The 72,089-nt window shown below is 45.6% G+C and overlaps 1 protein-coding gene across 1 annotated transcript; it reads left to right on the top strand.

The window, feature by feature from the left end:
- The first annotated feature begins 19,586 nt into the window (after positions 1–19,586).
- Positions 19,587–59,176, top strand: EXOC3L4 (exocyst complex component 3 like 4). Its single transcript, XM_074998706.1, has 12 exons — positions 19,587–19,663; positions 26,357–26,963; positions 28,391–29,042; positions 31,150–31,267; positions 34,395–34,520; positions 35,680–35,780; positions 38,097–38,192; positions 48,080–48,194; positions 50,612–50,734; positions 52,346–52,498; positions 56,012–56,133; positions 58,721–59,176. Exons 2-12 carry the CDS (start codon positions 26,396–26,398, stop codon positions 58,881–58,883), a joined length of 2,337 nt encoding a protein of 778 aa, XP_074854807.1. The 5' UTR covers positions 19,587–19,663; positions 26,357–26,395; the 3' UTR covers positions 58,884–59,176.
- Positions 59,177–72,089: the final 12,913 nt, after the last annotated feature.

The raw sequence follows: 72,089 nt of genomic DNA, 5'->3' as shown, positions 1-72,089 counted from the left end.
AACCACTGCCATGTGTTTCTCCCACCAAGCGCTGGGGTGTGTGCACAGAGTGGCCCATGGCACTCCTGGTGTGCGGCTTTGAGCAGGAGCCATATTTCATTGCTCAAAGAACTGCATGCAGCTCGAGAGTCACGGGTTGGACACCTCTGCTTTATATACCAACAGGACAAGTCTCCCTGGGATAGACGTCTTGGCTCCAGGTCCTACCATGCTCAAATCCAGTATAAATATCTTCACTGGAACACCAAAGAGCTTTTTAATACAAAGGTTGACGTATATGTACTATCTATAATCTACACTTTTACTTTCAGTAACTCAGGGAGATTCCAGAGGAGAATAAGGACAGAGAGTGACAGAGATAAATAGGAACTAGACAAACCCTACAGGTTTTGAATTTTCAAGGTGGAGAAGGGAAGGTATAGACTCGCTATCACACCCTCCAGTTGGAACCTGGCCTCTCTCCCACAGCTTTGCTTCAGGTCAGATAAGAGAGAGCTCTTTGCTTCATTTGGCCACATTTTTGAAAGAACAACTTGCGGCATTTTGCACTATCAGCTCCAAACCCAAATTTAAACCCTACCCCTGTTCAAACCTGGAACACAAATTCCATGGCTGAAGCTAAAGAAAATCTAAACATCTCCTCCTTGGCTCATCACTAATAAAAACAAACCCATTCTAAGAAATGTAACTATTCATTTCAAGCACTGCCGAGTTACTTTTGCTAAACAACTTCTTTGCCTTTTTCTCCTGGGAAATGTGATACACACTCTTTCTGAAATGGCCAGATTGAGTGTACAAACACCATCTTTAACAATAAGCCCTTTACTCTGGTCTTGTACTGTATATTATGAATTCCTGCAGTATGCATGGACTGAGGAAATAATTGCTGTGTGTGATGTTGAACTATGGATTACAGTAGAGAAAGGAGGACGGGCCCTTGAATCTGCACCAGTTTTTATTGTGCTTATAAGGCAAACTGCATTTATAACGCTAAGGTTCTTCAGTCTTTACTTTACGCTGTGAGTGCATGGTAGGCCATTGAAAGTGCTCAATGTAATTGTTAGCTGAATATTTTAGTACAAAGTGCAGTATGCTACCACCTGGTGGAAGACAAACCTATGGGAACTAGAGAAGACCATAAAAAGTGCCAGAGGATCCAGATTTTATCATTTAAATAAAGATAGAGCTGGGTGCTCTGCCCCCACATAGCCTCAGGCCAGCTGTTTAGCTGCCTGTCTATAATCCCCCTTCTTTGAAAATTCTGGCTTATGTGATTGAGTTCTGAGTGAGACCTCAAGAGTCTGAAGTCTCCAGTCTGGTGTTTGTCTTAAACCAGTGATCAGCATCCTTTATCACCTCATGGGATACTTCAGCACTCCTTAAAATTTCATGGCACGCTCAATATATAGAACCCAATCCGCCACCCCTCCTGCAGAGCCAGCACCCCCAGTTCCCCACTATAACCCAATCTGCCACCCCTCCTCCAGAGCCTGCACCCCCAGCCCTTCCCCCCAACTCTAAGTTGATGCCGGCAACTCACCAGAGCCACTGCCACCCCAGAGCTGCCACCGCCACACCACATGCTTCTCCCACCAAGTGGTGGGGTGCATGCACGGAGCGGTAGACGGCACACCCAGCACATGGCCCTGAGGGACACTAAGCACCCCTTCGCTGCACACCAGTGCACATGGCACACTGGTTGCCAAGCTCTGCTTTAGATCACACCTCCATCTCCCTAATAGGATTGTTAAGAACCGCTCCCTAGAACCTTTCATTTGTACATTCATTAAATGCTAATAGAGGTAGTTGGATAGGAAAGAAAAATACAATTACCGCCTAGGGTCTTGGAGAGAAATTTAAAAACATTTTCAGCTTTCCCAGTTTTTCAAGAGACAGTGTGGGGAGGGGCAGACTGCACCAGCGTGTGAGTGATTCATTGAGTCCCTGTCACTTCTTTAAATCAAATTAAAGGCTCTGAAAAGGGAAATTGCCTGTTAATGCTCCTGTAATTAGGGCTCCGTTATAGCCCCACACATTTAGAGGTTTTAAACGCAACTGTATAAATTCTCTCTAAGAATTTGGCAGACCGACAATGTGTCCATTTTGCAATGGCTGGAAGCAAAGAGCAAATGTCAGTGGCCACTCCAGTTGGAGCACTTTGGGGCATTAGAAATGACATGCCTGAGCCATTCAAACAGAAAAGTCCAATTTAGCCTTGATGCAAACATGAGCAATTCCCACTGACTTCTCCACAAAAGCGTATGCTCCAAAATAGCTGTTAGTCTCTAAGGTGCCACAGGACTTCTTGTTCTCTGAGAATAGTGTCCTGAAGAAGTGGGTGTTACCCAGAAAAGCTCATTACCTAATACATAAATATGTTAGTCTTACAGGTGCTACAGGACTGCTTGTTTTTTGTCCATGTATGTTACTCTGAAGCTGGACTGTGGCAGCATTTAACACCAGTTCCCAATGTGCTGTAGGGGGCATGCCAAACCTTTGAAAGAATTAGAGTGCAAACTCCCAGTAGAGGTATTAAATCAGCGACAGCCCCTAAAACATTTGCAGAACATTTTGCATCCAAGCACAAAATGTTTTACAAGTGATCTAATACCCACTCAGAACAGGCTGCCTTTCATCAGTTTTAATAACCACTTCAAATATAACAAATTCAGTCTAACAAATTTAATGGAATTATGCACCCAGATAAGCTGAAAAGGTTCATTTAATCTTCCCATTGGTACCTGACAATACATGGGTGGCCTGGGCTGCTGAAAGAAAGCGAGAGTGCATTGTTCCTGGCAGTCAGGCAGAGAACTGTATGGTAAATACCCAGAAGTCATTGCAACTGTGGGCACAGAACAATTCATCCTGGCAAGAGTGCAGGAGCAAAGCCACTTGTGTTTACAATGGTTCTTTTACAGACCCTTCCATTCTTGAGTATAGACAAGGCACCACTGACATGCTAGGCTGTTTGCTCCTTCTAGTCTGAGGCTGCTCATCAGGTGAGTCCTCTGTGTGCTGACAATCCTTACAGACGTTCATTGGCATAATAGATTGTGACAGCTTCAAAAGAGCCATTTTGGTTTATGGAGTCATTGATATATGAATTAAGCACTGACAGAGACTAACTCTTCAAAAGGCGTCTTTATTATCTCTGTAGAAATCTGTTGATTTCAATGGCAATTATCTTCCATGAAACTCCAAAAATACTTATTTAACAAACTTAATACAAAATATATATTTAAATAATGCAAGCGAGCCGCTTTGCAACCACAACAGATAAGGAATTCACAAGAGTGGATTCTCATCCTCATAAGCTGTGCAGCCCTACAAATGGATAAACTCTCCAGGATGCACAGATGTTAAAGTCAGAAGGACAAGTATCAGAGAGGTAGCCATGTTAGTCTGTAGCTTTGAGAACACCAAGAAGTCTTGTGGCACCTTATAGACTAACAGACATTTTGGAGCATAAGCTTTCGTGGGCAAAGACCCGCTTCATCAGATGCATCAGGTCATGTATCCTGATGCATCTGATGAAGCGGGTCTTTGCCCACGAAAGCTTATGCTCCAAAATGTCTGTTAGTCTATAAGGTGCCATAAGACTTCTTGGTGTTCTCAAAGTCAGAAGGGACCATCATGATTATAGTCTAACCTCAAATGTAGTGCAAGCCACAGACCCTCATCCACAAGCTCCTACAATAGACTCCCTACCTCCAGCTGGGTTACTGAAGTCCTCCAATCATGGTTTAAAGACTTATGGTCACAGAGAATCCACCATTTACACTAGTTTAAACCTGTAAGTGCCTATGCCTCGTGCCGCAAAGGAAAGTGACATTGCCCTAGGGTGTCTGCCAATCAAACCAGAAGGAAAATTCCTTCCCAGCCCCAAATATAATGGTAAGTTAGAAGAAAAGTGCCAGCAGCTCCCTAGAAGTGGGGGACACCTGTACCTGCACCACATCCTTATCCACCCAAACTGCCCCTTCTACAGAGCCTCTGCCCTGGCACCACCCATTCCCCTGAGGCCCTGCCTCACAGCACCCATTCCCCAAGCCCACACAATGCCTATTCCCCTGAGGCCCTGTCTCACACCCCTCATCCCCCAAACCCCTGCAATACCCATTGCCCTGAGGCCCTGCCCTCACACCCCCCATCCCCCAAGCACACACAATGCCCATGAATGCATTTGACCCTGGCTGAGCTTGCTGTATGCACTACTGTGTTGCAAACCTCTCTAGCAAAACTGTAACCATGTAAATGTAAGTAAATGTGACATTTATGCACAATCAATTTAGCTAAGAAAAGTGGGTGTGCCATGGAATTGCTTGTCTCTTTGAAGTGTGCCGTGTTACTGGAAAGGTTGGGAACCACTGCAAGTCTAATGGACAGACACTGCAATTACATGCATGCATCACTTCACTCTGACCAGCAGCCCCCAGTGATTTCACTGGCACTGTCCTATTTGCATGAGTAAAGTTACACACATCCATAAGTGTTTGCAGGACTCCCCTGATGTTGTGAAAAGCACCATGAAGACCTGTGATGTTAGGTGAATAGTTAATTAATAGTAGAAGAGACAAGTCTACGCCAGGGTCCATCTCCCAGCATTGTATGAAGCTGGAAAAACTCAGAGGAGGAGACTGGGCAGTCCCCAAAAGGCAAGTTCCTGTACATGAGATGCTAAAGAGCAGTTCAGAGCGGTGCTGTGGGCATTGTTGGCACATGATGGCACATACGATGTTAGCTGAGGAACATGAGAATTATGGGCACAGTTACAAAATCAATACTTCAAGAGCCGCAACGCATGTCAATATGAGACACTCCTGAATAAAAGAAGGCCAAACTGTACTTTTTATCACCCCTATTTTAAGAACATTGCAAACACAATGATTTGTACCAGTACGAAAGTTAAGATACCCCCATCTCCAAGCTTTACCCCCCCTCGTGCAAACCTGCCCTGCTTCCCCAGACTTAATCCCCCCAACCCCAAACCCCCCCTCCATCTCTAGGCTTTACCTGCCTCAGTCTTCAGCCCCCAAATCCATCCCCCATCCCCAGGATTAACCTGCATCAGCTCCATGTGCGGCTGCTGTTCCTCTGGGGCTGAGGCCTCCCCCCAGCTGCTCCCCACCACCTTCTCAGCAGGGCTGTGGAGGGCCAGCAGGGGTAGACTCAGCTCTGCCGCCTCCCCCCTCACTTCTCCTCTTCCCCCACCTTCTTAATAGGGCTGCATGGCTCCAGCAGGGGCAGACTTGGCCGCTGTTCCCCACCTGCAGTGCAGGGCAGCTCCCTGCCCTGCCACACCAAAATAATGGAACTAAATTGAATTGGCTTAATGGCCAGATCCCTCCCACCACCCTGCCAGCCATTAAACCAATTCAATTTAGTTCCATTATTTCAGCGGCTGCAGGGCAGGGAGCTGCCAGAGGAGTCGGTGGCAGCTCCCAGAGCTGCAACCAACTTCTTAAAGAGCTGCATGTGGCTCTGGAGCTGCAGTTGCCCAGCCTGTCCTCGGGCCTCTACTTCTGCCTCTATGAAACAGAAAGAATGCCCTGTTTTTAAAAGCCCATTGAGATCATCCAGGGGTCCATGCACAGATCATCATAGGAGGATTGCTCTAACTACTAAAACCTTCCCCTCCTTCCCCTGCAGGCAGGTGCATAGATTTGTCTACTAAGCTGTCTGGCTTAAATATTAATAAAGAAACAGAAGCCCTGATAAAAATTTTAAATAATAGAGCCAGTCTAAAGAAAACACAATACAGCGACAGTGTAGTGACACAACTCACCCCTCAGTAGATACCAATAATATATTTTTAGACACACTAGACCTGAAATGTTTGCTGTTATAAACCAAGCACTTTAAGGTACAAAAGACAAACGATACTGCATATATGTAGACAACCACCTATTTTGGCTCTGCACTGTTTGCATCACGTTGCACTTACAGCTCTTAATTTTCATCGTCAAAGTGACACGTTCGCAACAGTTGACATCTAGATACCGTGAAGTCTGCAAGCAGGTGGGATGACTTTGCTGCAGAAATTATTGTTCTTAGCAGCTTAATTGAAATAACAGAGTGGAAGAGATTTGCCTGTCTTGCTAAACTCAAACTTTACTCCTGCCCCACATTGCTGGCTCTAGCTGAGTAATGATCAGGCTGCGCTTACCTTTGGGAAATAGCCTTTCAGTGTCAACTGAAGCACACAGTGTCTATCAATATGACTGATTCTCCTCCTCGTAGCACTGGTGTAAATCAGGAATACGCTGTTGGAAGTCAATGAAAGCACACCAATAAAAAAAAAACCCAACAATGAAAACAGTGCAAATGAGATGAGAATTGGACCTAACATTTTTACAAAGCACATCACGTCACGAAGGGAAGTGCACCAAATTTAGAAAATCTGCAAGTTCCGTGATGTGCAAAATGCATACGCTTTTAGATTTGTTGCAGCAATTAGTCACATGGATGTAATGAAGGCCCTTTACACAGCAATATGGGAGCATTCCTCTGAAATGCACAAAACAATCACATTTAAATCTGCAGAATGGCAGAGGGGAAACAGGGGGTCATGCACTGCATCACTGGACTTGCTGGCACTTTAGCTACAAGTGAGTGGCCTAGCAAGAGCGAAATGTGAAGAGCTAATCTTGGCACTAGCATATGTAAAGCAATTATAGTCCATTTACTTATCAACTGACTGCCACTGAAAAACAAACATTATATGAAAGTGCTTGGTGCACAGCCTCAGAACGCCACAAATGATGAGCCAGATGAATATTTCCGTCAGCGGAGGTGACTCAGCCCCAGGGTGAGTACACATATTTTACAAAAGATTGAGGCCCAGGCTCTTGAAGATATTTAGGTACCTCACTCCCAGTGTTCCCTCTATTTTTCTCCTTCAATGTGTGGAATAAATTTTATTATATGCACTGAGGCATGTGTGGATGTCCACCACCAACAGAAACACATGCTGCCAGCCATGGGCAGGTGCAGATGCTCTGCCAATCAGCTGGATGGCATTTAAATTTCTCCTGGGTGGCCGCCCAAGTGCGCAGCTTCCAGGGAACACTGCTAACTCCCATTAATGGGTATGTAGGTATCTAACCCCTTTTATGGTTAATAGTCACAGAGATTCAACACCAGATTGCAAAGGGAGACATCTGAACTGGAATTTATTCTCAAATTAGATACTTTGCGACTTGGTCTTAACAGAGATAGCAATTACCTTACACATTGCAAAGACAGAGTTCCCCATCTTTGGTATTCATAGTGATCTCAGGCAAGTCACTTCACTTAACAGACACTTCCAGTAAGTAATTTTCTTCCCCCTCCTCCCCACCCTTTGCCTCCCCTGCAGCTGATTTGTCAGTTTTCATTTCATTTTTTTGTTTGTTTTCTATCTCTCTGTTATATATTCGTCGTGCCAGTTCACTTTCAGCACTTTTTCCAGACCTGAAGAAGTGGGTCTGCCCCACGAAAGCTCATCACCTAATACATTATTTTGTCAGTCTTTAAAGTGCTACAGGACTGCTTCTTTTGTTCTGTAAACATCTTTTGTGGCTCTGGCCATCAGTAACATTTACATAGTAGCTGCAAGGGAGTGTTTTTCTCCATTTAATTTTAGGAGGACTGAAAAAGGCTTCACAGTAACTGAACTAACCCACTTTAATAAAAACAGGTTTGGCAAAGCAAGTGATCTGACTGGCTTGCACTTGCTATGCTTTAAAAGTTCTTTGTGATAAATCCACTATAAAAAGCTTGTGAGCCTAAATTCTTTGTAATAAACCCTTCATTAAGGCTGCAATGGAATGCCTTCTGCAGCCACTCCATGCTCAGCCTCCGCTCTCAGCAGAAGTTTGCCCTACTTTGATTCAGGCCACATGGGAAAATGCATCATTTCTTCATATATTTGGAAAGTCTGAAAACATTCCCTTTGACCACTGTACAGTTACTATATCCTAGCGATGCCAGATGGGGGCGGGAGGGTGGGCGGAAAAGGAGCTATTTTTACTTTGCTTATGAAGTTTAAGGCTTTTGTGCATGGACAACTAACCCTCCCTTCCTGACCAAACTGAACCAAAAAAAACCACTGGCTACATTTTAAAACTCCTCCTGGGAGTGATGTGGCCAGGAGCATGGAAGGATTAGAAAGCAGGAATGTCTTATTTTGAGATCTGTGCTTGACCCATTGGACCAGGCTTCCTCATGCTACAGGTTGAACCTCTCTTGTCCTTCACCCTTGGGACTGGACCAGTGACAAATGAGAGCATTTGCCAGTTGTCTAGCAGCGTTGCCAATACTTCCACTTCTCACTGGGCTCTTACTGGAAATCTGGGGTAAATTACAGCTAAATAACAGAACACTGAGAACCAGCACTAGTGGCTGAAAGCAAACTTTATGGGACCCCAAGAAACTTGGCCACACCCATTAAAAGTGGTCATCCAGCTATCTAAAATCATGACAGATTATGGAGGTTGTTCCAGATTAGAGAGGTTCAACCTGCATTAAAATTGCTCTCTCTTGATGTGGAAACACCTGTGCAAGAGGCTGAAGGCCACGTCTCTCTCTCCTGCTTTTGCTATCCTGCACGCCAATGTGAATTGTCTGAATTTAATATAGTAAATAGAGACACAGTAAATGGATAAAGGCCTGAACTGAAGCCGGCTGATGCTGCCTTGCAATACACTGGCACTCGCTCTACTCTGCATATTCATTTGCTCCTTATCTTGTAAACACTTCTGAAGTGCTTAACTTATGTATCCAACTTTATTTATTGGAAGAATAATGGTTTTGGGATTAACAGGCAGAACTAGGAATTGCAAAATCTAGATTTGTCACAGATTTCCTGTCAGTATTGTTCAAAATAAATGGCTAAAAAAAAGGGACAGCAACATTCTTCTTCTGCCTAAAGTTGCAAATCTGTATTAAGGCCATGTTCAGTTGTAAACTTGTGAAAGAACAACAAAGACATTTTGTTCAGAGCAATGAAATCTGCATCCCTGAGTTTCGAGAATAACAAGAAGTCCTGTGGCACCTTACAGACTAACGGATATTTTGGAGCATAAGCTTTTGTGAGCAAAGACACACTTCATCAGATGCATGAATCAGGGGAAGGGGGCAGTTCCAGAGGGGTATTTAAAGAGTGGGGTCCCAGTAAAAGGGAGGGCCAGCTATGTTGTGCAGCAGCATTACCAACTCTTCCGCTCTGGCCCTTCCTTTTACGGGGACCCCACTCTTTAAATACCCCTCTGGAAGCCCCCTTCCCCTGACTCGTGCATCTGATGAAGTGGGTCTTTGCCCACAAAAGCTTATGCTCCAAAATATCTGTTAGTCTATAAGGTGCCGCAGAACTTCTTGTTCTCACAGATACAGACGAACATGGCTACCTCTCTGATCCCTGAGTTTGTAACTCTGAGGTTCCATTGTATTTCCCTATCTCATCAGGGTATTATCAGCATAAATTCATTAAGAGTTGTGTGATGCTGTGACACTTCAGTGACGAGCAATAACAAAATAAGCTTCTTGATAAATCACCCTATAAGCATTGCAATTAAGACATGAATAAAGAGCATGAATAGGTGCTACAGGAGGGCACCTTGCCAGGGGTGAATATTGTCTGTCCCTCTCTGATAACTAAGGAAAGGAGGCTCAAGCCAATAAGCAACAGAACCTGACTGCAGATTACCAACTTGCCGTGTATCATCCATCTGTTTTGTCCACCACACTGGTACATGAAAAAAAACCTAAGTAACACAAAACATGAATGTTGTGTAGCAAGTCAATGGGAAACACATACATGTCCCTAAGTAGAGAAAATTCTCAAAAAGAGCTATTGCCATTGTGTTTACACAGAGCTTTTCTGAAGAACTTCTCACCACTGCACCACTGGCACAGAACACTGGGTTTTAACAAGTTAGTGGGTTGAATTAAAGCCTAATTTCCCCCTCCCCCATCATAACCTGTGTTGAAGTCTATGCAGGGGTTTTAGAATGTGTTTGCTGGCATGTATCAGCTGCTACAGCCTGTGATCCCAGGCACACTTAAATCCTGATTTAGCCAGAGCCATGCTCTGGGAAATGTATGAGATTAAAACCTCCTGCAGTTCTCAGTTCAGTGGAGTCAGGTGGGAAGCCAGTGTTCTCTCCTGACACTGGTGGGTTGTCTGGCTTTCTAGTTCCATAGTCTCCCATACCATCTGAACTTCAGCTGTGGTCAGAATTGCTTAAACTGTCCCAGGTCTGAGTAAATGTTCAGCTCAGTCCCTATTTCTGGGGGTTAACTTGTAACGTTTCAAGCATCTTTTCAAGAACACAGCTGTTTTCTCTTACAACTGGGAGTGAGGGATTGTGTGTGTCCTGACAAAGGACAGAATAATAAATGGCGGTTCTAATTTTGCCTGCTGGTGTAACACCCCAGCCAGTCACACAGGTATCAGGCAGTACAGTATTCAGTTCTGGTGGACTTCAAAACAGCCAGGAGCCATGTGCACCAGCTTTATACAAGCAGCCTCTTTACTCTAGGGCAGCGCTTCCTAATTTTATTTGGCCACAGAACCCTTTTAAACTCAAAATAATTTTGCAGAACCCCCCAATAACAGTCTTGTATGGTTCACATCAACCCTCCATACCCTGCATCTCCAGGCTCTACTTGCCTCAGCCCCAAACCCACCCCCCACCAACTCCAGGATTAACCTGCCTCAGACCCAAACTAGTCCCTGGGCCTCTTCCATCCACCCATAGAGGCCCCCAGCCTAACCCCACCTGAACAAACTCTGACTAAGTTGGCTCCTCCAGTTACCTCACCCAACATGGTGGACGGACCTACCTTAGCCATCTCTGCTCCTCCAACTCTAGTCCTGAGGGCCCAATTTCATTGGCTACCCTATGGCAATGTGAGAGGCCAGTCTCAGCCAATAAAAGGTGAGGACAATGCAGTAACTGCTGGACCTGTCTGGCTCCCCTTCCAGATAGCCATTGTCTCCCCTTGCTCTACCCCCAGTTCGTGTGCGCTGGCTACTTTGCGAGTGAGGGGCTCTCTGTAGCTCGGAGTCCTGCCACCGCTGAAATTCATAAATGCTTAAATATTATTTTTCAAAATCATAAAATGTTATTGTAACAGAATTTTCTCACGGAACCTTATTTTCACTTCACGGAACACCAGGGTTCCACGGAACTACAGTAATCTAGGAAGTAGTCAGGTCTTTCATTCCCCCAGATAGCACAATGGGTATTTATGGGATTCTTTGGAGATTGGCTTTATGCAAAGCAGTGCACTACTGATGGCTTGTAGGAATTACAATGAGTGCTGGTGGGAAAAAAATCAATCATCAAACCTGGTTTTTCCAATGGAAAATTAGGCTTTTGACAAAAACAAGCTTTTTCACAGAAAATTAATTTATCATAAAAGCAACTCTTAAGCCCTCACATATTTTGATTCAGAAATATTGCCACGGTGTCTCATGGAAGTTGTAGTATGTTCTCCTCATATCCCCATTCTTTATGGGCAGGGCTCCACAATTAAACTATATCATGTACCATGACTTCAGGGATGCACTGACCAAGAAGAGACAGACATCCTGTTGCATTATTGGAGATGTAGTCTGAATTCTCATAAAGCACTAGGGCAAGATTTCTGAACCTAAGTATTTCAGCTTTTGGATGAAATATTTTGGGTTTTCTTGTAATTTTTTTAAAAGTTGCTGAAAATGTAAAATTTTCTGATGGGGAAAAAAAAATCCTGGCCAGCTCTAGTTAATTTTTTTCTAAAGGGATGACATTCAGATTTGCAAAGAACTTTGCAAGAGACATTTTCAGAAAGATATTTCTGATATAAACTTATTTGGGCCTGGGTGTGGGAGACCATTAGAGTGAAAAACAGGAAGTGTTACAATTGTTTTTTTGGTCTTGCATGTTCAGGGCACTGAAAAAGTCAAACAAATTACAGATCACAACAGCTGCAAGGAGACCTGCCTCTTAACAGGCTAAGTTTTGTGGACATGTCCACACCTTGTCATCCATTGAAACTAATGTTATAGATTGAGATGGAGCCATGTGTTTATATTTTGTCAACAGTGATGGACAAAGTAACAGATCATAATGAAATGACGATGTGCTGTGTACTGCTCTCTGACAAGGTTCCTGAGAGTCCTGTATAGCAAGCCTGCTGTAGGTGATAATTAGAGTGTAACAGCCACTGTTCGGTAGATGACCAACTTTCTTACATTGCCTGCATCCTTCTCCTGTCCAGAAAAGTTTGTTCCATTGGGAGTTAAAGCTGCAAATGTCTTTAAGTTATTTCAAGTGCAGTTTTACTGACCCTCAAAACCAAGTGAGCATCCTTCCATTGCCTTCAGCCACCCTTGAATCAGACTTCTGTGGCACACCTGGCAAATAAAGTGCTACTTTTATGGAGCTACACTAGTGACAGAAAGGTTGTATGGTGCTTTGATTCCTGACAACCTTAGTAGCTGTCCTGGCTCAGCCAGACTATTTCTATTTGACAGTCTCAGAGTTTAACTGCTGTTCACGTACACCTACCTAATTTAGCTAGCTTGATACTGGAGTATTGAAACCCCAGCAGCAGGGTAGCTAGCCCACGGTTCAGGCAGGCTTGTACAGCCCATGCTGAAACCTGTGCTGCCGTACAGCTTCACTCCCAGGCACCTGAACTAGCTAGATCAGGGGTCTGCAACCCGCAGCTCTGGATCCACATAGAGCTCTGTAAGGACTTCCTTGTGGCTCACAACCGTATAATTGCAAAGTAGAAATAAAACAGCGACTATCTAAAAGCCCAACAATGAACAACTCATATCTAAATAGCAAACTATAGGCGATCTTGAAACCTTGGATAACTCCCCCTTTTATATGTGCAGTGCATCTGATACTGTATCTGTGTTTTGATCACGTTGCTAGTAAAGCCTTGACTTTGAAAAGGAAAAGGAAGCATGTGGCATTCCTGCTGTGAAGGGCAACACGCCTTTTAAGAAAGAAAACTGAAATTAAACCTGAAGTAAAACGGGCGCAATTGAAGTCGGTAGGCATGAAAGTCAGGAAGACAGTGGTACAAACACACACACGTAAAATGTGAGGAAATAGAAGACAGTACACCCCTGAGTTAAACAATTTTGACTTGCACATTCCTTGGAATAAAGCGAGTCGAGATCTACAATTGTTGTCTGGTTGCAGGCCCTACCGCTGGGCCCTGCTGCACCCCCGCTGCCCGCAGCGCACCCTGGCCGCCCCTCCCAGTGGGGCCTGTTGCACCTGCCCCCCCCAGGGGCTCTCCTCCGTTCACTGCTGCCCATTTGAAAACTTCAGGGGCTCGGCAGCCATGGCGAAGAAGGCGGCGGCTCCCTGCGCCCCCCCACCTGGTGTGGCAATGCTGTCATAGCTCTCATCCTGCTGCTCTTGCCACCTCTGTCCTGCTTTGCAGCTCCATGTGCCCACCGGCTGGTGCAGTGGCGCTACTCACAGCGCTCACCCTGATGCTTTCGTAACCGGTGGACGCACGGAGCTGCCACCATCTTTGCCACGGCTGCCGAGCCCCTCCAACACTCACATCCCCAGCCAGGGGGACCTGAAGTCAGCAAAGCACTGTGCTCTTTGCCCTTCCCCCATCCCCATCCCAACTTATTTGGCTTGCGCATGATTGCCCAGGAATGCAACCTGCGCATAAGTCAGTGTTTTACTGTATGTAAAAATTTGTGAGCATCCTGCGGTAAACGTGTCACATTACAAACCAGCGTGTGCACGCTGTTCTTAAAACAGGGGTTATAAAAAGTAAGGCTGGATGTTATTTTATTAAGGACCATTTCTATTCACATGCGTTGTGGCTCTTGAATTATTGTTTTTTACTGAATTCGGAAAAAAAAGTGGCTGTTCTTGCTATTTTGGTTGCCAGCCTCTGAGCCAGGTTAGCACTAACTCAGGTACGTCAACATAAGCTGCAGTCACACTCTGGGACTACAGTGACCTAACCTCAGAAAAAACGTGTTGGGAGTGAGCCAATTTGTCAGTCTTCAGTGGAACCATTCCCCAGTTTTCAATAACTGGACTGTAGCCATTGCCATCCACACTGAAGATACAGGCAAAGGCATCGGGTGAAGGAGAAGGGGCTGCTCAGGTGGAAGCCAAAACAGGATCTGGCTTGCAGAACACTTCTTGGAAATGAAGAGGCAGGAGCCAGGAAGAACACAGTTGCGCTTTCAGATTCAAGGGTAAACTTGCAATTAAAACAAAACAAAACAAAAAACCACAAAGCACAAACACATGCACACACTTCTTTATTAGTACTCCTGAACAATCTGATCTGGAGACACAGTCGCCATGGAAACCCACAAGGCCATTTCAACAACAGAGTACAGGTTTGATTCTTACGGGTGGAAACCCACCGGAAAGAAAGATACGAGAGAGCCTAGAAACTGGGGGTTAAGATTACACTTGGAAAATACAGCTCATATATAAGAAAGAGTTATGTCTGCTCAGCTACATCTCTCTAGAGGGTGACAAATCCGCATATCTGAGAGAGGTGGCTAAGCTGAGCGAACCCTGGCATAGACAGTACTAAGCTGACGGAGGAAGATTTTGTTGGCCTAACTTCTAGTTCTTGGAGAAACAGAATACCTACAGTGTCAGAAGCACCGTCTCCCTCTTCTCAGTGGAGTGAATGTCTACACCAGGGGTCAGCAACCTTTCTGAGATGGAGTTCTGAAATTTGACCTTTTGACCTCTATGCACAGTCCAAGTGCCCGTGATACTTTTTAAAGTCACTAAGGCTGTGTCAAGTATCAGAGAGGGAGCTGTGCTAGTCTGCATCTTCGAGAACAACAAGAAGTCCTGTGGCACCTTATAGACTAACAGATATTTTGGAGCATAGGCTTTCACGGGCAAAGACCAGCTTTGTCAGATGCATAGGGGTGGGGTGGGGTTCAGAGGAGTATTTAAAGAGGGGGTTCCCAGTAAAAGGGAGGGCCAGAGGTGGCAAGGTCTATTCAGTCAGGGTGGAAATGGTCCATTATCAGTAGTATACATCAAGGCCGGGTCTACACTCAGAGAAGACTTTGAAATGGACATGCTAATGGCCAAATTGAAGAATACTAATAAGGTGTTGAACTGAATATTCAGCACCCTCATTAGCATTCAGACGCTTCTGGACACGGTGCTTCGAAAGCACCGCTTTTGAATGTGCATGGCTCAACGCGGCTACACGGGGGTCCTTTTTGAAAGGAACCCAAACATTTTGAAATCTCTTTATTCCCCTCAGCTGAAACAAGAGAATAAGGGAACAAGGGAATAAGGAGAGGAATAACGGGGATAAGAGGATTTCAAAATGTTTGGGTTGTAGCCACACCGAGCCACGCACATTTGAAGGTGGCACTTTCAAAGCACCGCAGCCGGATGCATGCGAATGCTAATGAGGCACTGAATATTCAGTTCAGTGCCTCATTCGTATTCTTCGATTTGGCCATTAGCATGGCCATTTTGAAATTTTGACCAAATGTGGCCACAGCGCCTGTCTCTGATTAATCCTTGGTTGACAAGGTTGTGTCTACCCTTGCATTCCTCTTTCTAAAGAGGCATGCAAACGAGGGAAATTGAAAATGCAAATAAGGTGCAGATTTACGTATCTAGTGCCTTATTTGCATATTCTTTCAAAAGAAGAAAAGCAGTGTAGACGTGGCTCTTTTGAAAGTAAAACCCTTCTTCGAAAGAATCCTTATTCCCTCGTTTTATGAGAAGAAGCTTTCTTTCAAAGATGGGGTTTACTTTCGAAAGAGCTGTGTCTACACTGCTTTTCGAAAGAAGCTCTTTCAAAAGAAGACTATGCAAATGAGGTGCCAGATATGTTAATATGCACCTCATTTGCATTTTCAATTTCCCTCATTTGCATGCCTCTTTTGAAAGAGGAATGCAAGTGTAGACACAGCCTAAGAGTGGGAAAACAGCCTATGGAAGAGGCCTGACTTTCTGCACCCAGTCCAGCTAGGAAAGAGGTCGGGATAAGCACTCTGAACATGCCTGGTGTGCCATTCAAGGAGAGGGACAAAGCAAACTTCCAGCGGGATTTCTGAAGGATGATGAATTAGGAAGTTAGAAGCCATTAGTGAATAATAAATAAAACTTGTGTTAGGAAAGCTGAACAACGAGGTCCTTGTGGTATCAGAACCCTTTCCCCCACCACCTATGCTGAAGTGCCTGACTACCATTTTCCCACAGTGTTCTGCGCCTCCTCAGAAAAACACATTCTGTAGCAGTGCAAAAAAGGGCTGCTTTTAAAATTCTGTTCCCCAGCCTCCTTCTGGGAAAAGCCCAGGAGAGCTGAGGCATACAAAGCCACTTTTCACAGCTCCCAGAGCACAAGAGACCCAACAGCTAGCACAGTAATGGTATGCCGCTTCCCCAAGCAGCCCTGCATACCCCAGAGCGCTGCAGTTACGATGCATCTGTCCTAAAGGTGGTGGTGGTGAGGAGGGTGTTGCATAATGGAAGCAAATCGGGGTCCGAGCTCTCCTCTCCTCATGTGCATGGTGCTGCAGAGGTTTGGGATGGGGGAAGCAGCACTGGCCTGGTTTGTCCCTCCCAGTGGGACTGAACGGGGCAGGCTCGGTGCCCCTTGCCCGGTGGGTTCTCCCTTGCTGGTTCCACTCTAGGCAGGACTTGGTGGCCGTCTTCACTTTCTTGGCCCTGCTCAAGGACATGCTGTTGGCTGCTGCTGCTCGGTGAGGGGAGGGGATGGCGGACTGCCAGCAGCCCTGCCCCTCAGCGACACGATGGAATATGGAACTGGCTGGCAGGTCAGCACAGCACATGCCACACCCTTCATGTTGTCACCTGGAGCAGCCCCGCTCACAAGGGTAACGAAGGCTCAAAGTACACAGCTGCTACCGGTATGTCAAAGGTGCCATGGCCCATTGCCACAAGGTTGGCCCTAAAACACAGCTGCATCACTCTCCCTGCCATTAGCAAGCCCCCTGCCACATGTGGGGCAGGAGGGTGGGGCTCAGCTCCTGCCAATAGCCATTGAAAATATGTCCACATGCCACTCTTGGCATGTGGGCCTGGGATTGCTGGGCCCTGATCTACACTGAAGTGGTGCAGCTGTGTTACTCCAGCATTTCAAGCCTAGACATAGCCTTACTCTGCAGAAACACATGGTAGCTGTACCTGTCTTGCCATCCTCCACAACAACTGATGCACCCACCCCTAGGCTACATGAATACCAGCAGCCAGTGTTCCCTCTGTAAGCTGAGTGCTTGGGAGAGATGCAGGTGCTGCCCAGATGCTTAGCAGAGCACCCACAGTCAGCAGCTGGTGTTTCTATGGGTGGTGCACCTCTGCACAGGCCTTAGTGCACCTAACAAAATTTATTCTGCACATAAAATGGGGAAAAAATGGAGAGAACACTGCCAGCGGCACCTTACCATTAGCACCCTGCACTTATCACACCTTATGGATGTGATGGAGGCATTTTGATGAGGGAGAATTAGAAAGTCTTGGTAGTTTTGCACAATATGATCAGGCAGACGCTGAACAAAATACTCAAGCACATGCTCCTGGATGGCAGCCAAAAGGCTGTTCTTCATGTTGCAGCTTTTCATTCAGTCAAAGCTGCACTGCAAAATGCTCACATAGTATTAAAAACTGCTCCCCCAGCTGTGGGGTTGTACTGGCACAAAGTCCCTGTCCCTGAGTACCCCGCTGTGCAGAAGCAGGTTTACATGGATTTTCTTTCAGTCCTCAATTCCCAAATCACTTTTACTTTTCTTCTCTTTCCTCCCTACTTAATTGGCGTGTTTGGAAGAAAGCCCCAGCTTAAATCATTTGAATCATTTAAATCATTACATGCCTTTCACTGTAAGAGGTAATTTGATAAGGTATTAACCTTTGCTTGGGAAGATCAGAAGTCACATTTAATGAGAGACAAATAATATTGATGATAAATCTCCTGCACTATTTCCACCCCAAAGCAGACAAGGAATTATGTCCTGGTCAGTGTGTAGAACATAAATGGTGATGCATCCTCAAGATGGTAAACTTTTTTCAGGAATATGTGTTTTCAAAATGCAAAACTGAAGGGCTGAACCAATTTATGGAGTGCACCAACATGCGCTTGAGAGGGTATTAGAGGAGCACTGAAGCCTTGCCTGTAGCTAGAGTTCACACTGCTGCAGCTGCGAGGGCTGCTGGACACCAAAGGCTGATGAGGAATATTTTGTGTTTCTACCTGTAGAGCTTTCCCAGTAGGCATAGTCTGGATCTTTCCAACACATCACTGGCTTATCACCAGTGTTTGCTTTTCCTCTGAAATCTACTCACTGTCCTTCAAATTAACATCCAAATCTACCTTGCAAATGGAGGAGGAAAGCACTTCTCAGCTTCTGTGCGAGAACTGCTGCAGAACATGGCTGATGGGTTGGATTTTGCCCACCTAATTTAACTGCTCCATATCTTACTGTAAAATAAGCAAATAGATTATTTAGATTTGGTATCCCAGGCATCATGTGAAGGAAAAGAGGTTGCCTCAAAACCCAGAGGTTACAGACTGTGACTTCCTCAGGGTAGAGACTTTATCTTCTATGTGAATACTCAACATAAACACCCCCGGCACTGGAGAAATAACCATAACTTTGTTGATTGCAACCACAGCATCATTACAAAGATGGGATTGCAGTGGTCAGCCCATTCTGGGCTTGCAAGGGTTAAAGCACTTTAAAATCACTAACTTGCCGAGCAACGCCATTGATCTCTAAGTCTTCTAAATGTCCCTATAAGCAAGCCAGTACATTTTTGCAGCTCTTCTCTGGACTCCTTCCCGTTTGTCAATATAGTCCTGGGATGGCAGCACCCAGAACCGAATTCTTTACTGCATGCAGAGGCAGACACTCTTCACTGGTGCACAGAAAGGAAAGGTGATTAGTGTATTACCACCACCACCACCACAATACCCGCACACAGCTCCCCTGGTTTATCCCCTCACTGCACAGAACAAGCCAGTGAGTCATTCGAGGGAGTGCAGGACAGTGGGAGAATACAACAGTTTCAACTGAGATTTGGTTGGAGATACATTTGGATCCCAAAGCTTAAACTAGTGTTGCGGTGGTTGAATGCACAAAGGTTAAAACCACAAAAAAGTGGGTCAGATTTTTTTCTCCTCTTGTGGACTTGGCTGGTAGTGCATGGCCACAGTGGGACTAGGTCAGAGTGTCACCCAGTGCCCACCCAAACATCAGGCACCCATCATTTTAGGGCTAAGGGAAGAGTCCTTTTTCCCTACTCACAAACTGTCCTTAAAAATAAAATAAAATAAAATAAAATAAAGATTTTAAAAAATTATGCTGTTAGCCGACCTAGCGTCCGTGGACTCCAGTGCTCTACAAATCATTGAATTCCTGGTAGCTTGAATTTGTCCATGGCCTACACCCCTTTACTTTGTTATCAGTCTGAGAGTGAAAGTGAAAACACCTCTCTACGCCCAGACCTGCACAGCAAAGTGCTGCAGGGGACTTTTGTCTGGGCGGGCCACCTTTCTTCCTCATACAGATCGTTTCAATTCAGTACTGTGGAAATCCAGAGATGAGAAAGAGGAGACCCTTGCTGTCGGGAGAAGGCCCAACTGCCAGGTCCTGAGGAGAGCAAGGAACCACTGCTGCCAGCTAAACCAGGTAAGTGTCTCTGGGAGCCATTGCCAAACTCCCTAGGCCTGCAGGGATCTTGACAGCAGTGGGAGGCTGCCATGTTTAAAGTGCTAAGTTTCTGCTGTTCTGTTTTGTTGGAGTAGAGGCTAACATGGCTACCTCTCTGTTACTAATGAACCTAAATAGCAAATCACCCCCTCACTTCACATTACATCTGAGAAAGCAGGTCTTTGACCATGAAAGCTTATGCTCCAAAATACCTATTAGCCTATAAGGTGCCACAGGATTTCTCTTTGTTTTTCACATACAGAGTACTCTCTCTCTCTCTCTCTCTCTCTCTCTCTCTCACACACACACACACACACACACACACACACACTACCCTGTGACTCAGGGCTTCTTCACATACAGAGTACTCTCTCTCTCTCTCTCTCTCTCTCTCACACACACACACACACACACACACGCTACCCTGTGACTCAGGGCTCCTTCATCAACATGAGGTATCAGGTGGCTTTGAAAACATTTGAATTCTAAGCAAAACCTGGGGACTGTTAGTATTATGGAATGTTTATGCTGCAGCAGCTGTCAGCAACCCCGATAAGGATCCAGTCCCCACTGTGCTCGAGGCGCTACAAACGTATCAGAAGGCACAAAAGGATCAGTAGTCCAAAGGGCACAGTAGTTACAATCAATCCAATAATATTGCTCAAGAGGGTGAAAGTGCAGCTAAACTCTGCAATGAGGTGTCTGAATAAAATAGTGTTTTGCTCGGATGGGAAGAAGGAGTTTGCAGGTAAGTGCTAATCACAGCATTAAAGTTACAGTTAAAAATAAAAAGATGATTGTTTTTAAAAGGAGTGCTAAAGAAAATCAAAGCTTTCAGATGATACGGGACCACCAAGTCGAGCAGCAACTTAGCTGAATAACCATTACATGTTATTATTGATTCTAGCAGACGTATCTAGTTGCTCAGGCCTTTACCTGAAGGAGTATTTTGAAATTAAATGGGAAATGGCCATGCTTTGTTCCGATGATTGTGTTTTTCAAAAACAAAGAAAAACAAAGGTTGGAGTGAGGCGTGAGGAGGGCAGGGGGGCATGTGAGGGCTCAAGGCAGTGGGAGGTAGGTGCAGGAGTCATGGCAGGTGGGAGGGGCAGAAGTTAGGGCAGGGGTCCTCAGGATGGGGGACTGGGTTGTGGGGGGCGGGTTACCAGGGCCTCCCGTGGTGGTGAGGGTGGTGCTGTCCCTGCTAGCAGCTCGTGCCAGGGGTCCCAGGCAGTGCCCACTGGCCAGAGGCTCCTGCTGGGAGGGAGGGATCTGGGGCTGTGTGCTTGCTGGGTGGGGCCTGATGCTCTGCAGGGTAGTCCCAGCCTCCTGCTGCCCCACACCTCAGCCTACAGCCTGTCCGGGGCAGGGGCAGGGGCAGGGGAGCCCCTGCTCTGGGGTGGTCTTGTTTGGGATAGTGGACCCCCACCTCCAGTGCCCCCCACAGCCTACAGGCTGTCTGTGGGGGCAGGGCTCTGGGGGCAGTCCCCAGCCTCTGGTGGCCCCCTTTAGCCTGCAGACTCTGGGGGGCTCCCCAGCCTCCAATGGCCCTTCTTGCAGGCTGTCTGGGGAGAGGCCAGGCTCTGGGAGCCTTCCCCCATGTACATGCCCCCCACAGTCTGTAGCCTGTCTGGGAGGGGGAGACAGGCTCCAGGGGGCTGCCCTCCTCCAGCTGCCCCCCCACCCCCAAGTCTGCAGGATCTTTCCAGGGGAGCCAGGCTCTGGGGGGGTGGCTGTCTCCCCCTCCAGCAGCACTCCTGTGGCCTGCAGGCTGTTTGGGTAGGGCCAGGTTCCAGCAGGCTGAGTCCCCTCCAGCTACCTCCCTGCAGGTTCTGCTACACAGTGCCTGGGGAAAGGACAGAATCATGGCTCTGCCGACTTGCCATGGCAGGGAGCAGTCACTCTGCACAGCCCGCTTCCCCGCCCAATGCCTGCCCCATAGCCATGCAGCCACAAGGATTGGGGTTTTCAACTGGAAGTTGTGCAGCTGGTGAACATGATGCCTCCCAGGAAAGTGCCAGGTCCCTGAGACGGTGCAAGCCAGGCCAGTTCAAGCCCCCAGTGGCAGCAGCAGCAAGAGTTCACATACCCTTGGCTAGGGCCTTCCTTCCTTTGTGTTTATGCAACAGTGGGGGCCCTGTCTGTGATGTGGCCTCTTGAGACTATTGCAAGAGAAATTAATCAGCTAAGAAATAATAGCAAAGATAAGCCATTGACGATCATGAACAACCAGACAGTTCAGTAGGACTATCTCCCTAGTAAATGATGAATTTATTTCTCTTACAGTCAAGTGGACTGATCACCATCTGAAGCGCATCTCCATTACAGTGGCCAAGCTACAGTAAAGCTGCTGCAGCTCCACAGTGTAGTGCTTCCTGTAATGATAGGTTTTCCCACTGCTGCAGTTAATCCATCTCAGACAGGCAGTAGTTAGGGGCCAGGCAGGCAGTAGTTAGAGGGATTCAGTTAGAACAGCTGAATTCTTCTGTTGACCTAGCTGCCTCTCCAAGTGTGGTCACCCTAAGCACTGTACATGGGATGACATTGACCCTGCTCAATCCCATTGGCTGGTTTCTAACCAACAATCAGCCAATGGGAGCTTCCTGTCTCAAAAACAGGCAGTGCGCAAAGAAGCTTTCCCCCCTCCCTTCAGGCTGGCAGCTATTCAGCAAGCACATGGCCCCAGGCATTAATATCCATCATATTAACATAATGGAAGAGTGCGGCCCTCAATCACTTTCCACATTCTTGGAGTGGTCTCCCATCAAAAATTATCATCCACCCCAAAGAAGAGGAATGAGATGAAATGACACTGGAAAAGATGGCAGCAGCTGTCTCATTGTCTATAGTTGGGCTACTAATGTTTTAGCAATGGTGGGCCATAGTTTTTAAATTCTCACACCCTACACTTCAACAAAATCAATATGCAAGCTGGTCCCAAGCTGGCCTTGATTTGTTTGACTTCGAAGTGCTTTCAAACAGCGTGTGCTCTATAAAACTTCACTGCACGCTGTAGCTACTGTAGCACTGTAACCATGACAATTCAGAGCACAGAAAACACGATGCTTTGATTTCTTATTTAAGGAACTAAAGAACACTGAGGCTTTTCGGTGTGCTTTAGTCACTGCTATGTGATGTGTGTAACTGACTGACTGCATCATGAGCCAGAATTCCATGCTGAATGGCTGCACATCGCAGAGCAGAAACAAGACAGTGGCAACCAAGCCCAAAGCTCGCACAGGCTGTATGTCCACTACCAAGTTTTGTTGACAAAACAAAAATGGCCAGTGGGTCTTTGCACTTGCTCCCTCTATCACCAGATCATGTCCACCCTGGGGGAACCTGTCATCAACAGTGTGAGCAATGCACTAATGTACATGTCCCACTTACAGGCTACGTCTACAAGGGCAGCCTCTGTCAACAAAACTCTCTGAGCGTCTACACAGTTAAAACGCTCTGTCGAGAGTTTGCTGACAAAACTCAGCTGTTCAGCCAGCAGTGCTATACCTCTCCTTGATCAGCTGTAAGGCCTCTGTCGACAGCGTTTTGTTGACAGAGTGCCTATGTAGACACTTCTGTCAACAGAGGGCTTCTGGTTCCCCTGGCAGCCCTGTTTGCAGAGCTGCTGGTCAGCTGTTCTACTGACAGAGGGAAGGGCAGTCTGGCTGCTCTCTGTGGACAGAGTGGCTTGCTCTTTCAAGCAGCTTTTATGTGTAGATGCAATCTGTTGACAGAGGTATTGTTGAGGTTTCTCTGTCGACAGTGACAAATACCCAGAAACCAACTACTCCAAGATAGGCCCAAACAAGCCAATAACAGAACACCACTTGTTATTACCTATGGCCCCTAACTCAAACCACTGCAACACATCATTAAAGACCTACAACCTATCCTAAATCATGATGCCACACTCCAGAAGGCCCTAGGTGACAGGTCTGTTCTCTCTTATAGACACCATCCTAACCTTATGAGGAGTCTCAGTAGCAACCACAATAATACTAATCCTGGAACTTGTCCTAGCAACAAGCTTCATTGTCAACTTTGTCCACATACCTATTCTGGAGATAACAGCACTGGACCTAAACATGTTAATTACAGAATCAGGGGCACATTCTTCTGTTCCTCAACTAACATATAGATGCCGTCATGTGTCAGCAATGCCCACACACTATGTATATTGGGCAAACTGCAAACACTCTTACACAAAGAATGAATGGACATAGATCAGACGTCAAAAATGTCCAAATACACAAACCTGTCAGCCAGCACTTTAATGGAGTGGGCCATTCTGTTAAAGACTTAAGAGTCTTTCTCCCTGTTCTGGAGAAAAGAGCTTTTTACAACTGTCTACAGAGAGAATGTTTGGCAATAACACATTAACATGTAGAATAGTAACAGAGAGATAGCTGTGCTAGTCTATATACTGTCAAAACAAAAAAGCAGTCCAGTAACACTTTGAAGACTAATAAAATAATTTATCAGGTGATGAGCTTTTTGTGCGACAGACCCACTTCTTCAGATCTACAGCTTGTCAATGTGTAGAATTTGAATATAAAAGAGAGTTCAGCAGCTTCTCTTTCCAAACAGTTGTGAAAATTCCTCTTCAGTCAAACACAAACTTTCAGGTCCCATGTGGTTTGAACAGGGACAGCAATTACCTGACCCATTATAAGGACTCTTTCACATAGTTTGGTGTTTCCTGACACTTAACTTCCCCACCCCCACCCCCTCTTTTTGCTCTTCTTTCTGATTTGCCAAATTTGATAACAGTTTTTCTGATTTGTCAACCTTGATAATTTTTGGGCCTCTGTGCTTTACATATTGAGTCTGTTCTGGTAAGGCTGTGATCTGAGGAAGTGGGTCTGTCCCACAAAAGCTCATCACCTAATAACGTTATTTTGTTAAAGTGCTACGTGGCAGCTTTTTTGTTTTGAGAGGCTGCCTGTGTAGATGTAGCCTACAATGTTGTGGGATGGCGGAGCTGATCCCTGTCCATCTCGGGCATTTCTTCTGAGCGCTCCCACAGCCGCCTCAGCCGCTGGGAACCGCCTGGGGAGGAGCTCTGTGTGCTGAGGAATGTCACAGCAGCCCTGCCTCCCCTGCCCTGCAGCAGCAGTCTCCCTGTGTTGTGTTCCTAGTGCAGGGGAGAACAGGAGCAGTCCAACGATTTGCTCTTTGTCTCCCAAAGAGAGCGGCTCACTCAACTGTCAGATACTTCCAGGAGCTTTGAAAGGGGAGAGGTGCATACCTGCAGGGCAGGAGAGATCAAAACACTGAGCAGAGCCATCAGAGCAGGCCTTGTGGGATACTGGCAGAAGCCAGTTCTGTCAACAAAGCAGACAGCAGTCTCTACAGTAGCTCTTTGTTGGCAATACAGGGCAGGGAAAGCAAAAAAAAGTCTCTTGCAGGGGTGGAAGCTTTTTTTTTTTTTTTTTTTTTTTGGCTGAAACTGAGCACTTTTCCTGACAAAACGTCCATTGCAGCTCACTGGGGTTTTTTGCCAACAAGGCAGTTTTTGGTAGTAAAACTTAGTAGTGTAAACATAGCCATAGAACTGGAAGGGACCTGTAAGAGTCAGCAAGCCCAGTCCCCTGTACCCATAGCAGAACCAACCACCATCTAGACCAGGGGCAGGCGAGATATGGCTGGCAGGCTGGATCCAGCCCACCTAACACTTGGATCTGGCCTGTGGTCTGCCTTGGGCCTGCATGTTATTTGTGTCCTGCTGCTGGGGTAACAGGAGCTGTGTGGTAAACAGCCAGCTGACTCTTCCAAGCTGGTGCATTCTCTTCCTTTGGGAGCAGCAGGCCTGGCAATTGGCAAGAGTTCAATGGACAAGGGGGCTAGTCATACAGGGAACACTTAGAGTATGTGGAGGTTGGTGAATGCCTATTGCTACTTGTACAGAGGGGATGAGATTTGTGTGTAACACCTACAGACCTAGGTTGCCAGCCCCAGAGACAGAACCTGCAAGTATAGGGTCTAAAGCCCTGCACTCTACCACATGAGCTAAAGGCCAGCTGGCTTTTAACTATGTGGTAGAGCGCAGAACTTTAGACCCTGTGCTCACAGGTTCTCTCTCTGGGGCTGGAAGCCCGGCTCTGTCAGCGTTACAACTGGTGCATTGGCTGGAAAGAACTGCTGGAAGGTCTCAGAAGCTCGGGATGCACTTCCTCAGCCCAGGGAAGCATGTAGTACCCAGAGACACTGAGACCTTGTCTGGTGTGAGTGGAGTCTCTGCTCTACAGCCTTAGCTAAGAGCCAGCTGGCCTTTAGCTCATGTGGTAGAGTGCAGGGCTTTAGACCCTCTGCTCACAGGTTCTATCCTGGGGCTAGCAACCCAGGTCTAGCAGCCTTACATGTAGAAGCCTCCAGGCCCTGCTCATGTTGCCAGTTGCTGTTATTTTCAGTGACCTCATCCACAACAGGCACAGACAAGACTGCTTCACGCTTAGATCAGGTGGTGATGAAGTGTCTCACAACCCTGGTCATCCTGAGGCCCATCATAGGTTATGACAGGCTTGCCTCCTCTGTCAGTTTGACACAAAGCGGGATACAAAAAGTTGCTGTCTAAGGGTGATTTATGAGACACAACAATATCCCAGCCTTACATGAATCCCATGGTGAGTCCTAGTACTGAATCCTGCTCATCTGCTTCTTTTGTTTGACTAGTTACGCCTCCTTCTGAAAACCAGTTATTGTAATGGTGAGATGGATGAAAATAAGGAGATACCCAAACCCCATGAAAAAGTGGAGTCTCCATCGGAACAGGCATCCCCAGTAAATAGCATGGAGGATGAAGAAACTGATTCCTTTTTTGAGCTGAGTAGCTCACCCTTAAATAATCAGGAAGCAAAGAGCCGGGAAAGTGTTCTCAAAAGAATGTTAAGTACCAAGAGAAGTAAACAAAGTTTAACCAAAGACAAAGAAGAAAATAAGGGGAGACTTGAACCCCAAGAAAAAGTGGCATCTCCATCTCCAGCATCCCCTGTGAAAAGCATGGAACATGAAGAAACTAATTCTCTATTGGAATTGAATCATTCACCCTTGAGCAAGCAGGAGGCAAAGAGCCAGGAAAGTGCTTTTCAAAGAATGTTCAGCTTCAGAAAAAGTAAAGAGAAAGCAATTGAGGATTCCAATACCCTGAGACGAAGGAAACATTTTGCACTGAATACCCTCAGGAAAAACGGAGAGGGCGGCAGCGCTAAGAACGTGACTGATGCCAGCATGGAAAAGAGTGGGGAGAATACAGAGCTCATTAAACGAGAACCTCTCTCGGGTAAGTGAAAATAAAATCCACTGTAAAAACGCTTGCTAGGAGTCTAATACCATTCAAAGTAGACACTGCAAGGCCCCTTGCACAGTACAGCAGTGAATGAAATGGATTTGCTTGGGTAGTGAATAACCTGGTCCCTTGCAGGTTTCTTGGCATCTTTAAAGGCTGAGCATGGAACACATCAGACGCCTATGATCAACTCACATTCCTAATCTATGCAAGACCCAGAGGCCATTGTTGCTGTCACTGGCTGGACGGGTTAGAAGGGTTATTTTGCAAATGGAAGATCTATATCAGTGAAGTTGCTTAAACTGCTTCACCTTGTTACAGTTTGAGCTTTGTAAAACGGATCTGAGTCCATCTTGTCAGCATTGCATACCTCGTGGCCTAAATTCAGAGATCCTGGCCAGAACCCGCAGACAACATTATGATAATCTATGCTCACCTCCCACAGACGTTTTGTCATTGTATTTCACTAGTAATCCTTCGCCGAGTCCAATTTCTTGTGTCTGAACAAACGTATCTCTTTTAGAAAGGCATTCCATTGTGATTTAAAGATTGCAAGTGCTGGAGAATTCCCCACAGTCAGTGGTAAACAGGACCAGTAGCTAATGCCCTCATTGTTTTTTTTTTAAATATGTTTTATTTCCAGTTTGAATTTGTTTACCTTCTGTTTTTCCGGCCATTCAATTGCATTGGGACTTGAGCCGCTAAATTAACAAGTCAATTAGTATCAAACCTCTTTCTTGTGTAGGTACTTACAATGATCGTATTACCTCAGACTTCCTCTATGATTAAACTCACTAGACGGTACTCCGTTAGTCTCTCATTATAAAGCAGGAGTATGGAATCGTTTCTGAGTCAGGCACCACTGACCCAAAAAAAAAAAAATCAGTTGGGGACCACTCAAGTGAGAAGCAAAAAAAACCCACCAACCCCAACCAAAACAAAAAGAACCCCCACCGCTAGTGTGGTCCCCAACTAAAAAACAAAACAAAAACAACAAAAACCTGTTCTGTTCACTCCCTCTGGGGCATTTGGCATTGGCCACTGCTGGCAGACAGGATACTGGGCTGGATGGACCTTTGGTCTGACCCAGTATGGCCATTCTTATGTACTCCGACACTGCTTTCTCCTGTGGCCTTTACTAGGGTTGTCAACTTTCTGACTACACAAAACCATTACACCTTGCCCCACTGCTTTTCCAGAGCCCTGTCCCCACTCACTGTACACCCCCTTGCTCAGTCACTCTCCCCCACCCTCACTCACTTGCTCATTTTCACCAAGCTGAAGAGGGTCCCTTTTTGACTGGTTGTTCCATCAAAAGCTGGACACTGGTTTACCTTATCCCTACTGTTATAAAGGATGCATTAAATAACAAAGTTAATGCCTAATCCGCTCTCTCTCTCCTGCCCATATTCTCTCTGCAGTACTGGAAATAAGTGAACTTATACAGAACAAGCAAATATTGGAGGCCTTTGAATGCATCAGGTATTTGGAGGATGAAGTTATAACTGAAAAAGAGGCCAAGAAATATGAAGCCAGTCCTACAGAATATGCCCGGAAGGTCAAAGATGTGGATTTGCTTTATATCTCTGTCACTAACTCAATCAAATCCATCGTGGAGGAAACACTTAATAAGCCCAGGGTAAATGAAAGTTTGTTGAAGTCTATGGTGACCTTAATCTCTCAGGAAGAAGCAGTTCATGCTGATGTACATGGTCTTGACTCTGCCATATCAGACTGCATCAGCAGACCCAGAATGTGGCGAGATGAGTGGAAGGAAGCTGTCAGAGAGAGTGCCAAACAGAGAGTCCACCAACTACCTATTTCTTTGAAGGAGGACAATGAGTCTTGGCTCGCTATCCATTTAGGCTTCCTGAGAAAATATGTTAGTGAAGATTTACTGAAAATTAAGCACTCAGTACAAAAATGTTACCCAGAGGACTATAAAGTATGTGAAACATACATAGAATCCTTTCACAGTGCCATTTCTTCACACCTGCATGCTCTCTTGCAGAGACCCTTGGAATTCAATGAATTGTACACTTTACTTGATTGGATTGTTAACACATACTCTGGGTAAGCTACTATTCCCCATGCTAACTCTCTCTCTTCCTGTTAGTCTATAAGGTGCCACAGGACTTCTTGTTGTTTTTAATGCACTTAGTCATTATTTAATTCCTATGTGAATAAGAAAGATGAACCCACTTGAAGTATAATGGAACATGCCAATTTGATAAAAGAGGTAAGCAAAGCTTGTGGGTAAAATGCCTACCACATGCATCCACTGAATATTTGAATTGCCTCATTTCTCTTAGGTCTTCTCTACACTAAACACCCCGTTGAGCTACTCTATGCAACTTCAGCTATGCACATAGCAAAGCTGAAATCAACATACCATTACAGAAATACACGAAGGGTGGGCTTGTTTATGGTATGCTTGTTTATATTGATTACCTACCTACACATTAGTGGCTGGCTAATTTCACAGAGCCATCACTGAAGATGCAGGTGGGTGGATCTAAGGGGGAACCTGAATGAGGAATGGCACTCCAAGTAAACATAGAAGTAAAACACATAGGCAGTTGCAAAATAAAAATGGGTAGCTAGAGCCCCTACCGATTGAGATGCTTAGCTTTATGTATCCACCTTTGAAAATATTGATTTAAATTTTGTTTTCAGTTAAGTGGTTTACTTAAACAGATGTCATCCATTTGAAATCTAGCCATATGTTTAGAGCAATTTCCGATACTACATCTGCCCTTGGCTCCCCTTGCCAGTTTTTGTGATTTTACAATGACATTTCCTTTTTTTAAGAAATATTTTCTCTCTCATTACTGTGTGTAAAACCCACGTAAACACAGGAAACTGATTATACAGAAGTGTGATTGAAGCTGGTCATTCCAGACATCCTGTTAAAATAAACTAAAACAAACAAACAGTACAATTATTCTCTTTCATGTACAGTCATCTGAGTCTTTACTAGCAACAGCAATGGGTGAAAAAAAATCAGAAAGGCACTAACTTGGGTGTACTTTTAAATGAATGACTCATTCATGCAGCTTGCTGCAGTACACAGTATTTGTATAGCTAATGGCATCTTCTACATTTCCATCTAACAAATTTGGCCAGCTGACAGAGTAACACCAGCCCTTTCAGAATAAGCTCTTCTGCATTAGCCTGCCAGAATCCACACTTGATACTGTGCAGTCTTCACTCACCTTCTATCAATTCTTGCCCTCTCTACTCAGACCTAGCTGGAATCTGTGGAATTTTCAAATCAAGGCTCCTTATGAGATGTGACCTTCCCGATACACCTTTAGTGAACAATTAGAAAGTCATATTCCACATTCAAGGAAGTTACAAACATTTTCTCTTCCTTCTCACCCACATTCAGAAGACAGAGCTGTGAATTAGTCTTGCTTGTGCAGAGTACGGATGGATGGGTTGCACAGCACGTATGAATATTGTGCAGTATTGAATCATAAATGGTACCTAATTATGGATTTTTTTGCTCTTGAGTAAGCAACACATCTGTTTCTACCCCAAAGCGGTCCTCTACCTTCCCACCAATCAGCTGTCATTTCTCCCATGAGTTACCATGCAATGCATGAGTGGTAAAGTAGTTTATCAACTCAGTGCCCTTTAAAGTCAGCCTCTAGTTCAGCATCCTCCCACTTCTTCCATATGTGGGGAAATGTTCCTCATGTCCAACCTCATTTGCACCATTGCACAATTTCCAGAAACTGCCCTTCAGAATATCACCCAGATGAGCTGAGCTGTGACCTTTCATTGTTCTCTTCACAAGGCAATAGACACGCAGTGTGACCATCTGATACTAAAGAGAACAAAAGATATAATGTTACTGGAACAAGCTGTAGAAAAATTCCGAGTCATTGTTAATGCATCAGCTTCATGTTTTTTGTTTAGTTTATTTTTTAAAACGTGACTTTTCCTGTCCAAGCAACACAAGGGTTTCATGCTTTCCAAACTTCAGAACAATGAAAATTTAAGAGCTGAGATTTTAAATTAGTGAGGAATGGTTTTCTCATTAAAGCCAGAAAGTGTGCCACACAGTTTAAATAACTTACATGCAGAATGATAATTATGTAGCTCATGCAACATGAACATTCCCTTTACTTACTCTCCTCCAAGGCAACCTCATATGTCCGTTTGAATTTTGTAGGGAAATGCTCCTGGGACACCCTGGTTTCCAAGCTGAGGTAAAGAATCAGAATCTCCCACTGCTGTTATCATCAGAAGCTTGGAATAAATTGAAAGAAGACTATGTGGATGCTCTAGGGGTAAGACTCTGGGCCCTGTTTGGCTTGTACAAGAGAAAATAATTCCAGCCTCCTACATAGATTATTCAGATGTCTCCAAAGGGGAATGCTTGCCACCAGGGTTGCCTAGAAGTCAAGTATGTTTGTGGCAGGTTGTTTCCCCTCCTTCTCACCCACCCCCCGATGTGACCTCTTGCTGATTATAGGTCCTGTTGCGGGGCCTGTCCCACCAGCTGGGTCTCACGTCTCAGTCCAGCCCTTTTATACCAAAAGAAAGCCTGATCATAGGGAACTCTTTCAGCACCCTTACAAGCTTCAGGGCTTTCATCTTAGTCCGGGTCTATACACGACCTTAAATTTTATCATAGATATACAATTCCAGCTGCAGCAATTGCATAGCTGGAATCAACTTATCTATGATCGACTTACCTGGTCGACCTCCCTTACTCCTCGCAAGGCTGAGGAGTACAGGGATTGACTGTCGAACCCTGATAGTTGCATGTTCCCCAGGAAGATTGACCCTGACTGGATTGATCTACCGGGCAGTGTAGATGTACCCATAGTTTAGGGGACTTGGGAGCATTCAGGGTTTTCTCCCACTGGATTCTCCACCAAGGTAAAGGGTCCCATTGTTGTCCCATTTTGGAGGTTGGTAGGGAAGTCCTGGCCCTCTGCCTCCACTAGGTGCTGATCAAGAGCCCAGCGGTAGATAGCTGAGTTCTGCACATTGGGGTGCTAAACAGGGAGGAAGTGCTTAATGGAGGCAGCTCTGTCCCCTTTTCCCACTGGGGTAGATTAAAAAATGACATAGTCTCCCACCTTCACAATTCATCACAGGTCTCCCCTTTGCAGGCTTTGTCAGGTCAGCATCGTGAGCTCTGAGGCAGCCAGACTTCCTAGGCATCCCTGTCCCTGGACTCAGAGCAGAAGTCCACCCCCCATCCCTTCCACTGCCTGCTTCGTCTGAGTGGCTCTGCTTCCCCTTTCAAATCTTTTTCCTTGGGCCGGGATATGCAGGTGCAGCTGGATGGGGCCTCCTTAATCCTTGTTCTCCAGCACAGAGTTTGCGTCTCCCCCTCACACTCACTTACAGGGTTTGAACCTTCAATGTGCTGAGTGCCCTTGACTCCTATTGACACGGGGCACTTGGCACCAAGCAGAATCTGGCCTTAAATGAACAGAAATCGGCATGCTTCCAATTCGTCCTTCTAAATGTGGTGCTTGATTCTGATTGGTTATACGGACACTGCTTAAGAGCCCCCCACCCCCAAAATACAAAAGACTCAATTAAGTGAGATAAAAACTAGCAAAAACTACTGATCATGTTTGAATTTTTTTTTAAATCCACTTGTGCTCTGAAGTTACTGCAGTGACAAGCTTCATTACAGACTGATCAGCTCTACCAGGTTTATGTTAAGGTTTTGCTGATGCAGTTGTGCTGGCCAGGGATGTGAAAAAATTGACCTCTTGAACAAATACAGTTATGCCAGCACCTCCTCACATACACACACACACCCTTCTTGTGTAACTGCACCTATACCAGCCAAGGAGTCCTTGTTTTTCAACAGAGCTTTTGTAGTTTGGGGAGATGGCATAAGTGCACCAGCAAACAATTATCATATGCCTGTGTAAGCTGTATCTCAACTAGGGGACTTTGCTGACAAGGCTATATCTGTGTAGTACCTGCGATGTAGTACCTTTCTAGTATAGGCTAGCCCTGAAGTTGAAATTCTTGAGATAAGTCACACCCATTTTGCTCAGAAAGGTATCTGGGCTCAGGTGGTGCCTAGGGATCTGCAGCAGGTCAGAATGTGAAATGCTTTTGAAACTAAAAGCTTGGGGACCAACTTCTGGTGCCCTTATGCTGAACAAGATTGTAATTGATCAGTGGGCCCCATTGACTTCAGTGGGCTGCTTACAGAACAAGGCATTATTCAGCACAAGTCAAAGCATCAAAATGTGGCTTTTTAGTATTAAAACCAGGATTTCCAAATACAGATTGTTTTGTTTCCCCCCAAGAAGCAGGACAACTTTAATATTTAGGAAGCAGAATTTGGTTCAGTTGTCCCAGTGTCAAACTGAAGTAACTCAGATTTTAATACCAAAAGGGACTGTTATGATCATCTAATCTGATGTCTTGCATAATACAGGCCAGAGACGTTCACCAAGTCCATCCCACATCTACCCTATAGCTTGTGGTTCAGTGTATCTGGTACAAAGACATCCAATCTTGATTCATAAAGTGAGCAATGGAGAAGCTACCACAGCCCTGAGTAAACTAGTCCAGTAATTAATTACTAGTCCAGTAATTAATTAATCTTCTTTCTAAACAGAGGAATGATTTCAGATCGAGTGCAAACAAGCACTGAATAGGATCCTTAAACAGTAAAGGTCTCTCGATTTCTATTAGGGTTCTATAGATTGTAAAGGAATTGGAACATGTGAGTGGTTTTGACCGCACATGTCAGTTTTATATATGTGCTGCATTTAGCTATTAGTCACACCAGCTAGGTGTCTGTGATTTCTAGGATGGTGAGGAAAATGTGCTTTGCAGTGAATATTCCAGGTCTCAGTTGCTGCCTTCAAGGCCCTCAATTGGGGTGGGTGTCCTTGGGGGTGTGTGCAAAGGGTGCAGCTGCCTTGGGACCTGGCCATTAGGAAGTCCCCATGGCTTCCAGCGTTCACTACCTCAACAGCAGCTGCCAGAACCCTAGGCCCTTTAAATCACCACCAGATGCCCCAGTGACACACATCTTTCAGCCCTAGTGGCACTGGAGGGCTGGTTAGGGGAGGCTAGCCCCAGTCCTGTCCCTTCCACCCAAGGTTCCGCCCAATCCAGGGAGCTCAGAACTGACTCTCCCCAGGGTCTCTATTGCCTGCCTGCCCCCACATAAAAGCCAGGTTAGTCTCATGAGCAGCAGCCACTAGCATCCATCCTGGGAGTGGGCACTCACCACCATGAGCAAACATGGCAAGGTCCAGTCCCATGAACATCTGCTGCAGAGCTCTTCCAAGCTTACCTTGCATGAAAGCCTGTGTGTTCCCAGGATGTGCTCCTTCCAGTGCACATCTATTAACCTCTGCTTATTTTCTTAATGCTGAACTGTAGATTTTCCATCTCTCTCGCCTCCCTCTCTTTAACGTTTAGAGGACAATACAGTTCTATTTCAAAAACATTCTGATGTTGGAGACCAAAAACAAGTGGAAGGAGGAAAATCAGCCAGAAACCTCCGAAAACCAGTACCATTCATCGCTGTCCTTCGATATTCAAGAGGTATTTGATTAGCTTGTATGAAGCACATTGTTAAATATTACATTCTGGTACGTAGGTGCTGCCTCTTGTGATAATATATGTTAGTCACACACTCACGGAATACATTAGGGGAGAAAAAACACCATTTATTACACCTTTTAGATCTACCCCTCGCCTTTTAGCTGCAAATTAAACCTGCTGTCAGTTGTGTCAGAGACATAATAGGCAACTGATTTTTAAAAGTCTTTAAGTCTCTTTGATTAGAATTTTTTTAATGGTTTGTTAGAAAAGCCTCTTCATTGAAAGAACTATTTTGTCCCAGGGCTGTTGCAACCTGAGAAATGCTGCTGATAGGACGACAGCCACTCCAATTTAAGCAGTATGGAAAAAAAAATCCCCTCTTACTAGATTGTGTGGGGCTGCAGGATAATAAAGGCGGGAGGGTTTTGGATTCATTTTCATGTCTTTCAAAGGATTGAATCATTTCAATTAAATAAGACTAAAGGAAAAAAATCAAAGACTTTTATTCTCCTGACATGACTCACTTTTCATAGAAAAATATTGTACTTTTTTGATAGCCAGAAAGGCAGATTTGAATTGGAGTAGTAGATGGGCAAGATGTTAGGGAATGCATTTGAGCAAGATTTTCTTTGACAGGATAACAAGTCCTGTGGATAAGGGAGAAGCTGTGGATGTGATAGGCCTAGACTTTAGTAAGGTATTTGATATTGTCTCACATAATCTTGTTATCGATAAACTAGGCAAATACAACTTAGATGGCACTACTATAAGGTGGGTACATAACTGGCTGGATAACCGTTCTCAGAGAGTAGTTATTAATATTTCACAGTCATGCTGGAAGGGCATAACAAGCAGGGGTCTGTTGTGGGATTGATTCTTTTCAATATTTTCATCACTGATTTAGATATTGGTATAGAGGGTACGCTTATTAAGTTTGCAGATGATACCAAGCTGGGAGGGGTTGCGAGTGCTTTGGAGGTTAGGGTCAGAATTCAAAATGATTTCAACAAACTGGAGAAGTGGTCTGAGGTAAACAGGATGACATTTAATAAGGACAAATGCAAAGTACTCCACTTAGGAAGGAACAATCAGTTGTTGGGCAATGACTTTTCTGCTGTTCTTTTTCCATTCATTGGATTCTCATCTGACTCTTTTGTAGCTCATTGGACAGCATAAGCAGGCGTCTGGGAAAATTTCAAAAAGTCTGGAAACAGCAACTCTTGAGATCAGCACAAGAGAGCTCAGAGATTTCATACCAAGGTCACGGCTGCTTCTGACGATAGCTTCCTTTCCAATCAAGTATCCCGGTGCCAGGGCTCGGTAGCAGTACCTGTAGTGTGGGCTAAATGCTAGCACCAGCCTCATATGTGCTTGCCTCTAGGAAAATTAGGATTCATCTGAATTCTTGTGAGCCTGACAAATGTAACTGAGGATATGGGAGATTTCCAGAACCATCAACACACACAATAGTAAATAGACAGATGGGAGCATGAGTCTCCTGTGTAGCATGTTTCCCATACATCTGATGTCAGCTCTCTAAAAAGGGAAGGGTGAAAAGGTGTTTTCTCTGCCTATCAGTATTTACTGGATTTCCCTGTGGTATGTAACGACTGAACAATTAAATGTCATACCGAGCATGCCCAGATAAGGACACTGGCCTCAATCCTGCATTGAGATCTTTGCAACTTACTCAAATGGGCACAGGATCAGGCCCAAAATGCACAACTCACTTCTAGCCTGACTTCTTACTCTCAGACAATATCTACACTGCAGTTTTTCGATGTTACTTATTTCGCCGTTCTAATGTCTAAATAAGTAATGTTGGAAAATCGCATTTACACAGCCATACCATTGTGCAACAGAGCATTCTCACTTACAGCCGCAATTCAGTCACAGGACTGCAAAAGGAGCCTTCACGTGAGATAATGATAGCTGTGCTTTGTTCACACACTTTCCTTCTCAACTTCGAAAGCCAGGAAAGAGGTTGGAAAATACATTTGCAGAGCTGGACTAATTATTTAGCGGGAAAAGCCCTCTTCTCTCAAATTATCCTGCTTTGCTGTGTGAACGCTTGAGGGGGGGGGTTGTTGGAAAAAGCTTTTTTTCTGAATGCCCCCACTTCCCCCCCCAAATTTATACAAGCCCTCAGATAACTTTACTCGGTCCCCGCAGTGGAGATGATTCTACCCCATAGGTGGAATGACGTACTTTCTTGCATAGGAACAGAGAGGTAGCCATGTTAGTCTGTACTCCAGCAAAACTAAACAGCAGAAAGGTGGCACTTTAAAGACTCACAAAATGATTTATTCAGTGATGAGCTTTCGTGGGACAGATGATCTGATGACGTGGGTCTGACCCACGAAAGCTCATCACTGGATAAATCATTTTGTTAGTCTTTACAGTGCTACATTTCTGCTGCTTTCTTGCATAGGAGAAGCCATTGGGGTTATGGCTAAATGTCGATATTTCAATATCTCCAATGTTCAAGTCCCAGTGCCACTTTTAATTGTCTAGATCATCACACAGATTCGAGATACTCACAGGGAAGATTTGGGTTCCACAGATGAAAATGTTATTTCCTCGTTTTGGGACAGATCTCCTGTAGCCCAGGGTTTGTTGCATTTAAGTCGTCCCAGTTTTCAGATCAGCACTCTGAGGTTGAAAAAAAGAGGAACTTTCAGCATGAATCAACACAGAATAAAAATAATTGCATATTAACCAGAGAAATTTAACTCCTCAGATGAGGCAAATGTGTAGATTGCTATGAAGTATTTTATAAAATCAAGTGAGGAAGATGCTAAAAATTGCTTTTCTAATATAGGAAACTGTGGCCTTTTGTGAAACATGACAGATATTTAAAATATTTTAAAGACAGTAATTACTTCTTAAATTTCAGGTCTAATCTCCCAGTTACCACAGGGAAATTCTGGGGTGTTCATATGGGCAATTTTTCTGAGATTTTTTCAGGACACCAGTCCTGAAAGATGCATTTTACAGGAAATATAGACCTGAACCTCCATATTTTGTCAGTGCAGTGTAAAGGTAGGGATTTTTCCTTGCTCATATTTGGTTCGGTTGTAAAATGAGCCTTGAGCTAAAGCATTTTCCTGTGGCTAACAGAGGTACATCACACTGCACCAAAAGCCAGAGAAGTTATAGGAGTAAATTATGAGACCACTTAGCAGCAGTATGTTTAATCACTTATAACTAAAGAGCAGACTTTTCACCTATATGCTTTCATGGGGAAAAATTCTGGAATCCATCCTAAGCTTTGCTGATTTCAGATTCAAGCAAGCATAGAGTCCTACAGTGATTATCTGCGGCATACCTTCCTCTAAGGCTGGACTCGATGGCCTCTCGAGGTCCCTTCCAGTCCTAGTATTCTAACCACACATCACCTCCTGTTAAGGTAAAAAAAATGCATGTATTTTGAGAACTGCATGGGCAAGCAGTGAGTTTGTCTCTTTATCCCCTGCAAGGTCACTGCAGTTCTATTAGTTAAAAAGGTCATTAAGAAATCCGTCCTGTTTTATTTACAGCCACCTGCAATGACTTCTTCTGAAATTTCTGTTGCAGATTGAGGAAGACATTTACGGAGTGGTACAAAGAGAGAGAGGATTTGTTGTTTGTGCCGTATTTAGTAGCTTACATTAATACCTTCCGTGACCTGATGTAAGTCTGCATTTCCCTTATAACATATTCATGGTTTGGTGTTGGGGGAGGAGAGTTTGCTGGATCTTCTGGTTCAGCAAAGAAAGTAGAAAGAATTTATGGCCCATTAGAAGCAATGGATGAGAATAATCCTTCGTGTAACTGCTGGGCAACAATAGAGTTATACCCAGGATGGATTTGGATGAGTTACTCCTGATTGCATTTCCCAGGGTAGAAATCAGCTTAGAGTTATGCACACGAATGAAAGCTCAGGTTGTCTGGGGCGAGGAGGTTTAGTAACAGACATAGCTGGTATTCAGAACAAGAATTTAAATTCTAACCCACTGTCAGAGTTCAAAGATACATCGTCATGGTTAGTGGTCTTCAAGTATCTAAAAGAGGGTTACAAGGAGGAGGGACAAAAAAATTGTTCTCCTTGGCCTCTGAGGATAGGAGGCCTAAACCGCAGCAAGGGAGGTTTAGGTTGGACATTCGGAAAAACTTCCTGTCAGGGCAGTTAAATATTGGAATAAATTGTTTAGGGAGATTGAGAAACCTCCATCACTGGAGATATGTAAGTACAGGTTAGATAGACATCTATCGGGGATGGTCTAGATGGTGCTTGGTGCTGCTGTGATGGCAGGGGACTGGACTCAATGACCTATCTAGGTCCCTTCCAGTTCTAGTGTTTTAGGAGTCTATGGTTTAAAAGACCAGCTACAAAACAGTATATAAACAGCAGCATAGTCTGATGGCTGCTCCTCTTTGCCAGCTACATATTTTCTATGGAGTTTTTCTAAGGCCAAGAAATACAACATAATTGTTGGCTGTGGAGATTTTTTTTCTTTTTACGGGGTTTGAGTTCTCAAAGGTAGATTCAGAGCCAGGTTTTCAGATCAATAATAAAGTCTATCTCTTATATAGAGATCTGCGGCTGTACAGCTCAAAACACTTTACAAAGTAACAGCTTCTGATTTGTGTGGGTGCCTATTAGCACATGTCTAATTGCCAAATCAGCACATTGTAGTGTGGCTGAAATTCACCCCATGCAGAGAAAGCCAGAGGGTGTAGGCTGTGTTCCGCTTGAGTCATCAGAAGTGATGGCCCAAGGCCAGTACTACCTCACACCCTGGGTCTGCTACTGAAGTCTGGGTGGGAATAACAGCTGCAGCCCCTCTGTGCTGCTTCCATGAGGCACTGGGACCAGGAGATCCACAGCCTGTCCCACATCTGGTCCTGGTCTGTACACTCATCCCTTGTTTAACAAGTGCTTTACTGATGAGTACTCGCTAAAATGAGGGACACACACACTTACCTTTGTTCACTACGCAAGTGAATTTCCCCCACTTATATGAGCCAGCTGTGGGGTCTCTGGCCAGGTGGCAGAAAGACCCACTGCCCTGTCCCAGCCCACTCCCAACACGCACCCCAACCCAGTTCACTCACCTTTCAAAAGTAGTACCACATGCTGCCACTCCTTCCTTGAGTTGCGAGCACTAGGAACCAATCAGAGACTTTAACATGTATTTTAATGGTAATTTAGTGTCCCCCTTACAAATTTTCACCTACGAGCAGAAAGTTAGGAACCAATTGTGCTTGTATAGTGAGGGATGAGTGTATACCACTTGCATCAGATGGGTGGCAGAAAGGCTGTCCTGCATGGCCTGGCCACCCTGAGCAGCGCATAAGAAGGTTTGCACCGATCTGTGCAGTAGGGGTGAATTTCAGCCTGTTGGAGCAGTGCAGCCAAATTCTGCAAGTAGCCATATTAGGAACCCTTTGAAAACAAAAACTCTTTTTGTACATTGCTGAGTTTATAATTTGTCCAGGGGGCTTACAGGTCTCAAATTCCATATCCCTAGGAGTGATGGAAGACACACAAGGGACATCAAACACAGGGAACTCAATTCTGAGTTTGCTTGTGCCATTGGAAATCAAGTCACACTTTGTAATGAGTGAGGTCAGAATAGGCCTCCCTGCATCCCAAAAGCGTAGAAGCCTAGCATTAACTTCAGGTCTCCGGGTTAGTTCTCTCCATTCAGGTGACTCTCTTCTGCCCCTTGGTCCAGAGAACTAGTCCAAGGTGCATTACCAGCAGCACTTCACATTCTGGGCACCATGACAGGGTTGGCCTTGAACATGGGAAGGATTTATTGGCCATTTGCTTGCATTTATTGGCCTGGGCTGAGCTGAGTTAAGTGGATAGTTGTTTGTGGCACTAGGTGACATACAGTCCCTTTGAAATCCAGCTAATCTCCCAAGGATGAGGTGGTCACAGTCCTTTCTCATCCATGCAAAGGAAGACAGGATGGAAGGTGCTTCTTTGGCCCTTTCCAGGCAGGAGTGGGGAGAAGAGTGACAGAATAGAGAAGGACAAATTGTGAGAAGGACCCTACCTCTATTGCTGGGCACAAGGGGCGGCGAACTGATCCATGACAAGGAGGGAGTAACTTACTGACAGCCACCACGGGCCCGGGCACAAGGTGTGCAGGGGCTAGTTCCACACTCTAGAAGGGACGGAGCCTCAGGTGGAGGGGGCGGGCCAAGGGCAGTCAGTCCTTAGTGCTGCCGGGAGCATGGTGCTGGGCCCCCTCTAGCCCTTAGAAGCCACACAGAGCAATGCCCCCCCAGAGGAACTCCTGGCTGCCTCCAGGCCCCTTTGAAAGGGCAGGCCCTGATGCACTTGCTCCTTCCCCCCCGCATTGGTGGGTCTGGTAACCTACTGCTCTCCTCAGAGCAAAGACGGAGCAGGGGAGGAATTGTGACAGACGCGCATCCCATGCGCTGCTCTGCCTCAGGTCACACTGCCATGTGCTGCTCCTGACTCCATGACAGACTGTGACATTACAGGCTAGCCCCAGATTAGATTCCGGCCCATCAGTTACATGGGAACCAACCCTGATGCTGGACATCTCAGCCCTACCTTAAGAGTGCTGAGCTGGTAGTGTCCACATCATGTCTCCATGCATAAGCTGATTAAAGAATTGCTCAGTGTCCTGAACAGCTCAAGAGCTCCCCTCACCCAACCTACTTCTGCTCAGCACATCGCCTCTCCCCATGCCTGCCCCACGAGCACTGGCAGTGCCTCTATGTTCTAGCCATACCAACAACAGGAACATTTGGCTGCGCCATTCATTTGACTCTGTGTGGGTTTATCATAGAATCATAGAGTTGGAAGGGGCCTCAGGAGGTCATCTAGTCCAGCCCCTGCTTCAAGCAGGATCAACCCCAATTAAGTCATCCCAGCCAGGACCTTGTCAATCCAGGACTTGAAAACCTCTAGGGATGGAGATTCCACCACCTTTCTAAGCAACACATTCCAGTGCTTCACCATCCTCCTGGTGAAGTAGTTTTTTCTAATATCCAACCTACTCCTCTGCTTCTGTAACTTCAGACCTTACCCCTTGTTCTGCCATCTGTCACCACTGAGAACAGTTTCTCTCCATCCTTTTTAGAGCTCCCCTTCAGGAAGTTGAAGGTTGCTATCAAATCACTCCTCAGTCTTCTCTTCTCTAAACTAAATAGGCCCAAATCCCTCAGCCTTTCCTCATAGGTCATGTGCTCTAGCCCATTAATCATTTTTGTTGCCTTCCACTGAACCTGCTCCAGCACATCCACATCCTTTTTATACTGGGGTGGCCCAAAACTGGACACAATATTCCAGATGTGGCCTCACCAGTGCCGAATAGAGGGGAACAACCACTTCTCCAGATCTGCTCGCAATGGTCCTCCTAATGCACCCTAATGCCGTTAGCCTTCTTGGCTACAAGGGCACACTGTTTATTCATATCTAGCCTTTCATCCAGCATAACCCCTAGCTCCCTTTCCATTGTACTGCTGCTTAGCCAGTCAGTTCCCAGCCTGTAATAATGCTTGGGATTCTTCCATCCCAAGTGCAGGACTCTACACTTCTCCTTGTTGAGCTGCATTAGATTTCTTTTGGCCCAGTCCTCCAATTTATCCAAGTCACTCTGGATCCTATCTCTAAACTCCAACGAATCTACCTCTCCCCCAGGGATTAGTGTCATCTACAAACTTGGTGAGGGTTTAAGCTGCAGCCGCTTCCATTCTCACCAGTGTATTTTTTGTTGTCTCCACAGTAAGCACTAACATCAGACAGCCTCTAGATGGCATGGTCCCGCCAGTAATTAGCCATACACCATGGTCTTTAAAGTACTATCTATTATTTTGCAGTACCAGCTCTATCAATACTAACTGTTAAGGAATTCTGTGCTAAGGATTTCTTACGACCATGAGGAGCAGCATTTCCGAAGCTGGGTCCCAATCCTGCGAATCCTTAGCACCTGCTTAGCTTTACAGAGAGGCAGGAGCACTGGTATAATTTGTATACTGGGGCTGCCGAGAGCCATTGAACAAACCTCTAAATGCTGCATCTGATGGAAGGCAGGGGGTGCTGCTGCACCTCTAATTCCAACACCCTGTGTAGAGGAGTTGGATCCAACAGGACTATTCATGCATCATGTTAACCATGTCCAGGAGTATTTGCAGGCTTGGGGTGCTGGGTTACTAGGGTTAGATGATTTCAGAGACATTGAGCATCTGGATGAGAGGAGCTGCAAGTGTACAGTACCTGCAAATAGCAGGTTTCTTGTCTAGGTGCCTTTACATTTGGATGTAGGTGTCCTGCTCTAGGCATCCAAGTATGAAAGCTTTGGACTAATGTCTCAGTCCTGCTAAAGTCAAAAGGAGTTTTGTCACTGACCTAGGTAGGAAGGGGGCCAATACTTAACATTACAGAGCAGAAACAAAAGAAAGAAACTCTGACATTCCACATGGCCTGTGTCTACACAAGTCTTTTCCCACCCCAAATAGCCAAATAGAAAGTGTTCAGAAGTATATTTCCTTATCGCACAATTCTCACTCTAACTCAAAGCAGTTCAGTTAAGTAAGGTCCAACGCTCATGTGAACGCTACCTTCAGTTTCAGAAGGGATTAGTTCAGTTTATCGTAAAGCTGTCCTAATCAGCTGCAACCCTACAAACAAAGTCTGGTTTCAAACTAAACAGCAGCTCACACAGGCTTTTGCACCAGTTTAGTTAAGGTGGTTAAAATACAAAATCACCACAAGTTAAGCTAGTACCACCATGTGCGTAGCGAAGGCTTGAGATGAATAGCATTCTTTGTACACAGCTCTAAGGGAGCCATAATACTTTACTGCTGCTGTTTCATTTGCTGAAGAGTGCTTTGCACAATTACTATTGTGCAATTTGGGAAACATAGAGAGGACTTCCTTAACCGCAGAGAGAGTCTCCCTAAGCTGCAGGAATTCACCAAAATTTCCAAACTTCATTTTTCTCTTCAACGTCCCATTTATTTCATTCTGGTCAAATTAAAATGTTCCAAAGTTAACAGCTTATGTGCTTTAAGCAAAGCTATATACTTTTGTGCAGATATGCCTCTTTTCTACCATTTGTTGTTCAATTCTGAGTACCGATACCTTGGCAGCCCCAGCCCCGGGATTGACTGAGGGAAGGGGAAGGAGTGGCTGAGTACTGGCTCCTTATTTTTTTAAACAAATAACACACTGTTTATTACCCTAAACTGCTTATTGTTATCATACTTCCCTGGATCTTTGTTTACTTGCCTCACACTGTACACTCCTTAGAGCAGGGACTATCTTCTGTCAGTGTTTGGAAAGCACTTGGCATAAGTAATAATGGACCTGAATCAAAACCCTGGATTTGAACTTCCCTGTGTTGCAGAAATGCAGGTGGCCAATATCTAGATCCAGATCAGAACTGTTTATCTTTCATTTCCCTCCATTAATGATACCATTGCAGAGATGGCAGCCTAGCTCTGACACTCTCAGGAATGTTTAGGAAAAAAGTTAGGGAGTTTGCTTGGACTTCTCTCCCCTCCCGCTCCCTGCAGAAGCCAGGCTCTCTCTCCTTCCATCCCCCCTACCCTAGTAAAAACTAGGATCTTTCTCCCCACCTTTCCATATCTATGGCCCAGGGAAACGCTGCCTCCCCACAACCCTCACCGCCAAACAGGTAGAAGGATCAGTGCTGAGGAAAGATGCCTTCTGATCCTGCCTACGACCCAGTGATTCCCAGGTGGGGGTCCACAGACCCCTGGGGATCACTGAGGGGGTCCATGAAAAAATAAAAGATAAATAAAAATGATCACAGAAAATAATTTACAATCAATTTTTAAATTAAATATCTTCCAATAACGTTATTAATTGCTGTCCTAAACTCTATGTGGTGGTTTCCTTTTTCATTTAATGAAGTGTACATAGTGGCCACAAATGGCTTTGACGTGTGTAGGGGGGCTGTCTGTGAATGGTTTGGGGAAGTGATTGGGGGTTCGCACCTATGTAAAGGTTGGGAACCACTGGCCAGGGGCTCAATTACCTGAGCTAGTTCTAAGCCTTGACCTGCTTGCTGGGATAATCCTTCTCTTTCCTCTGTCACGTTCCTTCTTTATTCCTTTTCTGCCCCCATCTCCAGCTGGCTCTCTGTCTCCTCCTCCCTAGCAGAGGGTACAGTGCAGGACCAATAGCAGACGAGCCACGGAGATTGCCAGTGAAGCCTGGGGTACTGCACTCACTGCCAGGCCACAGGTGGTGTGCTGCGTTCTTACTGGCTTGTGTGGACTTGGCTGCCTCTCAGGATACCTAGATCAGTGGTTCTTAACCTGGGTGTGTAGCATCGCCAGCTCCAGCTGAAGTTATTCTCAGGGATTTTTTCCCCTAATGTGGTCTAGTGTCACTTTCTTAAAATACCCTATTGACCTCTCCGATTGCTTTCGATAGTTACCGGAAGATTGATGCTGATTGTGGGAGACTTAGGCCAGTTCCGGAGAGTTGGCAACCCTATGGGTATGTGTACCTCCGTGTGTACACAGAGGTCTTCCAGTGGGCATGTTGCATGGCATGAAAACCCCACTTTCCTTTGGAGCAGGATGGGGATGTGATACCACCACTGTAATAGTCTCCCAGACTGTCCTCCAACAGAAAACAATATGGCCTGGTGGTCTGGGCTTGGGGCTATATGTCACAGTGGCCAGAGTCCACATAACCACTCCCAGGGTTGGGGCTGTGAAGACCAAGGGATGAAGTCAATACAGTCACTCCTGCAGTCAGGCTGGTGTGGCCTAGCAGCTGGAGTCAATACAAGTTTACCTAGTGGTTTGAGCAGGGCAGCCTAGTAGCCATTGTCACAATAACAGGCTGCCTGTAGGGGCATCCACAGTGGGGACCCAGACCCAGTTTTTTACTCCCAGTCCCACCCCAAGGTCCTGTTGGAAACAGGGGCCATCGTCACCTGGTCAGAGAATCCCACCACAACATGCTGACCTTATTTGGGTGGTAGATACCACTTCTCACACACACACCCCTGCCTTCCCGGGGCCACTTCCAACCACAGTTTCTGAGGTGGCAGATGCTCCACCACTGGGACCCCCAGGCACTGGAGTGTGGACAGCTCCCTGGAACGCTGGCTTCTGGTCGTTCACTAAGGGCAGCAGGTCACCAGTCTGGTCTCCGGTCCTCAAGCTCATGCAGTCCACAAGTGCAGCAGCTCCTGGCCTGGAGCCTCCACTGAGTTTTCTCTCTCCTTGGCAGCAGTGGCATAGCCAGAATGGGACAGGGCAATGGCTGAGGGGGGCAGGAGTCATAGGCCTGCATTCCCCCCCAACCCCCAGCTGGCTTTGGGTGAGGGGGAGGGACAGATGTTCAGGCCAGGGACTGCCATAAACATAGGCTCCCCATAAAAATGTGTGCTCCTCCCCCCCCCACACTCACGTCAACAGGGTGCGGGGCCAGGGGACAGCGTTTGCCCTATTCCGCTTGTGCCCCAGTGCTCCAGCCAGCCCCCAACTCCACTCCCTGTCAGAAGTGTTGGGTGAGTGGAGCAGGGCAAGTCCTCAGGCTCACTCCCTCAGCCCAGCTGGAGCACGGGGCAGAGCAGGGGAGTAGAGGAAGGGCTGGGGGTGAGGGGGCCTGTCTGTGAAACAGGTGGGCCCCAGCCTGCCCAAGGCCACTCATGGCTATGCAGTTGGAGCACAGCCAGTAAAGTAGGAAGGGCAGGACTTCTGCCATCCGTAGCACAGGGCTAACCCGTTCTTGCTCAGCGTGGGGCGCGCGCACCCTGGCAGAGTACATCAAGTCCCCGAGGAATTTGCCTCGTTGTACGACCAGGCTACATAAAAAGCACCGGCTACATCAGTACAAATTCACGTGTCGTACAGACAGAAAGAGGCAGGACACATTTTCAGCCTGCCGTGACACTGGTATTCTTATGACTGATTTTGTAAGCAAGGAGTTCAAATGAGGTGTAACTTGGAGGTACTCAGGACAAATCAGGCTCCGAAAAGGGGTCCAGGTAGTCTGGAAGAGTTGAGAATCACTGACCTAGAGTGTGTTAACATTGCCTAGGAGGGCTGCACAGGAAACTTGGAGCAACCTTCCCCTTGTGGCTTGGCTGGGATATTCTGCAGCACCTGAACCCATTCAGAATCACTACCTGGGAGCCCCTCATGGTGCAGTCCACCAGGAGTGATGGAGGAAACACACATACCTATGTGCTGCCTTCATCAGACCTGAATGACAGTGCATCGGGGCAGAGTGCTTGAGCAGGGGCAGGGGGTGAGTTGTTGTGGAACCCCTGTGCGCTGAGCCTGCCGGACAGGAGCATTGAGCTGGGGGCCACACGGAGGATTGCGGGGGGTGGTTCTGGGTCTGCGGGGGTTGGGGCCGGGACGTGCAGGGGATGGGACCCAGGCATGCAGGGGGTTTGGGGCATGGGGGTTGGAGCTGGGTCTCCAGGGGTTAGATGGGAGACCCACACATGCAGCTGGAGCCCCCAGCTGGGGGGGGTGAACTGGGGCCGGGGGGGTGGGGGAGTTGGGCAGGGGTTGAGCCAGTGGGGGGTTGAACGGGGTGAAGCGGTGTGGCTGTCAAGCGGCGCCGCTCTGGGAAGCAGGGGAAGGGGGCTTTAGCCCACTTGGATGCTCACGGTGTGGGAATCTAGGCAGGCTGAGAGCCCCGCAGCTTCACATTGTGCAAGACTCACATTAAAGTGAGTTTTGCACACCACAAAGCCATGTAAAGTGGGAGATTACTGTAAAATTTAAATACTGGCCATTGACGTGTCTGGTATTCTTTGATTTTGTTTAACCGGACAGAGAGCCCAAATACTGGCCTGTCCGGTTCAGTACCAGACACCTGGCAACCCTAACCACAAATAGCAGGTGGGTTGCATGAGTGGATCTCTTTCACCTCAGTAGGCTACAGCAGCCTATAGCCCATAGGGATTTCACCTACAGCCCCTTCTCTGCACCTCTCATGCACCAGGGCACCAGAGCCCTGCACTCACCTGCACCGCCTCCTCTCTCCCTGCACTTTCAGTGCCAGCAAATCAGCTAATTCAGGCAATTTGCAGCTTCTCGGAGAGTGCCAGGAGGCAGAGGGAGCTGTTGGAAGTGTGGGGCTCTGCTGCATGAGAGGTATGTGGGGAAAGAGAGCAGCCAAGGGTCTGTGGGCTGCTGGTGGAGCCCCAAAGGGCCACATGCAGGCCCTGGGCTGCGGGTTGCTGATCACTGCTGTGAGTGGGCTGGGTGCCACTAGATGCGACAGTGCATTACACTCAGAACTGAGGTTTATATATACACACACACGTATGTGCTTGCACATTGATTTCAGGCTTACATTTCATAATTCTATGCAATCAGTCAGGAGGATTATTAAAAATTAGAGGCAGTTGGCGTCTCTGGTGTTGCACAGAAGGAACGATGTTTTGTGACCATTAACAGAGAAGGGGATTTATTGGATATACGTGAGAGTCCTCTGGAATAAAAAAATGCTTATTTTAGCTAAGTTATCCATATGGAGTAGCTCATGATGCAGATCAGCCTTAAACGGTTGCTCTTATTTCTCTCTCCAGGAGAGGCTTACAAAAAACATTTAATGCCGACACTACGGAACTGGAAAAGGTCCTGAGTGATGTGACAATGAGCTTCAGAAATGAGGTTTTAAATAAATTAAAAGAAAAAACACAGGTAAGGAAGGTTTGGAATGATCGGAACCTGGTCGTTCAGGATTTATTGTCCTTTCCCCAATACACATCCCACTTGGCATGGACAGGATATCAGGGTCGTTTCAAAATGCATCATGTCTAGTTTTGTGCCAATCTCTCCAATGCCAAGTCAGATTTCTAGGGTTTAGGGCTTTTCATTACTAACACTGATGCATTGGTTAAGCCATGCGAGAGCCAGAGGAATTAAATATATATTTGGTAGCAAAGTATCCGATCTCCTAAAACAACTGGGGGGAATTTCACCCCTGGTGAAACTCTGGGGAAGGCAGTGGGATTACACCAGAGATGTGTTTGTCCTTTTGATTTAAAAAATAGTCTGCTGAGGGTTCTGTTTCACCTTAGCAATTCAGGCCAACTCTGCCATCATGATCTAGTACCGGCTTCTATCTAAAGGCGTATCACAGCACAGTGAGGCTACGTCTACACGTGAAGCCAACATCGAAATAGCTTATTTCGATGTAGCAACATCAAAATAGGCTATTTCGATGAATAACGTCTACACGTCCTCCAGGGCTGGCAACGTCGATGTTCAACTTCGACGTTGCGCGGCACCACATCGAAATAGGCTCTGCGAAGGAACGTCTACACGCCAACGTAGCACACATCAAAATAAGGGTGCCAGGCACAGCTGCAGACAGGGTCACAGGGCGGACTCAACAGCAAGCCGCTCCCTTAAAGGGCCCCTCCCAGACACAGTTGCACTAAACAACACAAGATCGACAGAGCCGACAACTGGTTGCAGACCCTGTGCCTGCAGCATAGATCCCCAGCTGCCGCAGCAGCAGCAGCCAGAAGCCCTGGGCTAAAGGCTGCTGCACACGGTGACCATAGAGCCCCGCACGGGCTGGAGAGACAGCGTCTCTCAACCCCCCAGCTGATGGCTGCCATGGAGGACCCCACAATTTCGACATTGCGGGATGCGGATCGTCTACACGGTCCCTACTTCGACGTTGAACATCGAAGTAGGGCGCTATTCCTATCCCCTCATGGGGTTAGCGACTTCGACGTCTCGCCGCCTAACGTCGAAGTTAACTTCAAAATAGCGCCCAGCGCGTGTAGCCGTGACGGGCGCTATTTCGAAGTTGGTGCCGCTACTGCGAAGTAGCGTGCACGTGTAGACACGGCTCGAAAGTGATATTGTCATTGCAAAACCTAAAAGTTTTTTCCGCACTGGAAGTGCAAGGTCCTCCCATCAGCACAGCCCGGGAAGTTATTTCTGTTGCAGTGGGGCTCTTCCAGATGCTTTAATGGGGGGGTTTGCAGCCTGTTTGCTATGTGCACATAGGGTTGTCCTGAGAGGGTGGGGGCGGGGAACCTACAGCAACAACTTCCAGTGCCCCAGGAACAGGGGCCCAGGCAACATCTTGCCCTCTGGTGCTGCAGGCCCTGCCCCTTTCCTGCTCTGCCCCCATCCTGTCCCCTTGCCCCAGGTCAAGGGATTACTTGGAGAAGGGTGTGCAGTGGTGGTAGCAGCAGCAGAGGGTCGCCTCTCCTTGCCCCCTGCCCCATGCAGTGCGAGCAGCAGCCTGCTGTCTCTGCTGCACCCTCCCACCCCACTGAGCCCCTCTTCTCTATGGGTAGCAGGGAGCGGATGCTGCTGGCCACTGCTGTGGAGAGCCAGGCTCATTGGGCTGGGAGGGAACAGTGCAACAGAGTGGAGCAGGCTGCTGCTGGCACCACATGGTGAGTGCCGAGGGCCCAAGGGAGGGGATCCCCTTCTGCTGCCACTGTCTGCTGCTGCTGCACCCTGCTGCAGGTAACCCTCCCCCATCCCAGCCATAGGAGGGCTGCTGCAGAGCCCCCAAAAGTACACTGTCTAGATCAGGCTTGTCACATGGATGCCAGGTTGGGGCAGAACCATCAGCCATAGCAGAGGAGAAGGCGGTATGTTTTAAAGATGGAATTTGGAAGGCATGGAGTTGGTGAAGGAGAAGCATAGGGAATAGTGTTCCAGGTTGCAGAGAAGGGATTTTTGAACCAACTGGGTGAAGGGTACACCAGGAGTTGGATGGTCAGGAACGTGAGAAGTAGAAAGAGGCAGACAAAGCCATGCTTGGGCAAGTCCCAAGAGAACCTTCAGAAGGAGGGCAATTGAACTTGAACCTCCAGTGAATACCCACTGGGAGCTAGTGGGGGGAGCATTTAAGTGATGACAGAGCTTCTCTTGATACAATGTAGGCAGCCTAGTTCTGGAGCCAGTGGTGTCTGGAAAGCCAGGGGCACACCACAGTACAGCTCTTAGTGCTTAAGCTATTTCTGAACTTGTTTGCCTGTTTCTTACTGTTCGTTGTATACAATGCCCACCACAATGAGTTTGTTCTATAATTTGGGTTTTGAAGGGGTTACTAGAATAACACTGGCAAATTGATCTTTTTCCAGCCATTCTTTAAGAAAATTCTGACCAACACATGGATGTTAAGTAGTGAAATACTTGATTCAATCATGTCAACAACTGAACAATTTTGCCAACACCTAAAACATTTAGAGCAGCCCATTGACAAGGTATGTGTCCTTAACCTATGCAATCGATGTGAGGTTCCAGTGGTGTAGGTGATATTATATCAGGAAGAAGTGGGTCTGTCCCATGAAAGCTCATCTCCTAATAAATTATTTTGTTAGTCTTTAAAGTGTTACGTGACTGCTTTCTGTTTTAATAAAACTGAGAATTGTTTGTTTCCCGAGTCTGTCCTTTACTTTCTCAAGGAAATAAGCTTTTAACTTGTATCATTACTGCTTTCTGTTTACATTTGAAATAGGGAAATTGGTCTACTAAAGAGGAACCAAAAGCATAGATTAGTATTATTGGCTATTTGCACTATCCTAGCTGCCTGTGATGTTGCATGTTACTCCCCCATCCATTTGCAACAGAGCTGCAACCCTCTGGGAAGTCCAGTGAGCTGAGGAAAGCAAACATCTTCCTGGACCTCAACAACATTCCCCATATCTGCTTGAAGTCACACAAGCCCTTTTGCTGCCATGTGCTTAATCTTTAACAGTGTGACCTCAACGCTCATGAAGCTTGGAAAAGTGAACAGCATTTACAAGAAGTGGTAAACAAATACTTTGTGAAAGGCCCAACGCAGGAGACGCCTGTCTGTGAGCTCTAGAAAGCATGTGTTTACACTCATGTAAACTGTGGCAGATTTGGATTCTTGTTGCACAGATGGAAAATGGAACAAAAACAAAAAAAACAACCCTTTAGGGTGTGACTGGGGTCACCCAGAACAGCTCCTGGAACATAGAACAATGCAGTGCCTCATTTACAGGTAGAAAGGAAGCATCACAGTGATACTCTGCTACTGATGACACAATTATCTGGCTTAGCCATCTATCTGTAGAATTATAGTGCTTGTTCTACATCTATATCTATCATATGAAGAACATTAAAGCAGTTACTTTAGTATGCTACCAGCATACACCCTCTGCACAGATCTATACAACTGGGAAATACAAGGATACTTAAAAACAGCTCTAAATTTAAAGTCTGCAGACAGCATCCAAACTTGTTATTAAACAATCCCGCATATCCCCATTAGTTACTGAAGAACGAAAATCACCAGCATATAATCAGGACTCCATTTTGGATACAGTGAATAATTACACTGAACCTTGGGCTGGTATTTCATGTGTGTGCTGATCAGCCCAGAGAGGCTCAGCCCAGGATTCTCATCTATTTCTTCTGGCATTTCCAAGAAGCTCATAGCCTCCTCTGCTCTCAAGCCTTATTGAACTATGGGGCACCATATTAAATTGAAGGTTTAACACAAAAAGAATTTTTTCTTCATGCAACATGCAGTAGGCCTATGGAACTCCTTGCCAGAAGATGTTGTGAAGACCAGGACTTCAACAGGGTTGAAAAAGAACTAGATACATTCATGGAGGTTAAGTCCATCAATGGCTAACAGCCAGGGTGGATAGGAATGGTGTCCCCAACCTCTGTTTGTCAGAGGCTGGAAATGGATGACAGGAGAGGGATCACTTGATGCTTACCTGTTCTGTTCACTCCCTCTGGGCATCTGGCAGCTGTCAGAAGCCAGGATACTGGGCTAGATGGATGTTTGGTCTGACCCAGTAAGACTGTTCTTATGCCCTCCATATTTTCTTTTGAAACAGGTTTTTCTAGGTGATGCTCACAAGTATGTGGTGAGAGAATACATCACACAGGTCTTGAAACCCAGAGGGAAAATGAAGAAAACCAAGCGGAAAGAGGTCAGCAAAAAGATGATCCATGAAGCCACTTGTATAAAGAACAGCTTCAAAGATCTGGTATGTAAAACCTCAGACTGCATTGCTGGGGCCTTTTTAGGTGCCTTACAGAAAGTGTGAGATTGGCAGGTGTGAAACCCAATGTGCAAAGAAGCTGATCACTAGGGCTATGACTACATTAAATTAGTTTCCCTAAAATCCCCCACTGTTGCAATCACTGGTTCAACTCCACCAGTACTAGAACTGGTATAGATAAGACTTCTGCAGTTACTAGTGGTATAAGGACCACATACACCTAATTTTCACAGCTCTGAGTGACTTCAAATAGAAATATGGGTCAGGCCCTGCCCCACTGAACCCTGCTCACAACAGGCTTAGATGGTAGTGATTCAAATGACAGTGGCTGCCTCTTTGATAATGGAGGGAGAAGGAAACAGTCACGCAGGCCAGCACAGACAAATCAGCTTTCTGAGAGGTTGGGATTTTATTTCTGCCATATTATCAGGTGGGATCCAGGCACGAACCCACAAACTGGTATTCACAAAAGGGGGGTCTCACACATGCACTCAGCCCCCTTGTGCCTGCTCACACAACTTCAGAGTTGGACCCTTACTGGAATTCCAGTAGAATGACCTAACACACACAAGAGATCCCTTCTGTTACCAAATTTGCCCATTACTGTGGGATATACTTATTTATTTGTGGTTACGGGGGAGCAGAGTGGGGAGCAGGGAATAAGTCTATCAGTGTGCTGCTTGTGTTACTAGTGCTCATAAGGCACTTCACCTCTCCCTTCTGCTAATTCTCTCCCAATGGAGCTATTCTGCCCAATCCAGGGTCTATAGGATTATGTTCTTCCCACCCTAGACTCAGGTGAACACACACACCCACACACACTCTGCCAGAGCTCCTCTGAGAGGACTGGTTAATCATAGAATGCTAGGACTGGAAGGGACCTTGAGAGGTCATCAAGTCCAGCCCCCTGCCCTCATGGCAGGACCAAGTACTGTCTAGACCATCCCTGATAGACATCTATCTAACCTGTTCTTAAAGATCTCCAGAGATGGAAGTTCCACAACCTCCCTAGACAATTTGTTCCAGTGTTTGACCGCCCTGACAGTTCAGACATTTTCCTAATGTCCAACCTAAACCTCTGTTGCTGCAGTTGAAGCCCATTGCTTCTTGTTCTATCCTCAGAGGCCAAGAAGAACAAATTTTCTCTCTCCTCCTTGTGACACCCTTTTAGATACCGGAAAAGTGCTATCATGTCTCCCCTCAATCTTCTTTTCTCCAAACTAAACAAGCCCAGTTCTTTCAGCCTTTCTTCATGGGTCATGTTCTCTAGACCTTCAATCAGTTTTGTTGCTCTTTTCTAATCAGCACTTACAAGCTAACACCTTATGGCTACGTCTACACGTGCCCCAAACTTTGAAATGGCCACGCAAATGGCCATTTTGAAGTTTACTAATGAAGCGCTGAAATGCATATTCAGCGCTTCATTAGCATGCGGGCGGCAGCGGCGCTTCAAAATTGACGCAGCTTGCCGCCGCGCACCTCATCCAGACGGGGCTCCTTTTCGAAAGGACCACGCCTGCTTCGAAGTCCCCTTATTCCCATGAGCTCCTGGGGACTTCGAAGTAGGCGGGGTCCTTTCGAAAAGGAGCCCCGTCTGGACGAGGCGCGTGGTGGCAAACCGCGTCAATTTTGAAGCGCCGCTGCCGCCCACATGCTAATGAAGCGCTGAATATGCATTTCAGCACTTCATTAGTAAACTTCGAAATGGCCATTTGCGTGGCCATTTCGAAGTTTGGGGCACGTGTAGACATGGCCTATATGTCCCTGTACTCAGTGGGCGGGTTGCACAGCGGTGCCCAGCTGTGGCCCTTACGTGCCCTTGGACTCAGTGGCTAGGTTAAATAGCACCTTCAGATGCCACTCTGATATGCCACCCCGGTTCAGCACCCCCTCCCCAATCCCCACTTTCACAGCACAATCATTCTACTAATAACCTAGTCGATGGGCAAACCCCACAAGACTTTCAGGCACTAAAGGGATCTTTAGCATAGGTACAAGATGCATTGCTGCAGAGTGAATGGGGAAGTCAAAACATCCCAAGGAAGAGTGAGCAAGAGAGACACACAACCCGTTTAACAATGAAAGTTACTTATTTCTGGGTAATGAGTATATATTTAACAGTTACAATATTAAATCTAAATTGAAACCAATTACAAAATTACAAATGTTAGAGCAAACCCTATAAATGATTACATAAGTTGGGTCAGGAGGCTATGCTGAGAGAGAGAGAGAGAGAGAGAGAGATCTCACCATTCATGGAGCTTGCACTGATTGGGGTGGGGTTCCCAGATGATGATGGTAGCTGTAGGGAGCAGTGGTGTCCAGAAGGCAGGAGACAAGCAGAGCCCCCCAGAACGATCAGCCAGGAGACGAAGTCTCAATGGAACTGATCCAGAGTTTACATCAAGCCATCAGAACAGTTTCTTGAGAAAGGGTAGTCATTTTTGCAGGGACAGGACAATAGTTCAAGAAGAACACTGAATTTGATTATGGGTAAACAGAGGCAAGACAATGGAGACTGATCGTGCCTGGCTATGGGTAATGTTTCTTGAACCATATAACTAAGCAGGTTCAGTATTTTGGATATCAGTAGAGTTGGTCTGATAATGACTAATTTGAGTGTGAACTAGCCTGGGTTCATTAGCACCTGGAGCAGAGATTTCCCATCAGGCAGTGCTTCTCTGCTCTTGGTATCCCATTGTTCAGCGTGGTCCCTGCTTTGGAAGAGCTGTTCTCCCTTCAGTATGCCAATGGAGATGTCTTTTTGTTCTACAATTCACTGCAGATGAGGCTAGGGGTGGGTTTCCTAAATCCAGTCACCCTTGGTAGGATTTAGGTGTATCTACCCCTGCTAGTTTCTGTGTTTTGTCTTCTGGTTCCAACAGAAGCCTTGGGGAAGGGGATTGTTTTCCATGAGTGTTACTCCCTGGCTCCCCGTAAACAAAGCTGACAGGTGCTCATGCTCTGGTTCCGCAAAACCACAGAGCTGGGAGGTAACACTTCCCATTGTTCTCAGTTCCAAGGGAAAAGCCTGAAAGCAGCTCTCCCTTTTAAAACCCTTTGAGAATTACTGAGCCTAACAAATGTCTTTAAAACTATTGATACATAACAGAAGAATCTAAAACCAACTAACCTTTCCCCACCCTCAGCTTATTGTTAGGCCTTTCTAAGCAATGTTGCACTATGCCCAAGATATCTTATTATTAGTGTTACATCCACTGCCAAGTATTATTGTTTCTACAGAGACTCTCACAGAGACCCTGCATGGAGAAGGTGGCTAGATCTTGAGCAAGTTGGTTAACATCTCTGTAATTTATTTTTCCTGCTACAGAATAAGAATACCCACATTTGTAAGAGATCCTTGATGCTAGATGTAAAGAAGTGCAAAGTATTTTAGTAGACAGAATAAATGCATGTAAATGTATTTTCTGAATGTTGACTTCTCTCATTAAAATACTGATCAGACGACCCCCATTAACTATTCCAACTTATTTCTAGGGCTCTGATGCTGATTGGCTTGATTCTGCTATTCCTTGTATTGCAAACATAATTTCTGAGAAGCAGAGACACAAAATCAAGGAATATATTGAGGAAATGTATAACAATTATCCAGATGTCAGGTATGTGAGGTTAATATCCGAGGGTTTCTCAATGTAAAGTGCTGTGAGCAGGGTGAAGCTCAGATTGTTTGCTCCCCAGTAGCTATATAATTTGCTTCCAGGTTGGTATCAGCAGAATTAGCTGAAGAGTACAGCACACAGAAGTTCTTTCATATCCCTTGTCATGTTACTGTGTTTTATCTGAAGGCTCTGTGCTAACCAATGTGTAGAGCTCTGCTTTGGGGAAAACAGTCTGTGTCCAGGTCTTAGGATGAACTCCCAAAAACTGAGGCCTCCAAAGTCAATTGCTGCTTTTCAAAGTTTTAACTGGATTTTCAAAAGGGCTGCATCCCACCCCTAATTTTGCTGGCACAATGCAGTAGTTTGGCATCTAAATGCTGTCCACTGTGTCCTCAGTTTATTGTGGTTGCAAATTGCACCTGAGAAACTGGAGGCTGATTTAAAAAACCCGTATGTGGAATGGCAGTTACATAATGGTTACTTCCTCTCTCAGACCACCTGGATGGAATATAGCTCTATTGAGGCTGACTCCGAGTATATGCATCTTTGGGTGGCATTGGTTACCTGTGATGGAAGTTCAGACTGAAATCTGTTGGTCTCTTCTGGCCCTAAAGTCTGCAGCTGTGACCCCTTCTCCGGAGCCCCAGATTGCTGGGGAATTCAGCCTTTTGTTTTTAAAAAGCAAAGTTATGGCTGAGATTTCAAAACATAGCAAAGGAATTGTAAAGTTATAATTCAGCCTCCAGTGATTACTGTGGCAACGCTACACCAGACAGAGCAGAACCTGATATACATTTTTTTGCTCTTGTTGTGGGCTTTTGAGCCATTCTTTTACACCAAAGTAATCCCCAAGCACAGTGTCTTCCCATGGTACTTGCAAGTCAGGTATGATCTCATATCCTTAGTCCCCTCTAAGTTATCAATTGATTTCCCCTGACTCAGTAAGTAGCCTGCTACTTGTAAGGCTACTGTTTCTCTAAAACTACAGGTTGAACCTCTCTCGTGCAGAACTTTCTTGTCCATCAACATCTGTAATCTGGCATAATTTTAACTGGCCAGACAGCCACTTATCATTGGTGTGGCCAAGTTTCCCATAAAGTCTGTTTACAGCCACCAGTCGTGGTTTTCAGTTTTCTGTGCTGTTTAGCTGTAATTAACCACTAAATGTTTAAGAGCCCAGTAAGCAGTGGAGCATTGGTAGTGTTGATAGACAACACTGACCTTCTGTGGTTCAGCAAATTCTCTTGTTCAGCACTGGTCAAGTCCCATGAGTGCCAGACTAGAGAGGTTCAGCCTGTAGAACTTTGGTCGTATTATCAGACTTCAAACTTGGTTCTTTTTGATAACAAATATATAGCAACTGAAAAGTAAAGCTTCAAGTATACTTCATAAAAGTTTGTTTGCAAGGGACATACAGCTGGAGCTACAATATTGTTTGGTTACCACTGGGGCTAATTTGTTCTATGATATAATATTAAATTTAGCAGATTGAAATATCAGTTTCTGGGTTCTGAGAAATCTGAGATTTAAGACTGAAAAAAGAGATCCATAGGGATTTGTGCACAAATTTACCTTTGAAGTGGGTAGCATGCTTAAATCTGCCAGACTGGGATCTGACAATTTCAGTAGATTTCAAGGTTCATCAGCTTGGCTTTTCTGTTTCTTAGTTTGCACTTGACCTATTATGGAGTCATAATCTTTGGACAAGTAAGTTTTGAAAACCAAACTGAGCCTCCTAAGCCTGTATTGGTTTCTGAGCTGAGTGATCATGATTCAGTTAACGCTTGCCCTTGAGCTGATACAGAACCCAATCTGAAAAAAATCTGTCTGCAGCCAAGTTTCTGGAATAGAACCCATTACTTATGTCTTCTTTACTAGCTCTAATCTAATTAGTGCCTGCCAGTTTCTGGAATAGTACTGCCCACATTACTTAACAATCAAATAGTCATTAAATAGAAGACCTTCAGCTTCTCAGGAAAGCTTAGTGTGATGAGGGTAATGTCACATGAATGTATAAAATACCCAAGAGGAAGATTTTCAAGGTACAAAGGGCAGGTAAGCACCAAATTCCTATTGGCTTCCAGATAGGAGATGGGAAGTTAACTCCCTTTTTGTCTCTGCAAAGCACTGTCAGACTTACTCCTTATTGTGACCTTAGTTAATAGCATAAGTAACTAATCAACATAAAGGTGACAGAATTTGACTCTATCCTATAGTAACACTCACATGGTAACATGACCTTGCAGTCCTTACATGGCAACTCTCTCAGTTGACCATGAAAGGACATTTCTGGGCACTTGCAGCTCTGTTGTATTTTATCCTCAACTTCCCGTATCATAGAACATTCATCTACTCCAGTTACCAGCATCACTGATTGTCTCAGTGCTTTTATGCCTCCATCCTCCTCAGCAATGCCCTGCTAGTTCACAGCAACTACTGGGTGATCAGTGGAGAACACCTGAGATACACGAAGGAATAGAAGTTGTACCTGCTTGTTTCAGATCTATCTTATTTTTAGGGTGTGTTTTTGCTGTTTGGTCATGTTGTTTGGGCTCCCCAGGAATGACCCTAGTTTTGCTTTTCACAGAAGGAAACATATTGTAGCTGTGTTTGCACTCCGAGGATCAAGCAGCAACAAGAGAGCATCTATTATGCAGCAAGTAGACAAGCTCCAAAAAGGGGCAGACAGCACGGCTGACAGAGCACTCTTTGCAGAGATTGACTTTCCAACTGCTGGCAGATGTTTTTAAAACCAGTTACACCACACAAGCAAGATTTGCCAAAATTTTTGCAGTGTGTCTGCTTTATGTCCCTAACCATGACTCTTGCTCCTCCATCCCTGAGTCAAAGCATTGTAATGGATGTAGAGAAATGGATTTTCATTTCTGGAAGAAAAGGAGAATGGAGATGCCCATGTATTGCACAAAGAGCCCCCTATGCAAGCACAGGTAACTACCTAGAATATTTGACGAAGCGGTCTTTGCCCACAAAGTTTATGCTCCAAAATATCTGTTAGTCTATAAGGTGCCACAGGACTTCTTGTTGTTTTTGAAGATACATATTAAATTGGCTACCTCTCTGATACCTAGAATAGCTAATGATTTACCCCTGAGCTGGAAAGGCATATCAAGTGGTGTCCTGCATGTATCCTCCTGTCCTTGGTCCTCCTGTTCTATTCAATATTTTCATAAATTATTTGGATCATGGCATAAACAATCCACCTATAATGTTTACAGATTGTTCTGACCCAGGGTGGCAATCACTTTGGAGGACAGGATTAGAATTCAAACTTATCTGGATAAATTGGGAAAATGATCTGAAAAACAGGATGAAACTCAGTAATGACAAATGAAAGTATCCCACTTGGGAAGGAAGAAGCAATTAAACAAAATAGGACTGGATTGCCTGAGGAGTACTACAGAAAGGGTCTGAAGGTTACAATGGATCAACAGTCACCTTGACTCAACAAGGTAATACTGTTGCAAAAAAGACAAACAACATTCTGGGATCTGTTAGCAGAAGTGTTGTAAGCAAGACACCAAAAGTAATTCCCCTGCTCTACTCAGCACTGATAAGGCCTCAAGTGCCACACTGTGTCCAGTTCTGGGCATCTTTGGGAAAGATGTGGACAAATTAGTGAATGTCCAAGAAGAGTGAGAGAGAGAGAAAAAAAAAACATGATTAAGTCTAGTAGACACATGACCTAGGAGGAAAGATGGAAAAAAATTGGCTTTTTTAGCCTGGAGAAAAGACATGCCTGGGGAGTGAGGGCAGGATATGGTGTGATAACATTTGTCTTGCACATGTAAGGCTGTTACAAAGAAGAGAGTGATAAGTTCTTCCCTTTAGCCCCTGAAGACAGGAGCAATGGATTTAAATTGCAGTGTGGGAAACTGGGCAGGTTGCGGAATCTCTGTCACGGGAGGTTTTAAGAACAGGTTGACAAACACCAGGCAATGTCATCACAACTAGGCTTCCTTGGGCCTGTCTCAATGCACAGCCCTGGACTAGAACAGTCCCTTCCACTGCTACATTTCTATTGTTCTAACCCTATCAACTAAAGGCACTGCATGCTGCAAACTTGTAGTGGCTCATTAAAAGGCTGGTCTATTTATTGGCTTGCTGGTTATAGTCCCCTAAATACGTGCATTGTTTCAGAGCACTGGAGAGGGCCAGAAGACACTCATTTATGACTGGATTGCAACAGGAACTATTCATCTGAGCAGATGTGTAAGGGAGAGCAAGAATCCCCTTCACTGCTGTTCCTACTGCTCCCTTCCTGGGACAGATAGGCAAGGAAAGAACCAGGGCAGCTGAGCAAACACAGAGTGGGAAGTGCAATTTGCAAAGGCAAAGCCAGGATGCAACTGCAAGTCAAAGGGGTACCTCAAGGGCACAGTGCCTCCCTGGGCCACATCAGAGATAGGATCTAGTGGCCCTTACATTTTGTAGTCCCTCAGTGACTTTCTCCAGCAGTTGGTCCCTTGGTGGACCGGAGATCCCCTTTCCCCCGTCTTTTGTACAACTCTGTGGGCAAAAGGCTGAGGAGCAGGTGCTCTGCACTAGTGGGTAGAGGCAAATGGTGAGGGTCTGGAGAGGAGGAGCTTGTGCATTGGTTCCTCATACTCATCCTGGTGCTAAGTTGTGCTGTGGGAAACACCATATGCGGCTAGGTGGGAAGGACAGAGATTCAAAGCAGGGGCTGTTGAATGCAGGACTACTTGAATCCATCCCTGAATCTTAGCTACCTCTGAACAGGAGGGATCCTTCCACAGTCCTGGAAGGATCTGCAGGACTACAGCCCTGTGACATGGTCAAGGAGCAAGGCACAGATGTGCAGTCTTGAGAAGTGGGCCACACTGCACAGCCCATTCACACACAGACTGTGCAGGGGGCTACCCATGCATGGCCCCTGGCACTCACATGGCAACACCACAAGCGCATAGAACTATTGATATAGCAGAGCAGATGGCGAGTGTTTTATTTCATGTTCACTCCATCTCTGTCCTTTCTGCATATCCCTTACAATCTGCCAGCAGGATTCAGAATGCAAACTCAAGGCAGATGCCAGCAGCAGTATGGGAACAGACCATCATCTGGATTGAACCCATGGAGCTCTGTTGACTAAAAGCTGGATTTATAAAGTGCAGGATTTGGCCCCTTACATCCAGATTATGGTCATAGAGTTTGCACAAAAGGGCTTATTGTCACTTTGCCTTTCTCTTTTCTATCCCCCTCAGGGAAAGGCCTCCAGGCCTCTGCTTTTGCCAGGGAGACCCCTATTACTCCAAGTACAGGTTGCTGGAATAAGCGCATCTTTCTCACTAGGGCTCCTTCAGCAGGACCAAAGCAACTTGGCCTTTCCCTCTTGAAGGCAGTCCCAGCAGCAGATATCTGCTGTGCCACACGACAGCCTCTGCAAAACAAGATAGTTGATTAGACATCGGGAATATGGTGGCCAGATACACTGGGTTCAAAAGGCAAGCCAAGTCTAAACATAGAGTTCTTGGCCCATGTCTAAACATGGAGTTCTTCACACCCCACCCCCACCACCCCATGACTCTGTCCTTACCAGAATGCCAGCTTTTCACTGACACCCTCACCCAACTTACTCCAGCCCCCAGGGAGGTCATATAACAAGTGTGAGAAGCTGGCAATGTAATTGCTTATATAAGACAAAACCCCTAACATTGAGATGGTGTTGGTAAAACCAGGATGTCTGGTCCCACTAGACTCCCCTGTCCTTTCCCTCCCTCTCTGCTCCCATAATGGTTTTGTCCCTTTTCTCTTTCTATGCCCCTTTTGTTATAAACCAGATAGCTGTGTTTAACTCTTTGTGGGACACAGATGCTCCTTCTCCAGGCCACTGGTTTCCTAGTCCCTTTTTGTTTCTTTAACGATTCCATTTGTGCTAATTCCACAGCCATTTACAACCAACCACAGAGGTATATAAAGGTTGAATCTCTGTAGTCCGGTACCTTCAGGACCTGACCTGTGTCGAACAAGAGAATTTGCTGGACCATGGGAGGTCAGTATTGTCTAGCAGCATTACCAACACTGCCACTGGGCTCTTAAAAGACACTTAGGGTAAATTATAGGTACATAACAGCACAGAACACAGAGACAGGACTCATGGTTGCTTTATGGGACCACAGGGAACTTAGCCGCACCCATTAAAAAGGTGGATATCCAACTAACTAAAATCATGCTGGACCATGGATGTTGCTGGATCAGCGTGCTGCACTAGAGAGGTTCAACCTGTACTACGCATTCCTGGGTCAGACTGGGCTGTTGGTAGGAATGATCCTCAGACAGTAACAGGGGCAAGGCAGATGGGCAGTAAACTGTGGGGAGCGTGAGCCCCCAATGGAAGAGGGGGCAGGGTGGGCATTATTGTAACGGGAGGAGGGGGAGTGAGTTGGATGTGGTACAAAGACTCTTCTGGCCTCATTGATTGCTGATTTCTCTCTTGCAAGGGGCAAAGAGCAGATGTCAGCTGACTTTCTCAGGAGTCAGCCATCTTTATTACCTGCAGTATAAACACCATAACTGTGCTCAAGTGAGTTCGTTTCCCCCCCCCCCCCCCCCGCACCATGTCAACATCTGTTCCCAGTGAACTCCATACTAAAACTCCTTTTGATTTCAATGAGAGCAGGATTTGGCCGCAAAACAAGACCACAGAATGTGATTTTAAGCAATTGTGTCTCTGTCCAGCAACAGCTCTAAGGCATGTGGTTCTGCCAGGTTGACTTTGATTGCCCCGCCCCTCTGTCTTGCTGAGGGCAATAAACCGATGCACATGGCACACACAGATCTAAGCCTCTTGCTCTTTATTAGAGATTTGAGAGAGAATACAGACAGAAATGCTAAAAACCATGAGGTTTGGAAATCAAGTGAATTCTGGTGAAAGAACAGACAAGTCTTTTTGTGAAAAACATTTAATTCTTTCTCTCAAAAAATGATGAGGTTTGTGCTTTGAGGTTACCAACTGATTTGCGTAGACTTGCATGCAATGGTTTGCAGGCAACCTTTGCCAATGTAGAAAGCATTCTGAAAATTTTTCTAGCAATATCATCGCAAATGTTTCTGGGGAAAATTCTCATTCTGTACTGAAATGTGCTAAAAATATTTGTGAAATAATGAATCAGGAACATTTGATGAGCTTGGCCACATTAACAATTGAAAGTGTGTCATTACAAAATATTATTTATGATGATTTTGTAATGGAAATCTGAATAAATTCAATTAAAAAATAATTTTCTTCACTGGACTTTTTTTTCTAAAAAAAAAAAAACCACACACACACACACACATTTTTCTCTTTGGAAAAATTCAAATAAACGTTTCCTCTAGACCAGACATTCTCAAACTGCGATCTAAGAACTCCATTCAAACCGGCCAAGGAAAGGTTGCTTTTATTTTAATAAATCACTTTAAAATCTTAAACTAACAGGACAAAGTTTGGAAAAATCATTAAGTGGCTCCATCAAGCCCCTTTAAAATTTTCAAGTGGTCTGTGTGTGTATTGGGGCGGGGGGAACAACCAAGATACCTCACTTTATTTTTATTTACTTCCTATTAATTATAATTTAGGTAGAGGATGAGGGGGTGGGAAAAGAGTGAGAAACAGGCAGTAGGGAAAGTTCTTTATCTTGGCTGGGTCCTGAGCCAGGGACAGAAGGTGGGACAACAAGAATGAAGCTGAGCACAGGGCCCCCCACCTCTAATCCCACACTGGGCACCACACATAAACCAAACAGGCGTTGTGAGAATCTTTATTTCAAAGCAAAGAGCCCAGGCCTCTTTCCAGGGATATATTCAAGTAATGAAATTAAATGCCTACACCCTTGTTTTCTCTTACTGCACGTGCAAGCTTCAAGCACTAACAATGATGCTCTAATTCTTATTACCCATGTTCTCTCTCACCCCAGCACACAAGCACAGTACTGGCCTCACTGCACTGCAACTACAGGAAAGAAGTAGCAATATGGTGCAAACTGAGTGTACTTAAACATTAAGGATGAGATGGATTCACTCTCTCTTGAAATCTTTGGATGAGGGTTGGGTGCCTGTCTAAAGAACGTGCTCTAGAGCAATCACTCAATAGTTCCTGTATCAGGTACTTACTGGTTAAAACTTGATGGCCTGTGGTAAGTGGCAAGCAGCCTGAATGCTAATTCCACTAGGGTAGTGTTTCCCCAAACTGTGTTCCAGGGAACACTGGTGTTCCACATGATGAGAACAGATGTTCCAGGGGGGCACAGAATATCAAGGCTAGTGATCTTTTTTCCTTCTAAAAGATATTAAATATGAAATTATGTGTATGTGCTTCTACATACAGAGATGAGGTGGCTATCATAAGATGAAATGCTTGTAAGACATTGAGCTTTATGGTGAACTAGTGGTTTTCTTGGATTCCAAGTTTCAATTGTTCAACAAATTCCTTGTGGCTGTTGCAACTTGTGTATCTTGCAGGTTTTTTTTTACAAAATTAAATGGCACTGAAGGGAAAGAACGTGACCATTTTTACCTCAATGGAGAAAATTTCATCTCTGTCAAGGAAACTGGAATTTTGGACCTCGCCCATTGAAGAAAAAGAGCTTCAACTGCTTTCCCATTACACGGCCATGAACACCAAATGCAGTAATAGTCCTGATGCTGCATCTGTTATGAGGATCCAGCTCTCCAGCACTGTTCCTAACATTAAGCAGATCTCTGATCAAAAGGTGCAAAAAACTTTTCCCATTGAAAACTTGTCAACTCTTTTTGGTTTGTGGTAGTTTTCCGTAAAAATAATTTATAAAAACAAACTTTAAAAATATTTTTCCATACCTAAGTTGTTTTGCATTCTTTTTTGTAAAAATGTTTAAGCTTTAAGGAAGGATAGTCCTTTTTTGAACAACCTTGTCCTTTCTATTTTTGTACAAAGAACAACACCATCCAGCCTTCTTTCAGCTGTGTATTGATGTTTTGTTTTGGGTTTGAACTTAATTTCTATATTTAGAGGGTTGCTCATTTGTTCATTCAGGTGATTGGCTCTTGTTATTTTTTGTGCTTAAAAAGACATCTAAAAAAACTTTTCAAAATCAAAGTTTGAACATTAGGTGTGGCGATTTCAGTATGAACCACCCCACTCCCTGAGCAGCATGTATGGGTTCTGTCAATATGTTCCAAGCCCAAAAGTGTTCCACAGCCGAATTAGTTTGGGAAACGCTGCTCCAGGGTCTCACATGTAAGAGCGTGATTCTGCCATGGCGGGAGATAAGCAATAGTCCACCTGCATTTAGCTTTAGGGAGCACTGAGCTCTTCTGCAACTGGGAGCTACCAGCCCCCTCACAATGACTTGGAAAAACAGCAGTTAAGTGGATGACTGCCAATTGTTTAACTTATCTAGTTTTCTATTTAGTGCTCCTATAGCTGCCACCAGGAAAGTGCAAGGAGAGCAGTTGCCCTGTAGACTCACAATTCAAGAGGGCCTGGAACCCCAAGCTGCCACTACCATTACAATGGGAGCAAGGGTGGCTGGAGTCCTGGATCCTTTAAGTTGCCACCAGCAATCCATGCAGTCTGGTCCAGGTGGCACTGAGGGCTTGCTGGAGGAGCCTAGGCTCTAGCCCTGACCCTTTTACCTAAGGCCATGGAGCTAACACACCCCATCATATTGCCTAGGGCCCAGCAAAGTCTGTCACCAGCCCACTAGTTGCAGACACCTACCAGCAAATAAATGGCACCTGTGCTTGAATCAGCCCATCGCCAGGCCATTTTCTGCCACATCACAGTATGGTCCCCTTGGAGAGGGCTTACCAGCTGCTCATAACCTCAGCCAGACAGGAATTTTCCAAACAAACTTGGACACAAAATTGTCAATTTGTTGACATTAAAGCTGCTTGCAAAGCAAAGTTGGGTTAGATGGATTCCCAAAGAGGTCCCGAAAAAGAGCTCGAGGGAAAAAGAGTTTTTAGACTGCCCATATGAGGTGTTTTAACATCTTTGAAACCAAAAGTCCCAGTTCTGCAATTCCCCAGGATATCTGGTTTGGCATTTATGCTAAATGAAAGTAGTCAAAAGCTTGGGGGTCAAAATAGAACCTTTCGAAATGAAGAGCAATTGCAGGTTTCTTAGTTTGCAAATGTTTGAGGTTGCAGTTTCATGCAGATTTGAAACAGGAGAGATGTTGAAGTCTCATAAAGATTCATGAGCTGGGAAGTGTGTTTTCTACACAGTTCTACTCACAACCTGTGAGACAAGGCGGGCACCCAATAACTTGCTAACATGCATGTCTGTAGTGAACGTTCTCTCACAAAAGGACTTGCTCAGGCAGTGCTCTAAATTTTCATATCTTTCAGACAGGCGCCATCAGCAGTCAAAAGCTGCCCTCCTAGAGCCAAGCACGTGGGGAAGGCATTGGTGCAATCACCACATCCCTGCTCTCGTGCACAACTCACCCCCTTGAATGCAACTGCCCCTACACCAGCAGGAGTGAAACAAAAACAAGTACATCTCCAGTTAGGACCAAATACTCATGTCGTAACCAAAATGGTCTCACGGGATAAAATAGCTTTGTTAACAGCACTTGCATACCTAGAATTTGCAGTGCATACTGACTGAACCATAGCAGCACTGGGATTGGATGCAGGGGGAACGTATGGCTCTCACAATGTTGCACCTCACGTGTCCTTGCTTTAAGTACATCACACTTTAGTAATACCAGTAGGAAAAATCATGCAGGCAAAAATCAAAAACCAGCAGAATCTGGCAACATTGCACATTGGCAATGGTAAACAAAATGTCTCCTGGGCCACCTGTGACCAGAGGTTGCCCACCACTGACCAAGAAGCTACGAGTTGTCAATAGAGCCAAGCTTTGAGAACAGATGTAGGCAAACTAAGCTCTCGGAATTCCAGGAAGGTTCGAGAGGACATCCTGGTCAGTCAAGCCAATTCTAGTTTCCATTCATGTTCCATGACAAGCATGAACCTTTTCCATACTGTAGAGGTGCTTAGCTTGGCACCATTGATGTTCCACATAATGAGCCTGATTCTCAACAGTGAAGGAATAAAGGAATGTTATTGCAGTCAATTCAAGGTGGGTGAAATGGCCTTGTTACAGTGTTGCACAAAAACAAAAATAACCAGGGAAATGCAATGAAAATAGGATGGTACATCATATTTGATGGGGTTTTGCACAATGTTGACTCATCTTTTCCATCCAGCTGCAGATTATTTTAACCTGCACTGAGGCATGTGCAAATGTGCACCACGAGTAGAAACAAAATCCTAGCTCTGGGCACTCTGCTAATCAGTTTTGCGGCATTTGAATGTCTCCCAAGAAGCCACGCAAGCACCCATCTTACAGGGAACACTGGTCCCACTTCTTCCTGTTTCACTTTATTTATAACAGTGAATTTTGTGGCCCTGGTAGAGTTGTATCACCTTTCTTCCCTGCATCAGCCCTGACAGCCTGTTTCTGTATGGTAGGTTCTAGTCTGTCTTTACTAAGATTCCATACAAAGTTATTTAGGACAGGGGTTCTCAGACTTCATTGCACCCCAACAAAAATTGCTACTGATCCCAGTGGCGGTAGGGACTTGAGCCCAACTCTCCCATGTGCGGGGAGAAGGGGACAGAGTCCGAGTCCTGCCACCCCTAGGACAAGCATGTAGCTCAGTCTTCAGCTCTGGGTCCCAGCAAGTCTAATGTTGGCCCTGGAGACCCCATTAAAACGGGGTCCCAACCCACAACTTGAGAACTATTGATTTAGAACTGCAGCAGCAGCAATTTTGTCTTTTGTTATGCTATGTTTCATGAAAGCATCCCAAATCACTAACAAAGCATCATGATCACGCTGGATAGTAGGGTAAGAAATTCAAGGTCATCAGAACTCCATGGTGTTAATATATTTCTATTGTGTTCTATTTCGGGGGGGAAGGGAGGGACAAATGGGTCATATGATTTAAAGACAAATCTCATGGTTTTAAAAAAAAAAAAAAGTCAGTTACTATAGCAAACCAGGTTTTGTTTTAAACTAGCACTCTTGCTCGCATTAACTTAAAAAACATGTTTTCACCTGTTATGTCCTGTCTTGACGTTACATATGTTGGTCGCAATCCTGTATTCCATTTCATGAGTAAATAAGATGTATACACATAACAGCACAATTATTTTATAGAACCTTAGGCCTGGAAGAGGTCATTTCATCTAATTCACTGCACTCAGGCAAGGACTAACTATTAACTAAACCATTGCTGACAGGTTCTTGTCTAATCTGCTCTTAAAAGTCTCCAGTGATGGAGATTTCACATACTCTCTAGGCAATTTATTCCAGTGCTTGCCCAACCCAACAGGAATTTTTTCCCTAACAGAGGGCCTAAGCCTCCCTTGCTGCAATTTAAGCCTCTTGCTTCTTCACCTACGGTTGGTCTTTCAAAAGTTTACAAGTGAACATTGACTTTCAAACTTTACTGCGCTAAAGAAGAATGCTCTCCTCCCCCACACACACTTAAAAAAAAACACAAAACAGTTTAGGTTTAAACCTACAGTAGTGTTAATACTGTACACGCAGGTGTCCACCTGACGGTGTACTTCTGGTTCCAAATGAGGTGTATGGATGCCCTGTTGGCTCATAATTGTGAATTGGTTCATAATCGTGGCTCTAACATTACACAGTAATCCAGTCACTTTCAGTTCTCACTGGCCCTCAAGAGAAGAGCGTGCTTTCCAATCCCTGATCGGTTGTGGGGCCTTCATTTGTACTTTTTCCAGTATTTCCTTCTCCTTTCTGCAATGCAGACACCAGCATTGGCCTCAGCATTCCAGTAACTGGCCTCTGTCAGCAGCGGGAGAGAGACTGATCACTTCCCTTTTTAAACATCCATGGATCAGATTAGCCCTTCTCAATGCAACACCATATTGTGACCTCCTGCTGGGACAATGACTCCTAAATTACTTTCTCAGTCACTGCTCTCCAAAGCAGCATCTCCTAGGCTAGAAGTATAACATGCATTCCTTGTGTCCAAATGCAGTACTTGGCAGTTAGCGGTTTATTTTTATTTAAAAAAAATAAACAAACACCACAATTTGTTAGATCATGACTGTTTAAACAGGCCTCAAGGAGCTTGCCTAGCCTATACAGATACTTTCTAAAGAACCAAGGCTCTGCTGAGGGCTGCTTCAGTTTCCCCATCAACAAAACAGCCCAGGAGAAACCACTCTAATTAACACATCTGCTGTTTAATGAAGCCCCTTAAAATCAAAGCAGAGCAACAATGTAAAAGGTTCTTACCTCAGAACCTAGGTTTGGATTACTCAATTTTTCAATTTCAAAACAAAAGCTTGTATAAGTCCAAACCACTTGCAACTAGCCCAGAGATCATACCAAATGTGTATTTCCTAGCCCCATCACCCCCTGTTTCCTGATTTAAATAGAGCAGCCCTTAAGTGAAGCAGGGAGTTTCCTGCATGATGTACAGGTGGTTCTGACTACAGCATCAGGCTGGCCTGCAACAGATAGTAAGTACACTCTGACAACACACCAGGAGGTTCAAATAATTCCAACAGTAACTTGTTTTCATTATTTACTGCTCCATCACTCATTGTGCCATCTACAAACCTGAAGAGCAAAGATTTTATGTCACCTTCCATCTGCTTGGATTGAGTTGCAGGACCGAAGAATCAGATGAGATTGTTGACTATGTTACGACAACAAATTTTTGAATACGGGATGACTACCTATCCCTTACATGGCATTTGGAATTTTCAGGGCACCATACAAACACAATTAACCCACCCTCCAATCAGCCTGGGGAAGATCAGCAGAACTATCCCCATTCCGTAAAGGGGGAAACTCAGACATGGGGTTAGGTGACCTGTCCAAGGCCACACAGTGCATCAGTAGGAGGAAAAGGACTGGCAGTCAGGATTTTAGCTCTCAGCCTTAGCCCAAAGAGTGCATTCAGACTATCTTTCTTACATTGTAACCCATGTAATTGTAACTGAACATAGGCAGACTTGAAGCTGGGACCTCTGCAGCTCCATACAGGCACCTCTACAGCTTGTGTTAAAGGCCAGGCAACTCTTAGCTTAGGCTGTAGAGGACATTCATTCTTTGTGAAGGGATCTAGGTGCCACTACATAGGACAGTGAACCACACATACCTTGAGCAAGTGTACATGCCATTACACATGGCTCATTGGTTGCATGAAGGGGAATCTCACATCTTGAAATCTATTTGCTTTTCAGTGAGGGGGCTGTGCTAGATGCATAACATTATGCCATTTGTTGGGCATTCAGTGGCTAATGTGTGATTAAAGGATGATCCATCAAAGGATTGTTAGGGATTTGGAAGGCCAAAAATGTCAGCGGATAAGTGACATTTCTTTGCCACAAAGAAAATGTAACTTTCACACAACTATTGCAGCAGTCAGCTCCTTTTGGAACACATTGGCTGCGATGCAAGAAGACAAGACACAGGCTTCCCCCATGAGCCTCTCTATAGTGGAATAGCTCCTGAGAATTTTAGGCTACCAGAGACAGACCGTGAGTGAATTTTCTGTTGGCATCTCAAGGCTATATCCAGATTGGATGTGTTGTCACTGAGCCACTGGTTTGTACTAGTGACTCATATGTTCGGACATAAAACCACTCCAGAGGAATGAGACATTATGTATTAACAGAGTTGCATGAACAGGAATGAATATTGCTGAAAGAATGTGCTGGATTTATGGGCAATTTAGAGTTGCTTCACAACCTCCCCTAGGAGCCACGATTCGTGAATCATTTGACACTGTAGGAAGGTGTTGAAACACCAAGCTAATGAAGGTGAATTTCTTGGACCTTGGATGACTATGAAGTGAGCAGAATTGTGGGACACTGTGGGGTGAGGCACAGAGAGCTCTGTGGGGTCAAGGGGAGGCATTCCGGACTGCTCTTTGTGCTCCTCAATCCATGCTCTGATGTAGCTGTGACCGGCCCAACTCTTCACCTGCCTCTGCCTTTACTGAGAAAACTCACACAGAGCAATGTGGTTCTGAATACTTGTCCAAGGAGCCTGGATTTCAATCGCTCCCTGTGGCAGGGTGGGGCCAGGAGAGCCTATTGGAAGGTGGGGTGGGGGGGGTGGGCATAGCCCGACCACAACTAAAAGGCCCCTCTCAGGACAAGAGGGAGCCCACTAAAAAGAAGCCACAGCCCCAAGTGAATATGGGGGACAACAAAGAAAAAAACCAGGATGGGAGTGAGGGTCAAAGGTTCAAAATGAGGGAACCGGAGGGGGACACCAAGCAGAGAACCCCAGACAGCGCCTGCCGCTCCTCAAACCTGTCAAGGGAGTCGGTGGATGCCGCCCGGAGGAACTCTGCCCGGATTCGTGACCAGAGGGAGGAACGGAAGTAAGCCCCACAGTCGCAGGTTGCCCCCTCTGCCAGCCTCCTCTCCCTAGTTTTGTAAATGGCCATTTTGGCCATGGCCAGGAGGAGGCTGACGAGGAGGTCCTGCGACTTCGTGGGGCCACGGATAGGGTGTGAGAGGATAAGGAGATGTGGGGAAAAATGCAACCAGGACCTCAGGAGGCAGCTCTGGAGGAGCCAGAAGAGGGGCTGCAGCCTGGTGTACTCCATGTAAATGTGTGTCAGGGTCTCCCTCATGCCGCAAAAGGTACAAGTGTCCAGGGTAGGGGTGAACCGCACCAGGTACACACCTGTGCTCACCACTCCATGAGGGATTCTCCAGCTGATGTCCCCGGCAGGCTGCGGAACCAAGGTGGAATAGAGGCTGGCCCACCGGGGCTCCCCACCTTTCGAAGATGTTAGGCGGTCCCGCCATTTGTGGTCTGGGTGGGACACGAGGGTGCAGAAGGGGAGGGTGTGAAGCACGAGCGTGTACAAAAGATGTCTAGGTGCAGTTCGGAAGGGAACCGGCTACAAAGTGCGCAGCCGGCTGGGATGGTGGGGGGGGGTGGG

The sequence above is a fragment of the Carettochelys insculpta genome, chromosome 6, assembly GCF_033958435.1.
Source record: "Carettochelys insculpta isolate YL-2023 chromosome 6, ASM3395843v1, whole genome shotgun sequence".
Lineage (NCBI taxonomy): Eukaryota > Metazoa > Chordata > Testudines > Carettochelyidae > Carettochelys > Carettochelys insculpta.
The sequence above is the reverse complement of the archived record's forward strand: the minus strand, read 5'-3'. Positions and strand labels throughout refer to the sequence as shown.

Coding starts and splice junctions, on each gene's coding strand:
- EXOC3L4 (XM_074998706.1), top strand. CDS start 26,396: ATGGATGAAAATAAGGAGATACCCAAACCCCATGAAAAAGTGGAGTCT. Junction 35,781..38,096: donor CTCAGAGATTTCATACCAAG/GTCACGGCTGCT, acceptor TTTCTGTTGCAG/ATTGAGGAAGACATTTACGG. Junction 56,134..58,720: donor AACAATTATCCAGATGTCAG/GTATGTGAGGTT, acceptor TGCTTTTCACAG/AAGGAAACATATTGTAGCTG.